Here is a 72089-nt window from a genome sequence, read left to right on the forward strand (position 1 = left end):
TTTGTAAGATTTTACTTTATTACAGTTAAGGGAGAGTGAGAAGTGTTGTAAGAGGCAGAAGAGAAGTGCATGGGGCCCTTCTGACAGATGTTTGTTATTATTTTTTTATAAGATAAACAGATGTAAATGAGAAAGTTATTCATAAATATTCTGATAAATATGCAGTGATTTCGGGAGCATGGAGGTTTTAGATGGCATATTTTGTAACTTTGTCTCTTTAAAGGAGGGTAATTGGCTTGAAAGAAGAGAGAAGAATCTGAAAACCTGATCATTTAGAAGACCTGAGACATATAGGCTTACTTGCAATATAAAATCGAGCAACATGGGTAAGAAATGAAATTTATAATACGATAGCATTAATATCCTGTACATGCATATTTTCACTGTAAACCCTAATGTTGTCTTTACTTAAACAATCAAGTGTACTTGACTAAACATTACTTTAAATTTAGCATTTTGGCCCTGTCACTCAAAAATATAAGTTCAAATAACTTATTTACCTTCAAAATACATAAACTTAAGATTTCAAGTGCTGTGAGCTCAAAATCATGATTAATCCTTACAATAGGTCATTTTCACAAATGTTGTTTTCTTGACTGTGAAATGAATACATTCATACATGCTTTCTTCAAGTGCAAGGTGTCATTCTTTTACCAGAAAACAAATGGCTTTCATTATATTACAATTATTGATCGTAATGGAAATAAGCTGATTTTTATTTTTAAATCTGATACTTTGAACTTGATAAATAAACTTTAATACCCATATACAAGTGTTTTTGTAATACAGTACATCCCCAGTGTTAAATTTACACTGCTCAGTGTTTGTATGAGTCCACACTCAAGAGTGTTATAAGTAACACTAAACCAGTGTTAAAGTTAATGAAATAATTAAGTGATTAATTGAGTGATGATTGAGCATCATTTGTACAAGTTCTGAAAGTTAACACTGAAAACACTAATAAGTTGATTGAACTCAATTGATTTGAGTAAACTCGTTCCCTTAATTTAATTGAGTAATGGGGTCTCCCAAAACGTGCATATTTAAGTGTACTTAACTTGGTGCTTATGTAGACTTGACTTAAATTGTTTAGTTCACCAAACTTGACGATTATTTAATGTACTTAAACAATAAAGTTCACTTAACTTAGTGTTGATTTCAAGTGTACTTGTATATTTAAGTAGACAGCAAAATACCCAGTGTTAAATTAACACTGCTCAGCGTTTATATCAGTCCACACTCAAGAGTGTTATAAGTAACACTGAAGCAGTGTTAAAGTTAATGAGATAATTAAGTGAATAATTGAGTGATGATTGAGCATTATTGAAGGTACCTGATGTTAACAAGCAGAATCACTGAAGGAGAAAACCATAATGTGTAAGTCACTGTTATGGTGATCAGTGTTTGTTTTAGTTGGGCTCTTGACCCTTTGATCATTAACTTTATATTTTGTTTGACTGCTGTAACTCAGTTATAACAGCCAGATGAACAAATAGAAAAGGTGATCTGATGGTGGTGATTGTGTTTTAACATAATCATTATTTCACAATCTTTTGACCTGAATCCTAAATTCATTTAAAGCCCAATTTCTGAATTAGATTTATGTTATTAATTATAGCAACACTGTTCTTGTACAGCATTACATTTTCAACGATTACATCATAATGCAAACAATTTCTTTAAAGTTGTTCCTATACATATTACTGTATATTATTTTTAGACACACAGACATCAAGATTTAGCGTATGAATCTCAGCAATGGTGATAAACAGATCACCTCTGAACATAAGCTCATTATTTATTCATGCAGCAATGCATGATGGGAGCCATGAAGGAGTTTTGATTGGTGGCACCCAGAATGCACTGCAACATGCTTTATGTCACCATTGTTGAGATTCACAGGCTGATTATTGATCTCTATGTGTCTAAAATAATATGATCTACATATTTTTTTATGATAGCAACCTTAAAAGAGAATATTTGGATTAAAATTTAAATGTTACAAATATTATATAAAATATAAACAGTGCTGCTATAATCAATAAGATGAACATGATTTAGCTTTAAAGGCCTTAAAAGATTAAATTCTAATAATTATGAAATAATGATTATGTTAAAACACAATCACCATCATCAGATGACCTTTTCTATTTGTTCATCTGGTTACAACTGAGTTACAGCCGCCAAACAAAATATAAAGTTAATGAGTTAACGGTCAAGAGCCAAATTAAACAAACACTGATCACCACAACGGTGACTTAAAAATAATGGTTTTCTCCTTCAGTGATTCTGCTTGTTAACATCAGGTGTCTTCAATAATGCTCAATCATCACTCAATTAATCACTTAATTATCTCATTAACTTTAACACTGCTTCAGTGTTACAGTCTACATAAGCACCAAGTTAAGTACACTTAAATATGCACGTTTTGGGAGACCCCATTACTCAATTAAATTGAGGGAATGAGTTTACTCAAATCAATTGAGTTCAATCAACTTATTAGGGTTTTCAGTGTATATAATGTGATGACATTTGATGATGATTTAAAAATTTTCTCTTTTTTTGTATTGGCAGGAAAAGCATCAGTAGGAGAAGAACTGAGGGCAACTCTTCAATCACCACTAACATTGGCAGTTGCAATAGTTGTAGTAGTAGTAGGTTATATATTAATGCCAACAGTAGGTGACACAGTAGGAGCAGCAGCAGGAGCAGCAGCTGGAGTATGCATTTTAAAATCACTGTGGGAAGAAGAAGAGAGAAAAGGACCAGTAGCAGTAGCAGTGGCAGCAATAGCAGGAGGCGTAGCAGGAGCAGCAGCAGCACAGTTGCGATCAATGGTAGGAGCACAGTCACTAATAGGATCAGCAATAGTTGGAGCGATAGCAGGAGCTGCAATAGTAGCAATAGCAAGAAAATGGTTACAAATGCTTATAAATACAATACAGTGCTTAAAAGATCACTTGAAATCATGTGTAGTAATAGCTCTAGTGGGAATGGGAGGAATGCTATTAACATGGGTAAAAAATACAATAAAGTGGGTAACAGATCAAATAAAGTGGGCAGTGGCCAAAGTAAAATCAGCAGTACAATGGATTAAAGAAGCCGCAAACAAATTATTCAACACATCAGCATCAATGGTATCAGGATTAACAGTAGTTGCAGCAGCAGCAGCAGCATTAGGATTAGCAACATTAGCATCAGCATCAGGATTAGCATCAATAGGAACAACAGTATCAGGATTAGCATCTGGATTATTTGGAGGGTTACTGGTACTCGCGTTAGTAGTTGCATTAGGAGCAGCAATTTTTGGATCGCAAGTGAGTGGACAATCACAAGCAAAAGATGTGGTGTTACCAATTGCTGTTCTTTTGCTTTTTGTTTTATTTTGTTTTCTTGTTACCTCTGTGGGTGTGTTGCGATTTTGCTGTTTGTTGTTGTTTCTCACGTTTTTTCTATGGTTTCTGCTGCGCTACAGCTCTGACAGGAACTGATCATGTTCACCAAGAAAGGCTAGCATAAAAGCCAGCTGATTGCATCAGAAAAAAAGATGAGAGACTTATCTCCCCAGATGGATGCTTTTCTCCATGCAATAAAGCACAACATGTTCTATACAGTTTCTTCCTGCATTTCCCTGTGTTATGTTTACCTATTTTGAACAGCGATCCATTTAATCCAGTGTGTCCAAACCCAAGTCTCAATATTATTATCCCGTCCCTCCTATTCCCTCTTGCATAACTAATTTCTCACACTTTCCTTTGGATCCTGTAAAACCATTGCCCTTTTCCCAGCGGGGGGGGGGGGGGGGGGGGGGGGGGGGGGGGGGGGAGCGTGCACCTGAGACTCGCATCTCTCTGTAGGCAAGGGCGTGGCGAGCTGGTACCTGCTTACGTCACAGGGCACCACAACTTCCAATAGGAGAATTGAACTGCAGTAGCCACCGTTCAACCTGAAGAGGGCAGCACTCAGACGTTTTTACACCATATATTGTAGAATTAAAACACTTTAGACCCAAATGTCAAAAAATGTACTCGAATCAATGAACAGCATTAAGAAAGCCCCAGTTTTACAGATCATTAACTAAAAAAAGTTGTTTTAGGGTTTAGTTACCCTTTAAGAGAATAGGGACAATCCTTTTAGACCATGCGCGCCGACCCTTTTTCCCGTCGTTAAACTGGCAAAAGTGGATTCGGACACTGGCCTAAGTGCACTTGCGCCGTGCGCTTTAGACTATGCGCTAAGATTGTTAAAATAGGGCCTTATAAGAGCCGACTTGGAGTGGCCTTGGACAGAAACAAGCTCAATGCATTATAGGTGTTGAAGTTTTCCTACTTTCTTTGTCAAAAGGAAATGAAACGGGCCATTTTATCTGTTTTCTCTAGTCAGGTAGCACTGATTTCAACACATTTTTGGCTTAGTAGCGCCACCTTTTGACAAAAGTGGGGGGTCAGTTTTACCTACAGTCACAAAACTCGGTACGTATATTGTTCTCATCGAGCCAGACAACATCTTTCTAATTTACAGTCATTAGCTCCGACCAACAGGAAGTCAGATATTTTGGTCTGAATGTGGATTTTTTTGCTAAATCAGCCTCTGAATTTTAACCCACTCCTTTTAAGTGTTTTATTTGATTCCCACCAAACTTTTTCAACATGATGAAAATACATTAAATTGCGAATCATGTCAAAAAAGGAAAAACAGTTAAAAACAGTCAGAATAGTGCCATTTGGTTAAATAAAAAGTCATACATAGGGCTATACTGCCCTCTTGTGTTCCAAATGATATCATAATTGTACATCAAACTTTTATCTGGTAGGCCTATTGTATTTGGGGGGGGGGGGGGGGGGTTAAATCGCTAATTTAAAAGCGAAAGTAAAATATGTTCGTCCACACGGACATTGATAATGGTGTAGAGCAGAGCGAGCGTTTTCAATTAATTTCTATGGAAGGAGGAATGAACTAAAAAACATTCACTCTGTTCTGCTCGCTCCTCCCCGTGGTTGCGCGCGCCCACACACACACACACACACACACACAATGATTGTTTGCATTTTTTAAGAAGTCTAAAACAGAGCACAAACATATGCATGCTTAAAGGTAATTTTATAGATACAATATATAATTCTTTTATTTAAGATCTGAATTTGAAAGACAAAAATACATAGTGTGATTGAAACATATCTTGTACTACATCATAATGTTTTGCTCAACGGGCATCACATGTGCAGTAAATGAAAGTTCAATTTAAATATTAAATAACTGATGACAAAAAAAGTAAATATGTAAACACTAAGCTAGTAAGATATTTGTTTTTCTATTGCAACACTTCCGATTAAAGTGGTTTGGTAACAGTACAAAGAAAGAAGTCATTGAACAAAACACATTTTCTTCCAGTTGTGGTGGAAAAACACAGTGCTCTTCAAACATCCTTGCAGTTATTCAGTTACTTGACTTTTTTTTTTTTTTTTTAATGGTCCATGGATTTAGTTTTTCTGCATCATGTCTCCTCACGCCATTCCGAACGTCTGTAAATTAGCCTAAATTAACTCCCAACCATCTGTTGTTTTAAACCAAAGCACTGACGATTCATTGGTGTGTATTTTTAGGTAAGGGGCATTAATGTGAACAGTCCTGTGCATGTTGGTGTAAATTAGTGGGCTTCTCTATTATTAATTCCCATACAAGCAGATGACAGATTTAGATTTAGTAAGGCCCCTATGCTGGATTAAGATCAGAATAGACTAGACTAGATTAAATTAGCATCTGGGAGAGAAAGGGGGGTCGGCAGGTGACTCTGTGAATGACTTGAGCTCATAGGCAGCACCACTGTCCACTTCCATGGATTTACGGGAGAAAAGGAGCCGGATGTCCCGATGGAGGTAGATCTTTCCAGATTTGGAGCTCTGGAACCTGAGAGACAGATAGAGAGAAATAAAGGTCAAACAGTTAATAACTAGTAACTAGTGTTGGTAACATGTATAAACCACTAGGTGGCAAATATAGCAAGCTAACAACAGTTTCTTTGTCTTCCTTAAGAGGGCGTTTGATGGCTCAGAATGTTGAATCCTTGGTTGAGTCTTATTTCAAAAGGGGCACTATTTTTTCTTTTTTTTTTCGGGGTGGGGGGGGGGGGGGGGGGGGCATTATAGACAATATGCTAAATTATTATACTAAAAAAGTATTGTGGGTTGGTGCCTGACATACAATTAAAAATCTTTAAATAACAGCAGAGGCTATTTGCACTAAGTGCAACAAGTAAAAGCTGCTATTTTTACACTAAGTGAAAATTGCAGTATTTTCTATTTGCACCAAGTTTAATGATTTCCATTACACGAGAGTAGATGTTAAAACTTCATGCTCTGATTTGCACTCGGCTTTCGCCAAGATAAGCACAAACTAAGACAGCTTTACAGTAACCTATGCGTCTCCATCCATTCACGCTTCCTTCCATATGGTGATGTGAATCTCCTTCTGTCTGGTGTTAATGGCTGAAGTATATTCCTGGCGCGTCAGCACACACAGAGGCTGCGATGCTGGCTCCAGGGATCAACCACAGTGCGGTCTTCCCAGCGGATCAGCATGACAACAGTCTGGATTGAGCCGAGTAGGGTACATCTCTGGGGTGTTCAAGTGGGCACCTTCCGACGACTAGCCCACGACACCTCAAGAGGGCTCGACAGTGACTCTGGCGTCCCAGAGTCACCCCCCTCCGTCCCCCTAACAACAATCTCTAACGCCACAATTTTACTGCAACCCGACCATACGCGCCAACCCGTAACTAAGGCTGTCAAAGCCTCACTGTCGTCGTTAAAGCAGGTTCAGTGGCAACGGTTCCGTATGGCATACTACATGTAAATAGTAGATAGATACTATTTGCACCTAATATAGTACATTATAAAACAGTATGCAATAATAACAACATAGAGCGAAAATGACTATATTTATTAAAATCATTAAATGGTTGAGGCCTTATTGGGACAATAAAGCCCTCCCCCACACCTACCCGATAAACACTTTATTCCTACTATTAAATACCCGTTAGGCACTTTATTTCCAATTTTTAAAATATTTTCTCCATTTTTATTTAAAATAAACACCATTCTGATCTGATATGCGATGGGGAAAGGGAGAAACAGGTCGATTGCGTAAAAGTTACCAACACCAGCCTTACTTTTTGGCTTGTTTCTTTTGTAATTTTGTTTGGCACTTAGTGTAAATAGACTCTCCATCTTGGTCAGCACTGTAAAAAAAAATTTCATGCTATTTATGTAGCATAAATATAATTATAAAATATAATATAATTATAAATAATTATAATTATTTTTAATTATACAGTTAATTAAAAATTAAAGAACGTCCAGGCTGCCTGTTTCAGGGACATTTTAATTTCATGCTAATTCTACTAACTTACAGTATTCTATTTATATGGGTTGAACATGAGAAATATCTACATGAGTGATCCATGGCCCACTAGGCCTAAATATGAAACCCCAAATGCTAATTTTAATATGAAATAACTATGAATTACATTAATATATAGTAACTTTAGTATAATTACAACATAAATAATAAATATAATTTTTTTTTTCAAAAGTGATTACAATAATAAAAAAATTAAATGGTCTGTATACAGGCTCCAATAACTTTTTAAAAAAAAAAATATTTTTTAAATTAAATGTATCTGTATCCATGTTTGACTAGTATTACTAGGAAAACTGGGATCACCTTCCAAAAACTAAAACTCAAAACCGCTTCTCATTTCACATGTACTATAAATTCAAGCTATTTCTGGTAAAATATCACCATCAGTCAACATTTAGATTAAATATAATTATACCCATTTCATTTGTATGCTGTTTTTCTACATGTAAAAGGCTTTTGGTTTTGTACGTTATGGTTTGTGTTCAGATTTCTGGATAATTTTCTCTTTATCACTTTCCAGTGGCTGAAATTTTTTAATTCTCATTGAAGATAAGAGCTGTAGCCTACTTTCATGACTGGAAAATAGCTGCCTGGAGGTGTTTCCAAGATGGCTGCCAGGGGAACAGACTTGCTCTAATAAGGACTTTTCAAAAGTACTGAATTTTCACACACCTTATCATGCGACTTCTGGGGACCAGTTAAAATAAGTATACATATTCATGAACAGGCATGTCGAGGCCACAAGGTACCTGTTAAGAAAGTGTGGTCTAGAACAAAAGCTCTACGGCCATTTGACGGTATACACTGAGCATTTAATCCCTGTATGCCTGAATGAAAATAAATGAGCACTCAATGCCATGGTACTGACCTCAGATGGACGAGGTAGCGGAGAGTTCGTCCTTGCCCCAGTGAGGATGGCTTTTTGTTGTTCTGTCCATTGTACTCGCGTTTGACTGGGACTGAGAAGGTTCTCTGCCGCAGGAATGTCTGATGGCTGGCGGGCATTTCTCTCAGATCATACATCACCACAAACATCTTCACCACTGTCTTATTGGGGTTAAATAAGGTCTGGCATTCAGAGACAAAAGACAAAACATCCGCTGAGCATCAAAGTTACAAAATCCAAAGCAGAAAACATGCATGCAATTCCAGACACTAGGGGTGTGTAACGGTACATGTATTCGTATTGAACCGTTTCGGTTCGAGGCTTCCAGTTCGGTACGCATAAAAACCGAACGATTCCTTGGACCATTTTTCTTGCCGACAAAATTCGCGCTGGCGCGATCACCACAACGTTGCGCAACATCAAATGGCAAACGTAATGAAAGCGGAACGAAACTGCGCTACTCATTATTGTGCTTCACGGATCGTTTGACCAGCAACATCTGCAGCGCGAGCCGATCTCGATCAAGCGACACTGTTACAACACAGCGCTAAGAGATCCAGTAAAGAAAACATTTTAATTCGCCACTGAAGTAATAACAGCACTGCGAGATCTAGTGAGAAGCATTCACATTTCTCCGTTATTAACAGTAGATCTCTAGATCAAACAGCGCTGACGTGGAAACCAGACCCGCGCCATGGGGGGGCATTGGGGGGCCTGGCCCGCCCTGTGAGTCACTAGTGCCCGCCCTGGACGAGCCTGTCTCCCTTCATCAACTCTACGTCACGTCCCACATCTCGATCATCGCGATCTCACAAAGCTCTTTTATTATCAATGAAGCTGACTGCACAATGAATCTTTCATAATGTCAACACTTTGTTTGGTATAATCAGAGGATTTGCCAGCATGCAGAATTCATCACTGAACAAAAACTCCAAAGTTTTGAGCGGTGAGTGGATTTTATCTGAAACGCATCTGATTGGCCATATTGCGTTTTAGAAATCAACACATATGTCTGTGATTGGCTACATGGCACAACGCTGCAAAAACACGTTATAAATAGAAACTCTACCTAATTGCGACTGTAAATCGTTATTTTGTTTAGTTGTTCTTATTGCTTTTGTGCAATAGATGCAGATAACAATTTATTTGTTTTTGCATGTTTTATTTAGATAGGGAGTCCCACGAATCGTTTGATTCTCCCGTAACCCATTACCGCCCGCGCCCGCACTCGGCCATCAAATCTAAATGTTAGTAGTCCCGACTCCCGCGGGAGTCCACCAACCACCAGTCCTTGCTTGTTTGCACTTTTATTTATATTTTTATCAATAGGCTACTGTAAAAGATATTGACGAATGAACAATGAATTCATAAATAAATAAAACGTGTCAGGGCTTGACATTGTGACAAGTGAAATCAGTAGGCCTATTCACATCAGAGTTCAATCAGCTTTGACATATTTAAATCTGCATATTTGTGATATTTTTACTTGTATAAAGGACATTTCCCCTAATTTTATTAAATATATGATTATATATCTTAATGATTCCTCTTTCATTTTAAATTCTTTATTTGGTCAATAAATTAAATTAGAATAAGACACTACAGCCCAGATAGCAACATTGTTTCGGCCCAGATCCGGCCCACATCTGGCACTTGTGGGATGCGGATCTGGCCCACATGCAGCGTGGAATGACGGCCCTTGGGTGGCCCACTCCTGTTTGCCAGATCTGGGCCACAAGCAGGCCATAGCAATGCCACATGTCAGCCAAGAGCAAAGAAATAAACCAGAACTGGACTTTATCTGAGCCACAAAATCTGTGTATATTAAATATGGAGTCATCTCAAGCCTGTTAACAAGCAGAATCACTGAAGGAAAGAAGAGAATAGAAAAAGAGACGAGCAGAAACACAAGAACTACAACTACACAGTCTTAGATGAAATCAACTGAAGATAAAAGAAGACATTACATCTGAAGATCTCAGCAGAGGAGGAATAAACAACTCCACAAACAGCATTACCAGCTTCACTTATTACTAACCAGACTGACTTTATTTCTGTCAGACTTCTACAGAAGTTTTTATTGAGAATTAACAGAGGTTTAACTCTGTTTCATTTGAAGTCACCATAACAGTGATTAGTGTTTCCATTAGTTGGGCTCTTAACTCTTAATATATCTTTTGTATTTTTTTGGTTGTTGTGACAGTGTGTTTAGTCAAACACATTTGCAGCAGCAAAGAAAGCTAAAGTGAAATGAGATCACGTTATAATGGTTACCTGTTGATGGTATAATCAGTGCCGCTGCTAGCCATTTTGGTGCCCTAAGCATAATTCCTTTATGATCCCCCCCCGCCCACCCTAAAAAAAACATTTTCATTTAGGGGGGCTAAGCCCCCAATGAGGGTATGATTTATAAAAAAATTAAAAAGCTAAAAAGTAACACTTTAGATTAGGGTCTAATGCTTACTATTAACTAGTTTCATTACCATGCAATGGCATGGTTTTATAATCACTGGGATCCCGAATTTGAGGCAGGTTAGTTAGGGGTGTTCGGGGGAAATTTTGGATTTTTCTGAACTAGAGATGTGCATTTTAAGATGTTGTGAAGGCAAAAAAAAAAAAAAAAAATCGATAACAACAGCTTTAAAACCATGTCAGTGGGCAGCTGATTATTTTTTTTCTCCTCATCAGCATCACACTCTTTTTCTCTTTGTTTTTATCTTGCCCTGTCTCTTCCCCTCCTAAAGTTGGCTTTTTTAATTTACTAAAGGTTACAATTTGTATTTTATTCTCAATATGTACACATTCATTATAAATCCTGTGCCTAACATGATGAAAACGGCTTTGTTCATGTTTCTTGTCCCCTCACAATGACAGTAGCCTAAACTATTACACTAGGCTACATGTTACATAGGCCTATTTTCAGTTCAAAATGGCGAAATTAGACAAAACTATACTAGTTTGCCTAATTATTTTTTGTCATTCGTTTAACATTTATGACCTAAAAAAAACTGTCAAATAAAGTTAAGTTTAGCTACTTACATCTTATCTCGCACTTGACCGTACACTGAAGCGTCGAGTTGCACTGTTAAAATTCGCGCTCAGCGTCTGTGAACATAAAGCCCGCCTACTTTGATTTGATTGGTCATCTCAAATATTCTGACATTGACGAGCAGTGACAGACCAATGAGGCTCAGATGAACACACACATGAACACACACACACATACACACACACACACACACACACCCTGTCCTGTGTTTCTGACGTGCTCTCTGTCTCTGCTCGGCGCCGCAGCGGAATGAAGAGGAAGAACGCGCTGAATCTGATTACAACAAGAAGTTTGATGATTGGTTTTTCATTAGGCTATTTTTGGTGCCCCCTCAGCACTTGGTGCCCTACGCACAGCGCGTGATGCGCGTGGTGGGAGCGGCGGCGCTGGGTATAATCATCAGGAAATAACTTCATTCACTGATGTCTTTGGAATCTAACAATTGTGTTGATCCATTAATACACAGCATAATCCCCAGTGTTAAATTAACACTGCTCAGTGTTTATATGAGTCCACGCTCAGAGAGTGTTAAATGAACACTGAAGCAGTGCTAAAGTTAATGAGATAATTAAGTGATTAATGGAAGAATAATTGAACATTATCGAAGACACCTGATGTTAACAAGCGGAATCACTGAAGGAGAAAATCGTAATTGGTATGTTACCATTGTGGAGATCAGTGTTTGCTTTAGTTGGGCTGTTGACCCTTTAAGCTATTAACTCTAGATTTTGTTTGGCTGCTGTACCTGAGTTATAACAGCCAGATGAACAAAGAGAAATGGTGAAATGATGGTGTTGGTTGTGTTGAAACATTATCATTATTTCACAATCATTTGACCTGAATCACTGAACACATATAGAGCCCAGTTACTGAGTTACATTTACTTTATTGATTATAGCAGCACTAGCCTTGAAAAGCATAATATTTGTAGCTTTTACAATGTAATCCAAATAATTTCTTAAAACTTAATCTCATACAAAACTTTTTTTTTCTTTTTTTTTTACACAGACATCAAGAATCAGCCTGTGAATCTCAACAATGGTGACAATTATAAAGCATTTTGCAGTGTATTCTAGATTTCACCAATCAAATCTCATTCATGGCTCCCATCATGCATTGCTGCATGAATAAATAATGAGCTTATGTTCAGAGGTGATCTGTTTGTCACCACTGTTGAGATTCATACGCTAATTCTTGATGTCTGTATGTGCCTACCTGAAATATTTTCTAGAAGTTTTTTTTTTTTTTTTTTTTTTTGATTTGATCATTTGGACTTAATTGAAAAGGCTAAAAAAAATGCATACTCTACAAGGACAGTGCTGTTATAATCCATAAGGTAAATTTAACTCTGAAATTATGCTCCCAATGAGTTAAGTGATTCAGGCCAACTATTTATTATGTTAAAACACAACCAGCACCATCATATCATCTTTTCTCTTTGTTCATCTGGCAGGTACAGCAGACAAACAAAATCTAAAGTTAATGAATTAGGGGCCACAGCCCAACTTAAGCAAACACTTATCTCCATAATGGTAACATACCAATTACGATTTTCTCCTTCAGTGATTCTGCGTTAACATCAGGTGTCTTCAATAATGCTCAATTATCACTCAATTAATCACTTAATGATCTCATTAACTTTAGCACCGCTTCAGTGTTCATTTAACACTCTCTGAGTGTGGACTCATATAAACACTGAGCAGAGTTAATTTAAAACTGGGATTATGCTGTGTATTAATAGATCAACACAATTGTTAGATTCCAAAGACATCAGTGAATCAAGTTAATTCTTGATGATTATAAAACCATCAACAGGTAACCATTATAACCGGATCTCATTTCACTTTAGCTTTCTTTGCTGCTGCAAATGTGTTTGACTAAACACACTGTCACAGCAGCCAAAAAAAGACAAAATATATTTTAAGAGTTAAGAGCCCAACTAATGGAAACACTAATCACTGTTATGGTGACTTCAAATGAAACAGAGTTAAACCTCTGTTAATTCTCAATAAAAACTTCTGTAGAAGTCTGAAAGAAATAAAGTCAGTCTGGTTAGTAATAAGTGAAGCTGGTAATGCTGTTTGTGGAGTTGTTTATTCCTCCTCTGCTGAGATCTTCACAGATTTAATGTCTTCTTTTATCTTCAAGTGATTTCATCTAAGACTGTGTCTGAAGTCAGTTGTAGTTCTTGTTTTTCTGCTAGTCTCTTTTTCTGTTCTCTTCTTTCCTTCAGTGATTCTGCTTGTTAACAGGCTTATTAAGGCTGCAATTACTTATTATTTAATATACACAGATTTTGTGGCTCAGATAAGGTCCAGTTCTGGTTTATTTCTTTGCTCTTGGCTGACATGTGGCATTGCTATGGCCTACTTGTGGCCCAGATCTGGCAAACAGGAGTGGGCCACCCAAGGGCCGTCATTCCACGCTGCATGTGGGCCAGATCCGCATCCCACAAGTGCCAGATGTGGGCCGGATCTGGGCCGAAACAATGTTGCTATCTGGGAGGACTGTTACCAATCAAATTAAATCATTTACACTAAATAATATACATTAAATAATGTTATGAGATTGTTTTAAATCTTTTTTTAAATATACAAATAAGAAAAGTTGAAAAGAATTACACTTTTAAACATGAAACTAAACCGCCAGTAGATGGCGGTAAGTGATAAGCGGTGTTATTAAGCGAGTCATAGAGTCATTTGTTCAAACGATTCGTTCAAACAGCTCATTCATCAAAAAAAAGTAGTCGTTCATGAATGGGTCATTGAATCTTTGACTCAACCGATTCGTTTAAAACACTGAATCATTTAGTAACGAAACCACGGTTGACTGTCTGAGATGCGTTCTGTTTCTGCTGGGATCTTTGTTTGGATTGGAATTATTTTCACTGCTAAAATATAACAAAAAGTCAATATTGCATCTAAAATGTAAGTGACTTAATATGAATTACTTATTGAACTGTCGAAATCAGTGTTACATTTTCAATTGTGATGATATTCAGCACTTGGTCGTGTGGTGTTGCTTCATGTTATATAAATAACGTTATAAAAACTAACTTGCACATTAAAAAAAAATTAACCGCATGCAGTGTGCTGCTAACTGAGTTTCTTTGTGTGAGCTGCAGTTAGGCCTATTTGTTTCTTTGAGAGGCTGCGCGAGCCTAAACAGCACAAATTGTTAGCGTCAGTACATTATCTAGGCTACTATCGATCATTATCATTTGTATCATACATATTCAATTCATTAACGATCCTTTAATATTAAGCAATTAGGAAATTAGGTTTATCTCATTTGTGCCCCCCTGAAAAAAATGTATGCCCGTCCGTGAATTTGTGTCTGGCGCCGGGTCTGGTGGAAACCAGGAGAAACATTGTGCCGTGAATGAACTAGTAATACTTTACGTCCACACTCCACAGACCAGCAACATTCACCATGGATTTAATATAGTAGGCTAACACTAACTGTAACCAGTTTGGATGGAATAGTGAACTGCTTTCAAGTACTTCACACATCTTTTTCCAGCTCTTCAAAACTCAAATACTATATAAATAAATATATATATATATATATATATATATTTAAATGTTATTTTTAATGTGATAACCAAAACATTATTTGTTCATCCTTCAAAGATGACCCCCATTTATAAACCTGAAAGTTTCAAGATGTAGGAAAACTCAGTTATTTAAAAATATTTTTTTCTTTTAACAAATAAGAAATTTCTCTGGCATTTCTTTCTTTTTGCTGTATCGAAAACGTACCGAACCGTGACTTTAAAACCGAGGTACTTACCGAACCGTGATTTTTGTGTACCGTTACACCCCTCACAGTAACAGTCGGTGAGCATTTCATCAGAAACACATGCTAATAATCTAAAGTGGGCAGGGAAACCTTCAAAAAACATAAAATAACTGTTTTATTTCACTATCCTCCAAAAACATTTATTGAAAACAGTGAATCAGAGTAATTTGTTCATGACTAATGCAAATCAAAGAATTTAAAGGAATATTCCAAGCACAAGTATCAGTAACATTTGGGTCATAATGTAAGTTACCATGGAAAAGACTGTTGCTTTAATTTTTTTTTTTAAAGATTTACACCAGATATGAAAGGACTACACTGAAAAGTTAAGAAAGGGGTTATTTTTTAATTTCTGTTTTTTTTTTTTTTTTTTACTATTGTTCTGTTTGCATGTAAATGTAATTCCTACACATTCACCAGTAGAGGGCGCATCTGTACACACTTTTAATGGTTGACATTCTCCTTTGTTCTCACAGTATTGTCTGATGGTTATTACACACACTCATGAGTAGTTATGAATCATTTGCAAAAGTGTGTCATTACCATGAAACATAGTGCGCAAGCAGATAATTATGTAGGTCTTTAAAATAATTTGATGAATCTTACCACTTGAATGGTTCCTGAAGGAGGTACTCGATATCCCCTCTTACCGAGGGACTCCAAGTTTATGACACCCTGAAGAGAAGCAAGAGAATTGAATATAAATTATAGTATTTAAATCATTTAAAATGTTGTATTGACACCTTAAAAGATGTTTGTATAACATTTATGCTCTACACAACTATACCAACCTCAAAAAGTATGTGTGTGTGTGCGTGTGTTGGGGGTAAAGTAAAGTAAAGTATGTTACTTTACTGTGAAATATTCAAAATAAGTACACAAAATATGTAAGAAACTCAGCTTGGGCCATTACCATGTAGGGGGAAGGTGCGTTATCATCAGAGACGCTGTAGAATAGCACGTCCACAGGTAAGGTCATGTGACTGGGGCAGAAGGTTCCGCTGGCGCCAACCTCTGCTGTGAAACCCTCAATAGTGCCCAACGGCTCCAAACGATAATTCAATACACACTCCTACACAAAAACACACAGATATACACATCAACACACACAAAGAAACATCTGTCTATCTTTCCATCCATCCATTAGAGGCATATCTTTAATGTGTGATCAGGATAAAGACAATATCATTAGGCCAAATAAAGACAGAGGGTGTTCACTCAAAGGGTTGTTCACTATTTGTGTGTGTGTGTGTTTGGTCCAGATATTCCTTTATACCGAATATCCCCTCAAGGATAGTATATCCTGACATTTTGACTTTTTTTATGAATCATCTTACTAAATGTAGTTGTTAATATAAAGGCTTATAAAAAGGCGTAAAATCGGTTTATATTTAAATCTAGGGTTTTGCACAGGTATCTGTGAGAGTTGTTTAGAGGTAGGGGTCAGGTAGAAAATAGCATTAACCTGATATAAATGTCTATGAGGAAAATATAGTGAAAAAAGCATGTATTTGTGTGTACCTACTTATTTTTTGGGAAAAAAAGTTTACCCAGAAGTGAGCTAAACAAAATCTCCCTAAAGCTCCTTTTGGGTAGTCCTCATTTAAAATAAATAAATAAATAAACGATATAAAAATAAACTAAATAAAGTTATTTAAATTGTAAAAAAAATTCTGTTTAGGGTTATAGTTTGGGTTAGGGAATAGAATATATAGTTTTTACAGTATACAAATAATGATGTCTATGGAAAATCCCCATAAAACATGGAAATCCAACGTGTGTGTGTGTGTAATAATTTGTTCATCTACCTCAAAGTTTCCCAAAAGACTGAGGCTGGCGGGTGGAGCGCTGGCACTGAGGATCTGCTGCTGAGACTCATCACAGTCTTGTGATCTTTTCAAAACCCTGCAAACACACACACACACACACACACACACACACACACCTCAGTCAGCCATTTTGGGTAGTCTGTAGCTTTAGGGATAACTCTAGAGTATGTGTGCACAGCAGATGGCAGTGTATGTAGAAAAGTCTCAGTAAAGGAAATGTCAGTGAAATTTGGAACAATGGCACTACAGCAGGAAATAAAGTGAGGAAAGAAAGTCATACCTCTTATTGGCTGCCCATGGAACACCTCTGCAATGAATCAGAGATGTGTCTAAATCAAAATATCCTGTCTGGCTTTTTCTTTGAGGAACCTGAGGGGAAAAAAGGAGGAAGCAGATGAACACGTTTTGCATCTTTCTTTTGCAAGCTTGTGACCACTTGCAGAATGTAATTTAAATAATTATCTATCTGTTACAAAACAATGTGCCCAATTCACACTTGTACATATGTTTATTTATTCTGTCTGGATTTGTAATTTTTGTAATTTATTTTGAATATTTAATATACACAAGTGCTTAAAGGGATACTCCACCGTTTTTTCATATTAAACTATATGTTATTCCCTATTAACTAAGACGAGTTGATACATACCTCTCTCGTCTCAGTGCGTGCACTAAATCGCTCTGTCTTGTGGCGAAACTTTTTTCCCTATTTAAATACAGTTACACGAGTAGTGTAACTCGACCAAGAATGGCAACACAAAATAAAACGTTGCGCTTTTCTAAGCGTGTAAAGTGGATAACTATAATGTATGGTGGAATACCATAGCAAGTAATATATAAATAAAGCACTTCGACTCGGTGCAGTAATATCACCACTCCTGAAAAATCCTCTCCCCCCTCTCCTTCTCCGGAGTGGTGATATTACTGCGCCGAGTCGAAGTGCTTTATTTATATATTACTTGCTATGGTTTCCCCCATACATTATAGTTATCCATTTTACACGCTTAGAAAAGCGCAACGTTTTATTTTGTGTCACCATTCTTGGTCGAGTTACACTACTCGTGTAACTGTATTTAAATAGGGAAAACGTGGAGGTGTTTGGTCGCTTCTCTGCTTGGATCCTAATGAATGAACTGGGCTAAGCTAAGTGCTAACAAAGTTTCGCCGCAAGACAGAGACGAGAGAGGTATGCATCAACTCGTCTTAGTTAAGGGAATAACAGTTTAATATGAAAAAAAACGGTGGAGTATCCCTTTAAAGCTTTTGTAAATAAAAAAATATTGTGTGTGCTATGATATGGTGTCAGATGATAATACAGTGGTATATCAACAACAACATTTATTTATAAAGCACATTTATACACAATATAAATTGATCCAAAGTGCTGTACAATATGATTTAAGAGTAGATAAAAAAAAAAAGCCTAATAAAGAAGCAGACCTCACATGAAAGAGGGAGACTATTCCAAAGTTTGCGCCTTATTAAAAAACAAGAGAATTTTAAAATGAATCCTGAATTTGACGGGAAGCCAGTTGAGGGACGCTAGTATAGGGGAAATATGGTCCAATCAGTGAGGGTCCGATCATTATATCTCACAATTCAATCTTTACTCCGTTTGGTTATTGCCATGAGTTCAGTTTTGCCTATCCTTATCCCATCAACTACCCATGAAATCCATGGGAAATGATAGGTCAATGAAAATGTTGTCCATGCATCAATCCCAGATCAAATCTAAGCTAATCTTACTGGTTGATAGGAATGTTGTTCCAGGACCAACAAGGATGGCAAAAATCACAGTCAGCGTGGTATGTCAAAAAAAGAACAAAGCATAGTACTTTTTATAGGCAGGATTTCGATCTTTTTTTAGTCTGTTCATGTCTTCGAGAAAATGCAGAACAAAACAATTCAGCTGTTTGTAACATTTAATGAAAACAAATAGAAAGAGTAAGAACTACATCTGAGTGGATCTCATCTGAAAGAACAAGAGCACCACTCATCTGGAGTAACAGCACCAAACTCCCACACACAGTGAAGTGCTTGAGTCATATGGCACAAATCAGAACTCAGTCCACAGAGGAAAAACTGACATCGGTATGATTTGAAAACACTAATGGGCTTAATTTACCAAGAGTATTTATGGAAAGTGTTAATAAAAACTTGGGTTATAGGGAGGAAGTTTTTATTATAGGTCTATTGTGGCCCATGAGACTTCATTAGTGTGTCATCTAGGAAGCATAGAAACTCTGTGGACAGCATTGAGACAAACAAGAAGTGATTCAGATGTGAGGCTAGATGAGTCACAGATACAAAGACTTTGGGGCCCTTTCAATAAGATGCTGTGCTAGTTGCAGGGCAACAGAGGGATCTGTGCTCTTACAGGGCTGGAGAGGAGAGGTAGGCCTGTGCAGGGGTGGAAGGCTTTTGTTGCAGTTCCGTCTATGGAGTGGCGATTCTGTTTCTTCCAGTTATTGCATGACTTCAGAGGGGAAGGGGGGCGTCTCTGTTATTAAAAAGACAAAGAGGATAAATTCAGCAGAGAACATTCAATTAAGTAAAATGGCAAAGTAAGTGCTCTGATAGACTGGGTTCCAAAGGAATAGATTCAAAACTCTCCACATCAACTAAAAGCATATTAACATAGGTTTTACATGGCATGACAAGGTTTTAAAACAAAAGTAATCCGATAAACACACTTGAACTTAAAAAGTCATATGGTAGGAAAGACATATCAACTCACTGTATAACTGCTCTTGGCAGGACTAGAGGAGTTGAAGGTAAGGTTGACTGGTGTGCTAGAGGGGGACGTCCAGGGCTCCTGGTTCTCGTCCTTCTCAGGACGAGTGGACCCATCCCGGACATGCTTTTCTGCTCCTTTCTCATGGATTGCCTCTTGGGTCTTGAAGGGCTGGAGGTATCCAGTCTGGGTCAGCCCATTCTCCTGAGGAGAGCTTGCATGGCTAGAGTTGTTTTTCAAGGAGGCCCAGGGCTCTCTACTGGCATACTGTTGCTGATTACTTGCCGTTAAAGTCTGTGATTTTGTGACGCTGTGGTCTTCAAGTTTTGAGCTGGCCATGTTTAGTGGTCTAGGGGAACAGTCTCGCTTACTGCGACTAGAGTCAGGAGATCTGCAACATTTTGTTGCTTGAGACATACGAGGATCTGGGCTTGCCTCACCATTGGGTGCACTTGAAAACTTCTTATGGCTTGGTGGTGATACAAAGCCATTTGTCTGGGCTCCGTGGTTTGCACCAACCTGTTCATTGTGAGAGGTCTTCAATTTATAGGTGCCATTCAGGAGACTGTAAGAATGTTGCAGTCGCTCCTGAATCAACCTCGAAATGTCCTGAACAGCATCTGCAATCAGCGAGCCCTCAGCGGACTGGTCACTGAGTACCAGCCGCCTACATGTTGAGGGTTTTGGGGAAGTTTTTGATTCACGGTCGACTCCAACCAGCCGTGTTCTGCTTCTAGGGCTCAAGGGGGTGTTGAAGAGAGAAGACCGGCTCCTCTCTGGGAATTCTGGACTTGTTCCATTGTGGTTTTGGGGCTGGGGGACTGAGAAGAGGGGTTCTTTGGATTTCTTCAAGCGCTCCTTATCCTGTGATGAGTTCCAGGTTGTTTTGTGTCCTGGAGGTTCTTGAGAAGTGAAGAGAGCATCAGGGAGATGGGGAGCAGTAGGGTCGCAGAAATTCAATCGCTGAGCAATGCGAGCAATGACTTCCTGTCTTTCCTGAAGCAGGGAGCCAATGAGGGGGTTGGTTTCACCTGAGATGGAGCTGGGGCTCGGACTGGGGGTAAATAAAGGGTCAGTGATGGAGAGTGATTTAAAACCACAAATTGGTGACTCCATGGTTGATGTCTTGGGGCTCTCTGCCCCATTAGTACACGAGTTATACGCCTCCGTAGGGGGGGCGTCCACACCGCCATTCAGCCGAGAATACAGCCACTTGACTGCTTTGCCTGGTGGGAGAGAGGACTCAGGGCGAGGGGGGCATTTACGGGTGTTAAGAGGGCTGTGGGGAGGTGGAGAAGGGCGTAGCGGTCTGGAGAAGAGTGGAGATCCTGGCAGACGGAGGGAACTGCAGTTCTCTCCAGCACGGTTGCCACCCTCGCCACGCTCCAGGCCTCTCTTGCCCAAAAAACCAAGACCTGAGTGGATGCTACATTTGAGTACGGGGTATTTGGGCTGGCGGGGCAAAGACTGAACCCGCACTTTGAGAGCGACACTATGGGACACATTTGGGACTGGGAAGGCATGTTCAGAGGGTGTTTGAGAGAAGTTCCATATCAGTTCTTCATCAGCTGCACTTATTCTGCAAAATATAGCAAATGGGATTGTCAAAAAACAATGTAAGGTCTTTCTTCCTTTCTCTCTTGACTCTCCTGACTTCCTGTCTCTCCTGATCAAAATATTCTCCTGAAAGGCAAATACAAAATCCTCTGGATGGTTTTATGGACTTTTTACAGAGCACTTTTATATAATTTTTCTGCTCATGTTTTATGAACAAGCCCTATGGAATCACCAACATACACACTGGCCGTGCTGCAAAACCTATTAAGAATCCTAAAGGAATGCTGATTTTAAATATATTTTTATTTTATTCAATACCAACAATTATTGATAAATGAGTGCTACATGTCATAAAAAGAATTACTACTTTACATCTTTTTTTTTAAACATTTTTATCATTATTAGACTTTCACAGATTTAACTTTGCAATGTGCTACTAACGACAAACCTTATTGGAATCAACAGCTCACTGCGTTTCAGATTGAGATAGACAGCAAACACAGCTCTTGTCTACATCAGGAAAACATCATCATTCTTTCCCACCCTTGAAAGAAGTTGTTTATGTGTAGAGTATGTTACCTGTAAAGGATGTTTCTAGGTACAAGTCCATGAGAGGCACTGAACCAAGCGCTGAGCTGCGAGAAAAACACGTAGGAACGCACGGCCAACAGCAAGGTTTTCTCCTCGATAAATCGATCTCCACTCCTGCAACAAATACCAAAACCACTTTGTTAAATCTCCCTAGATCTGTGTGAAAGAATGTATATTACAAGTACTGTAAGTGACGAGTATGTCTTACTCTCTGGGTACTGGCTGTAAAGTCCATCTCTCTAGTAAGAGCGCATCTTGCTTTATTGCTGGGTCATTTAGGTCCGTGCAGTCTGTGGTCGAGCCTTCATCGCTGTAGCAACAGTCAGGAAGCAGCATTACCTCGACCATGATGGGGATGTGATTGCGCCATAGTAACATGACCTCTGACCTTATTCTCCTTGCCTGACGACACTGTATTGGGGAAAACATTTTTTTCTTTCTTTACTGCATGATACAAGATGCAAAATAACCTAAACAGTATGCACAACAACTTGAAGGTGATATGTGCAATTTCCTTGTCACTAGTGGGAAAAAATGAAAAATTCTGACTGTTATCAATCAGGTTTCCAGACATGATGGTTTGTCGGTCCCTGTTAATAAAGAATTGAAATGGTAGTATTTTCTTAGAGATGTACAGCTGTTGTACTTGTTAAGATGCATCCAATTAGTATGCCCGTTTCCAATAACTCATATTTTTACTCTTAAAACCGTAAAATGTAACTACTAAATGCCCCAGCTCGGGTGGATAAAAAGGTGTAACCCACCTGTGGTATTTTGTCGCTGCATTCATGTTTGGTGAAGACAGGCATAGCAGACTGGGCGGGTGGGCAGTGAACGCCCTCGGTCCGCCCCTTTACGGAACATTCTGGAGTCCGTCCTTCTGTGATCAGGAGTGTCAGGAACACCAGGAACTCCTCAGGATCATACTCAAAGAATTCCTCCGCTGCTTCTAAAAAGATACATGGATTGAATTACTGACATGTTGCCATTTAATAAAAAATAAAAAAAAATAAAGAAAACAAGAAGAGCAAGATTACTCAGATAACTTGTGGCATATCCTTTCTCAGAGTAACACACTCTCACATCTGGATTATCTGATTGTGCAGTAGGTTTAAATATCTTTTTTTGTTTCTGAGAAGACACGTTTGTCTCCATTTTCTTTCCTTGGGGTAGGAAATACTGTGTGGTTTGTCAGCAGTTCACCTCACAGTGTGGCAAAACCATTTCCTTACTACTTGCTAATTAGTCGGTGTCAGATGATGGAGAGGCCTACTCACTCTAAAGAGCATAGAGATTGGATAAGAATATCCATGCGGACAAGATGATATATCTGCTATACATTTAGATCCTCAAAGCTATATATTAGCCTCAAAGCCAATAGACATGGCCTAAAAATGCTTATTGAAACAGCAGGAGTATTTTTAACTTCTGTTTTCATAAAACCACCAGACACACATAGCTAGTGTCACAGCTCCAGAGAAGATAACACTGTTTATCCATAGCAAACAATCTTTGCTCAGCTGTGAAAACTGGGCTTTAACAAATATGCATACACCATTTCTCCAGCAGCAAAACATACCTGATCAACAGCTTAATAAGAAAGCAGCTGTTAGTATTTACATAGAATCTGGAGTGTCGCATTTTAACACGTGTTTCTACATTCCGAGTCAGAAATTCCAAAACATTTTTCCACAACCTGATGGACCTGTTGAATAACATTGTGTATGTACAGTATGTGTAAAAAAGTAAAGCTGACAATTAAAATTCAATTCAATTCAATAGGACTCATAATAGGTCAAACATTTTCATTAAGCATTCCAATTAAAACCTGAACTGCAGGTGAATCCTCATAATTTGATAATGCGCAAAATGAAACAGGCCCACGATGACAGCTAAAGTTCAACACAGATTAGTTGTGCTAGTTATTCCATCATGTTTGCTGAGAAGCAGATAGAAGTGAGATTCACAAGAGCAGAGTAGGTTTACCCACAGCTTTGAGCTGCAAACAAAGGCGTCTACATGGCAGTTGAGGTCCGTTACAGTCGGCCAATGGGCCTATTGTTCTGACAGCGTCAGACTCCCAGGACAACAGGGCCCTCTCTCTCTCTCTCTCTCTCTCTCTCTCTCTCTCTCTCTCTCTCATATCATCTAAAGGTGTGTGTTTTCAAAGTCAAATAAAGTTTATGAACCAAAACAGTATTCCACAAAAAAGTATATCACATCATTCCACACAAAAATCATAAAAAACAGCCTATCATGTTATATTAAACAAATATAATTCACTCTTGTTTGGCTGAACAAACAAACACTTTTCCACTCTGTTAGGTTCCACCATGTTATAGGGTTGAAAAAGTGTAACAGAGGGTAACATACATTATTCCAACACAGCTCTTTGCAAGCCAACAGTATATACAACCCAAAAGTCTCCATGTAACTTTTTTAATTGGTTACTTCCACTTGGTTATGCTACATTCCATTCTAATGCATCTCATTTCATATGTGCTGATAAATTCCAGAACCCATCTACTACAGCTCAACCAAGGACAATAAACACAAGTTACATAATGTCACAGAATATAGTTAATTTAAACTTTAAACTTTCATTCGGATCATTTTTAAATGTCTAAAAGAGGGAAATATATACTATTGCAATGAAATGTTTGAATTATTACTCATTCATTTTCAAGTCTATAAAATGTACCAATAAAAATAAAATATTTTCTTGAAATGTATTTTCTTGAAATGTTGGTTGGTAATGCACATTCAAATATTATTTCTCTAACTATCTAATGAAATCTAGTGCCGTTTTATATCCCTCTCATGATGCAGTGTTAAGTTCTGAACTTTGAGGTTGAAAAGGCACAGAATCCACAGTATTATCCAATGGGTGGAGTACATGCAACATAGTTGTAAAGAGAAAGAGTCTATTGAAAGGGTTGTGTCAAAACAATCCTGATGCATTCAAGTCTATTTCAGGAATCTTTTCATTACACCAATCTGTCAATTTTACAACAGGGCTCTAGGGTGACTGGCTGAGCATGCATGAATTAACCTTTTTACCAGTTCCATACTGGTGATAATTTTAGTTGGTGTTCACAAAGTGAATACACATACACTTGTGTTGAATTAATATACTCCTTTTCTTACATCTGCAATAAGAAAAAAAATTCAGAGTGTACTTAATGGTTTTTTACAACCGTTTATTCATGATTTTGCAATTAAAAGCACAGTTTTCCAAAAGGTACACAAAAAGTCCACACCAACTTGGGCACTATATTCTAGGTCTTCTGAAACCAAAAAAAGTTTTGTTCGAAAAAACAGGCCTATATTCAAGTCTGTGTTGAAGGAAAATCTTCTTTAATTTAATTTCAAATGCATTTTGACAACACATTTGAATTTACTCACATTTGACAGTTACAGGAGATGCTAGGGCTGGGCAATAAAAACTCGGATCGCAATTAAATCTATGTTGATGATGATAATCTCTGGACATTTTTTACTCGATATGGATAAATCTGTCAGACTATCAGAAAACAGAAATATGTTATTTTTGGAATATCATATACAACCAATATATAGTCATCCATGTTTTAATTTATACAGAATAAAAGTTCTGTTGTGCAGTACTTTAATTTGGCAAAAATGAATAAATAAATGAAAATGCAATGTTTTGTTGTAAATTAACTGTTATATTTTAATTTGACTACATTTTAAAATGTTGATTAAACTACGATAAAGATTTTTTTGATAAAAATGTGTGGAGTGCATTTCCTCCATTTATCATACAAAATGAATATTGTCCGATAAATACATAAATACCGATAATAAATGACATGGAAAAAATATATATTTTGACCATTTTTTTGGCCATTTTACCCAGGCCTATAGCGGACGGGAAGATTTTTTAGAGAATAACTACCTGTGGCCTGTACAAAAAAGTAAACAGTGACCTGCAAACCTATGCCTAAAAGTAAAATACTTTTTGGAATATTTATGGTACTGTTTGCCATTTTTGGACTTCTATATGAAAAAGAAAAAAAAAACTGTTGATATTCTGCAATTTATCAGTATTCTTAAAATATAGAACTTATTCCAAATCTGTTATGGACAATCAATGACAATTTGTTTAGAGCGCTGTGTAAAGCACGATCTGTTGGAACATGATGTAGACCTGCTAAACTAATGAGGCTTTTAGAGATAAGTGGCATCACTGCACAACAACTCTGCCCTAATCTACGCCCCTGTTGTGCGGGTACAGTCACGCTTGGTGAGTGACTGACTGTAGAGCCAGCAGTGCCTGTGCTGTCTTGGAGATGGGACGAGTGCTCCGTGGCACAAACATACAACCCAAAGGAAAACCATAGACAGCTTCTGCTTGCAACTGGTGGCACACACAACAAGCACTCTTTGGCTGAAGGTAACTAACTAGGTAGTCTCAGCCTCAGACATCACGTTGGCTGAACGTCTGATGCATAAGGCACACCAAATGGGAAACACTCCTGGAGTTTTGAAGTCGTCATTTGATTAGTTGAACTGTATTGGGTTTCCGGGAGAAGTGTGTGTCGTGTTCTTTAAGGGTCAGCCTGGACACAAAGCTGCCATGATGCCAAATCTTCTCATGGAAGAAGAAAGCCATCGTGTTTACAACTGGGACAATGAGCGCTTATCAGGATCAACTAAACATTGGATTTTCAAAACTGTGAAGTTCGTGGCGTCATTGTTGCGGTAAACTTGCACAACATTCCTGAATGAATAATTTATTAGATGCCATCAGTCTGAAGGTCTGGTGATGCCAGGCAGCCAAAGAAACAGGTAGTTGTTAGATAAGGTCGTTCACACCAAGAATGATAACTTTACAGAGCCCCTAAAGGGAAATGGTGGTGGAAAAAAAATGATGCTTTTTGCATTCTCTAGCAAATGTTTTGTGTTCCCCTGAGAAACTTTGCGTTCGCTCGCAAAACCTTTGCATTCCCCCAAGAAACGTTGCGTTCGCTTACAAAACTTTTTGCGTTCCCTCGAGAAACTTTGCGTTCGCTTGCAAAACCTTTAAGCTCGTTGTTCTCGTTTCTCGGGGGAACATTTTTCTTCTTCACCATGTCCCTTTAGGGGCATACTATAACGAACTATAACAATAAATATATTAGCGTTCAATCAATTCATTATAGACAATATAACAAGAAAAAAATAATACAATTATAAAATAATGCCTGTTTTCGCATTCATTTTTTGTAAAACTGTAGGGTCGCTAACGACCAGAGGTGTGTAACAGTATAGTATATATTTTTTCTGCACTAACAATAATTGAATCTGAATACGAGCAATTCACCTTTATGTCAGGTACACAATAATGAAGTGAGGTTTCACTCATTGTTACAGCAGGCAGAAAACAAAAGAATAGGAAGTATCATCAGCAAAACTTGAAATGGCTCAGCGATTTACTTCAGAGCAAGTACTGAACGCAATCAAATATTAGAGTCACTGTCACTAGATGGTGGATCTGGTGAAGAAGCTGTCAGCAATCAAAATATAGATTTTGAAGATGTTGAAAATGATCATTTTGAGAACATGTTTGAGATCATGAATTTTAGCCAGATGCTGAATGTACTGGGAAATGAGCTCTGATGAGGACAGTGATGATGGTATAAAACATCTGCTCAAACTGAACCCTTACGAGCTCCTAAAGTTTTATATTATCGCGGCAGGTAGAGATCCATCCATGTTAGATATAGATCAGGGTCGCTAAAGACCCGAATATGTAATAATGATTGGCGATTTGCATTCAAGCATTTAAGGGTGATTCTAAAAATGTTGTTTCTCTGTGCCGCTATCATTAGAATTGTTATAAGGACCCTGCTATTCTTTTAAAATTAGAAAGATTTTTAAAACAATATCGTTATAGTTATCGTCTTTGTTGTGAACAGAATGATTCACATCAGAATGATTTTTGTTTGAATGAGATGAACATCATGTCATAATTAGCACAAATTCTGGATTTCTTTGAGCTCAAATTTCCAAGTTGGAGGCATGTCAGTAAAAAAAAAAAAGCATGCTTGGTGTATTATTTGATACGGACCATAAGAATGTATGTAAGAGCAATATAATTATGATTCGCCCAGAATCGCTCCGACCAGTTGTAATTAGTAAATGTTGACTATACGACTTAGTTTTCTAAATCTGTCTTTGTCAGAAATTAGATGGCATCTTAAAATCACAGTATGATTAAAAGTAGGAACTTCTCTTTTTCTCCATTAAAATACTACGGTAATCACATTTAAAATACTAATTTAAATGTGAATCAAATGAACAACACAACAAGGTTCTAAGATTTGGAACTCTAGCAAGAAAAGGGACATTGTGTTTTCCTTCACTAAGTACCATTATGACATCATCCTTCTCTTGGTGTTCTACATTTCCAGCACAAACACATCTCTCTGAGCCAATAGGCGAGGCCCAGAACACTTTTGGCCAATCAGCACATTCCAAGCTCGTGCCAATCACAGAAGTCAGCACAGAGGGTGGGTAAAAGCCACGTGCAGGCCAGGGCTAGCGTCACCCCAAGCCAACAAGAACAGCTGATAGTCAATCTCGCGCGACTTTGTGAAACAAAGAGCCAGATTTCTGCGCAGATTCTGTGCTGGAAATACCATGACAGCAGATAATGATGTTTGTTCCTGTTTATTCCAGCCATGTTTACATATAACCTCGTTGTTATTCCATAAACACAATCTTATAAGTGCCTGAAGAATCTCAAGGCTTCTTGAGTATTTAGTGGGTGTATTTGTCAGGCCTGTTTTTTTTACTGCACTGGCCGGCTGTTGCAGTATGCATTTCCATATGCGTGTGTGTGTACACACATTCTTACAGGGAACTCCACCCACGTGATAACTGCACGTGGAGAAACCGCAGACAACAGAGTGAAAAAGAATGGAGTTCAAGCTGCCAGCTGGAAAAAAAAGGGGAGAGAAAGACAGAGAAAGAGTATTTGCCTCATGTAGGTTAAAGGTAAAGTTTCAGCAGGGGAGGAGTGACAGAACATTGGTTTCAGACAGGGAGGAGGAGCAAACGAGAGGCAGAAAAACACAACACAAAGGAAGAATAAATGACCAGCAGCACCCCATACCTTTTTTTTTTTGTTTGTTATGGACTTATTCTCTCACATGCAATCATAAAAACACATCTAAAACAAACTATCCAAACAAAACAAAACAAAATACATATGTGTATGAGTAGCATCGCAAAGGTTGTATACACTTAAAGCATTCTTTCGCCCTTCGTGAGTATTTGGGCCCTTCAGAGTAATTTAGCGATCCAATCAATTTTAGACCTTTCCTAACATACACAAACACACATGTTTTTGACCTGGAGGTGTTCTCACATGGGCTTACTGCATTCCAGAATTTGCATTTTTACCCTCCACATGCCACATTTTTTTGAGTGAGCAGTATGTTTACTGTACGAGATTATTAGATCTAGGACAGACCAGACCAGTGTTTCTTATATAATATAGAGCTATTTCAGGCGCTTGTGTGTTAGGCTAGCATTATTAGAGTGTGTACACGTGCAAATATAAGAAAATGCAACAGGACACACACACACACACACACACACACACACGCACAGGTTTGGGTTCCCATGTTTTATGGGGACATTATATAGACATAATGATTTTTATACTGTACAAACTATTATATCCCCTAACCCTAACCCTTAACCAACCCATCAAAGAAACCGTTCTGCTGTTTTACATTTTCAAAATACATGAATCACACATTCTGTAAGATTTATAAGCTGTTTTCCTCACAGGGACCAAAACATGTCCCCACAAGGTCAAAGGTCTCTGGCATTGCTAAATTTGCCATAGGGAATACCTGAGCCACACAGACACAGCAGATGAGAACAAGACAACATGTTCCTACTCTATATTCAAACACAACTAGTAGAGACTAGAGACACAATATTCTTATCCAAGTTTGACGTCAGCAAACACAGGGATGTTGTGTAAGGTACAAGAGAGACTTATTTGACTTTTTTTAAGCTTTAAACAAATCCATTATTTAGTTATGACCACTTTGTTTCCACCCTGAGCCTTACAATTAAATGGCTGTTTTTGCAACTGTACCTTTACGATACCTAAGTAAAAGACATCTGTTAATTATCACTGGATAACTTCTTTCTCTGTTAAAAATGAGCAGAACACTTCCACCAAGATCCCGAATACTGAATAGGCATTAACTGGCTCTTTGGGGAAAAAAGCCTCTCCAAAACTCCACTGCAGTTTCCAGCTGAAACAGACACTAGTGGCAGTAAAACACCAATGACTTTTATTTATTTTCACAAAAATTATGATTACAGAGGCATATTATCGAATCATTTTTATTTTATTGTCATGACCTCCAAACACTTTTACCATGGCACAGGATTTGTAAAAAAAACAAAAAAAAACAACAACATATTTTGCATCAAATATTTGGATATGTGTATGGCTTTTGTGACGTAGTAAACTTACATGAGAGCTTACCTTATATAGATACAAGTCCCGTGAGGAGTCATAAAAACAACTCAAAGACTCAATAAACTCAATCAACCTCAATAAAAGAAAGTTAAAATGGCATGGATGCTTCAGCAAATGCATCTAATGTTTGCTTTTGATAACACTATCGCTTAGGTTTAGGGTATATAGGTGATATACACTATTTTCAAACGTGTTAGAGCATTATCATTTTAGCGCTACTCAGATTTCATTTCTGAACTGCCGAGATGCATAGATGCACAGTGCCAGATTCACCTACATCTATTTTGGATAAAACTGAACGAGCTTTTGGCTTCACTCACTGGACATTTCACTTTAAAAACATGCAAAAACAACATAATTTTGCAGAAATGTCAACACAGGCACATTTCTTTTGAATGAGCCTGGGTTGCACTGATATGTAAACATGGACATATGGGTATATGTTAATGAACTCACGGTGATGTCACAACAGATAACACTGATGGTTACTAAGGAGTCATTTTTGCCGTTTAGTTTCAATAAATTGTATGAATGGACTGGGAATGAATCTTTGAGTTGTGACTGTTACAGTATTTCCATATGGTACATCAAACTCTTTTATTTCAATAGAGCAAGAGCAATATTCTTTTCCATGATACGAGATAAAAAAGCAAACCGACAAAACTACAAACTGCACACCACTAAGTGAGAGCAGAACACAGTAGCCTACCGCATATATATTTAGCTCCTCATATCTTAACAAAAACACCAGTCTTGACCCAAATTTACAGCAAACTCTCCCCGCTGTCTGCATAATGAGACGCATGGTTTCTCCAGCTGTAGATTACCACAACACTGCAGGAGAGAGTTAAGCTGTAAATTTATATAACCAGCGGCAGCGGTGGAGAAAAAGATTTCTGGGAATTTGCTGCTGTACTGAATTTTCTCTCAACGGCAGCTGGGATCAGAGTGATCCGTGTTCTGTAGTTATGAGGACGATTTCATGTTTCATCGCCTCATGACTGACAGAGAGCGAGAGAGGGATTGTAATGAGATAATAATAAAGGTCAATCTTTCTGTCGTAAAGAAATGATCAGCTAACGTGCAATGTGTCCATTACAGGTGACAAGTCTTTGCAATCACCTTTTGAGTTGTATTAACTAGTCCATACAGCAGAAGAAAACACCAGAGCGTGGAGCTTTTCTGTGTAAAATTCCCTCCACAATGAGTAGTGTACAAGTCAAAAGATCCAGGATTATATTATGGTCTCTAAAACTGTCTCTATCTCCAGCTTTAGCATGTTAGCATACTAGCATTAAGTAGGTACAGTAGGTAGCTAAGGTTACTTGCGTCACGTTTCTGACCTAAATGTTAATGAGCTTGCATGGATGTGACACAACCATGATGATTTAATGACTTAATGTATTAACCTTTACTGTAATCAGTAAAATACGTAAAAATGTAGCCTAATTAACTTGAATACACCTCTTCTATGAATAACATGTGTTAATCTCTAAATTCAAATTCATTTTAATCATTTTTCAAGTAAAAAAAATGTCAGGTTGGTACAATTGTCATGATATTATTTCTTGTTTTCATTGTTTTCATTTACCTTATTTTGTCATTTTTTTTAAATAATTATTTAAAAATAATAGTGAACATTTTGTCAAAATATATATGTATACAAATATTGAATGTATAATATAATTTATAATAAAATCTCTAAAATGCCATAAAGCAGGAAATGACATCATAGAGTGGACTCCTGAAGACCACCGAATCTGTGTCAAGCAAATTAGCTAAGGTTGTAAAATGTGGCTCTTAATCATATTTTAATAATTGATACGGTTTATAAAAACACGTTTTTACCTTGGAAAATATATTTTCAAACCTTTTTTTCAAGAAAATAAATACTTTTATTCAGGGTGCAAGAGAAATATGTTCACTTGATGTTAACAGTATGTCATATTTTAAGAGTTAAGTTTTTTTTTAAACCATATAAAACCAACATGAATACAATTATAATAACTTGGCACACGCATGTTAAACTTTTTTTGTTTTTAACTTTCTAAAAAAATATTTTTTTCTTTGACTCACATGATCTTAATGGACTGGGAAGGAAGCTTTGAGTTGTTAATGTTACAGTACTATATAATACCTCAAACTATGAAGAACATCAAGAATCCTGTTCTCATGATATGCGAATAACACACAGCCAGAAGGAAATCATTTCTTCTCCATCACAGCTTTGCACTGCCTGATGAAGGATTTGATTGTGTAGGCTTGTACCTGCACAAGTGTGTATGCAAAAGAGGTCTTATCAGTCCACATGCAGCGCTGGTGCAATAGCAGATTACAGATGACTCCAGCATGGTAAATCAGCTTACGGCCTGCACCAGAGAGATCAGTTTAAACACTACCGTTCTAGAACGACACGTTTCTCGGCATGAGGCGATGTGCACTGATAAGGCCTCTGTGGTCAAAGGTAAAGAGCTGAGATCAACTTCATATAAAAAAGAAGAAAAGAAAAACCGTCCACTGCACAAAAGCATCCGAGATACACCTGTAATAGCAATAGGTGACACATCAGATCTTTATGATATAATAATTTTAAGTCCACCTATAGTCAATAATTGTATCCCTTAAAACTCATCTCTGATCACCAAAATGACATTTATAAAAGTTTTTACCTTGAAAAAAATGTCTTCATGCCTTAAAATAGCTTGAATGTAATTCCACACCCTTGCTTCATTTAGTATTCACAATTCTATGAATATGCAAATTAGCCCCGCCTCCACTCACTCACTCACACTAGCTAAGTCTAAGAGATCCACTCATTGACCTGATTGGTTACAAGCTAGTTTGTGATGTCAGAAACCAGCGATTTTAAACCGCGATTTTGAGACTGTCTTTTGTTCTCTGCAGTTTTAAGGAGAAAATACTCAGCAATGGTGTTGACTTATGAATTTGCACATGGTTTGTCTTAAAGAATATTAAAAACACCACATAGACATATTAACAACATTAAAAGCTTGATGTTCACCACAGGGGGACTTTAAATGTAAAATTAAATTGTAATGTGGTTCTACTTGGCACTCAGATTCCTAAAGAGTGCACCAGTAGATATACAAAATAATAGAGTATTTAAAAAATACTCTAACATTTTATCTGCAAAAAAAGGCCAATAGTCCAGAAATTTCACGTGACCAAATTGAACATAAGTGAAATCTATTTTTTTCGAACTTATTGGAATGACAGGATTTCACCAATGAAATTTTGCAGAGCAGTGGTAAATGTCACTGCGCCTTAACATAATCTCTGATTTAAACCTCAAAAGTAAAAAGGTCAATAGAGTTGGGAATATGATTCATTTGAATGAATCAATTCTTTCCATGTTTCAATACACTAATTCAAAAATTCATTCACGCCATCACTTAAAGGGATACTCCACTTTTTTTGGAAATAGGCTCATTTTACAACTCCCCCAGAGTTAAACTGTTGAGTTTTACCGTTTTTGAATCCATTCAGCCGATCTCCGGTTCTGGTACCACTTTTAGCATAGCTTAGCATACATCATTGAAGTGGACAAGACCATTAGCATTTCTAAAAAATAAATGACCAAAGAGTTTCGATATTTTTCCTTTTTAAAACTTGACTCTTTGTAAATGTTGTAAATGTAAAATGAGCCTATTTCCAAAAAAAGTGGAGTATCCCTTTAAAAATGTCACGTCTCAAACTGAAGAGTTTAATGTCATTATACCTTTTGTTTATTTTGTGAAAAAAGTCTGGAAAACATGTCTCAATTATTTTTAACTTCATTTTTCCTGCATTTATTTTTTGCTTAAACCTAGATCACTGAATTTAGTTCACAAATGTGGCTTTTGTTTGATTGATTTTTTTTAAAGCCCCTCTTTTCAGAGAAAATACTAAATATATTAGCCATAATTGTCCAGCTCTAACACATTTCCTCTCATCCGACACTACATATCGTCCCACTGAGACCGATATAAAAAAACAAAAACAATGTGACTCGAACTAGGATCCACATGTACCAGTGACCTAAAAACACCACTCATGTTGTCTAATTAACATAATTACACCATTTATTGGTTTTATCATTGCTGCCTGCCGCAGATTCCATATCTCTCTTTTACTTCAGTATAATGTGGCACCCACAAACACACCACAACAAGTACACCATGTATTTTCTCTTGCTATAGACAGATTCACAGGCAGAAGGTCATGAAGAATACTGCAGGTCTCCGTGACATCCACTCAGCCAAGGTTTCTCACAACACAAGTAGGCCATTCTAAAATAGGGGTGATTTATTACCCATCAAACGGCTGTCCAACTGGGGACACAAAGATCCTGACCTTTTGCTCTGTTCCTGTCCTGTGTTGGTAGATGGAGTGTCACAAGTAACATGCTTAGGTAATTACATTTTTTTTTTAAATTAATGCATTTATTTATTTTTTGGAAGTAACAAAGTAATTTAATATGTTACTTATACACTATACCGGTCAAAAGTTTGGAATAATTAAGATGTTTTAATGTTTTTGAAATCTCTTATGCTCAACAAAGCTGCATTTATTTGATAAAAAAAAAAATAGTTATAACAGCAATTTTGTGAAACATTACTACAATTTCAAATGGATACATTTTCTATTTTAATATACTTTAAAATGTAATTTATTCCTGTAATGCAAAGCTGAATTTTAAGCATCATTATCTTCAGTCTTCAATGTCACATGATCGTTCTAATATGCGGATTTAGTTCTCGGGAAACATTTCTTATTATTAAAGTAGAAATCCGTTTTACTGCTTAATATCCACGATTAGAAACTCTAACATTCAAAGTTTGGGCTAAGAAAATACTTACACTGTTACACACCTAGGGTCACTAGCGACCCTATTCAACTTTTATAAAAAATTAATGGGAAAGCAGTCAGTCTTTTATAAAAAAAAAAAAAAAATCTTGTTATATTGTTTATAATGAATTGATTGAGGAATACTAAGAAAGTTGATGTAATGAATGAGGAGGAGAGTGAATGACGTCCCGGGTCACTAGACCTAAGGTATGCGCTTAGGGGTTAACTAGAAAGTAAAGTTCATCGGGACAAACTTTTATGTCGACTGGTCCTTTCTAACATTTTTTTAAATGCACAATACATAAATACACAAAGACACACAAATAAGAACAAAAGAAATACATGCACCCAAACAGTGCCACATGAACACAGGGGTGAGATCTGGTGTTGGCTTGTACGGCGGGGTTTCGGAGGGTTAAGAGTCTATATTTGTCTTACAGGACAGAGGACATATTGGTGCGGGTGAAGAGGAGTTCACTGTCTGATTTGCTAACACAAATTGCACACTCTAAAACCTACAGCTCTATATGTAGAGTCAGGAGTCAAATAACGACACACTGATGGAGCAGGGCAGAAATGGATCCCAGGGTAGTCAGATGAGGTACTTATTTAAAATACCAGTGCCTTAAAATAACATAAAACATAATTTGCAATATTTTACTTCCATAAAGTGATGGATTTCAGAGTGAAACATTTCAGGGAAGTTAATAAGATTAAACAAATATTTTATGTAAATAAAATAAATATAAATACCTCATTTACATTTTGGTACATTTACGACCATCAGAATAATAAAGCTTTAATCTAGAACTTTGGTCTCTTCATGGCATCTTCATTCTGGGATGTGGTTCAAGTAAAATAGACTATCATAGAGATTTGTCTTTCTAAATGTCTCGGCGACTTGAGTCAATACTTCATCTGTTGGCCAGAACAGAAGAACAGAGAGGAATCCATCATGTAGAAAGAAAACAGGAGGGAGGGGACAGATAAAGAGGATGATGTCAGTTTAATGTGAGTGGAGAACAGATGAGCAGTACTGCAGTCTCTCTCTCTCTCTCTTTCTCTCTCTCTCTCTGTGTGTGTGTGTGTGTGTGTCACCCATGGTAGACGTTAGAGGACGCTGGCACTGATCTGACTGGCATAAAGTGGCATTGCTTTAGACTTCATTGACCTTTAGACATAAAAGAACATTTTAAATGAAGTAATTTGTCTGAAGTCCATTGCTAATAAATGTTCTAGATGTACTGAGACAAGTAGTCAGATAGCGGGGGCTTTTTAAGAGTTTGAATGTCAGGGTCCGAACTCCGAAGGGCAATCAGGTTACACAGAAATCATCGCTCCAAAACCCACAGCTGTGATGGAAAACTATGGCTATACACGGTCCAGCCTTAAAGGGGTCATATAATGGTACATGCACTTTTACAAGTTGATTGTACTGCAATGTGTGTTGGCAGTGCCTGCACACAACCATCATTTAATGATAAAAATCCATCCAGTGGTTTTGTTTTAATCTCCTTATATGTATTCCCGTCTCAAATCGAGCCGTTTCACCGTGTGACGTCACACGGCGCATGACGCCCCTCCCACGGTTGTTGATTGACAGCAGTTTCAACACAGACCCGCCCTGAGCGAGCTGTCATCATAGTCTGTCATTGTTGATACACTGGAGCAGAATGGCGTCTAAGCGATTGTGTTGTTCTGTTCTTGGGTGCAATAACAAACACAGAAATCATTTTGATGTTCCTAAATTTGAACCGCTGAAGACACAGTGGCTGAGTTTTGTTTACGATGGGAATATTCCCCACGATCAACGTCAATGCTTTCATGTTTGCGCGAATAATTTATAGACTGCTTTATAAACAAGGGTCAGTATAAAGCTGGTTTTGCTAAGAAGCTGCTCCTGAAAAAATAATCTGTACCAACTATTTATGTTCCCTCTGCACCTCCAGAAGAAGGGAGTGTAAAGTTGTATTAACCTTTATATTAAAGGTGCTCTAAGCGATGTCATGTGTTTTTTAGGCCAAAACATTTTTTGTCACATACAGCAAACATCTCCTCACTATCCGCTGGCTGCCTGTCCCCTGAACACACTGTAAAGAAACGCGATCTCTGTAGACAGCCCATGCTTCACAAACAGCACCAAAAACAAACTGCAGCGACCCGCTCCCCAAAACATAACAAACTGTTCCAGCCAATGACCGACAAGAAGGGTTTGGGGGTGTGGTTTGGGGGGTTAGTGTGCGGATGAGGAGGAGGGAGGGTCTAGCTAGCCTCCGTTTTGACAATAGTTCGAACGTCAACAAGAAGTGACGTCACCCAGGATCGCTTAGAGAACCTTTAATCTTTGCAAATCGCGGGAACAAGTTTTTCATGACCATTAGTTGTAACGTCAATCTGTCAATGAACTAACGTATACATCAGTAAACACAGCGTTCGTATCTCATTACTCAACCCTGCCAGTGCATACACAGATAGATCAAAGTGACATTACTTTAACCAACCATTCAGAAACGTCCTGTTCGAGCCTTAATTGTCGAACTTCTTTGCGGCCGTCATCTTGTTCCGGGTGCGACTCCGGTTCAAACTGATAAGATTGCACAGATGTGTCCTCAAGAGACTCCAAGAGACTGGCATTCTTTCTCCAAAATATACCCTCAACTGTTGTCAAGGGAACACTTCACGTGCGCTGTGTCTAAATGCCCGCAGAATAGAGGGGTGGGGTTTATTATTTAAAGGCATATGCACTGAAACGGCGTGCTGAAAACAGAGCTGATTTTGACCAGGTAAAATTAGTGTTTTCTTAAAATACTAATGAGAATTTTTAATACAAGTATATTACAAAGTTTTCATTTAGACCCTAAACATTCATATTAACTTGTACAAAAATGGCATTATATGACCCCTTTAAGCCCTAATATGCTTTAAGCGAAATCGAAGAACGAACTGATGTGACATCATTTCGAACAAAATCAGGCCGAAACGAACTTCCTTTGGAGTTCGTTTTGGGAGGTCAAAACAGCTTGCCAAAGCGAACTTTCCGGAAAAGTTCACTACGGCTGGTAAACACCTTTGTACTACCATTTGTCCATGGCGATTACGGAATAGGTGTGCGCGGAGGCTCCGCCTTCTTTCACACTGAAATCTTTTCCAGTTAATTTCTTCTCACGAGTACGTCGAGGTCAGACGTTCGCAAGTAAAAACATGAACACACAGGAGAGCGAGCCGCTTTATAGTAGAAAATTAGGTTGTACTTCTGATGAAACAAGCCACTGACATTGTTTTTCATGTTTAATACAGTAAAGAGGCTTGATTTTAAGAAATCTATTTGTGAAAAGTGCAATAGCTATAAATAAACGTAACTTGACTTTACTAGAGTGCTAGTAAACTGTACTAGAGTTTTATTTTGTCATTGAGAGGAAAGCACGCAGCACACATCATCTAAAGATCTTCGATAACAGTATGACACTGGTCAGTGGTCACATATTTTGAACTTCGTTTTACCCCGAAGCGAAGAACGAAAGAGAACTTCGGCGTGAGTTTATCAGGGCCTTTACAAAGCCATTTTTACCTTAATAGAACAATGCACAATGATGGTATCAGATGGTAATATCATATATCAATCATATATAAAATGGTAAATTATTTGGTATATGGAATTTACATCGTGGGTGAAAATTGTTTTTGGTGGTGTGTTGGTGGCTGAATTGTCCTACCCAATTTTACGGGAAAACGTTTCATAAGGTGGCGATTTCGTAGGAATTCGTATGCGAATTGTATGAATGTGTAATTTTTTTTTTTTAAAGTACGCAAGAAGGTCCACCCCTACCCCAAATTGTTACGAAATGCTATGAAATTGTGTTCGAACTATCATGGATATCTTAATGATACTTAATAACAAGCTTCTTTTGATTTTGGGTACCATGTTTTTTGTGAGATATTGTGGTACATGTCCAAAAAACGTGGTAGTATCATGGTACATTTTAGCTGATGCAGTAGGCAAATGACCAGACAGAAATGGAAAGAGAAAGAGAGACAAGACGGAATACAGACAGGTCAACCTCACTGGCTGATCTTAATGTATCCCTATAATTACTTCCTATAACAGGCCATGAATAGAAGCCGACCACACCATGATGTACTTCACAGCAGTCTGAGAGACAGCAGCTCTTTTATAAACCCTAGTGAGCTGCCTTGCTGTCTACTGCCTACACACACAGCTATGATAGCTGAGCTATCTTCAAAGACAGTGTGAACCTTATAAAAGTTACTGATTTGTAATAGTCTACATGTGCAACAACTCTGGGTGCCAAACAAACAGCGCTCCTCGTGTGAAGCGTGCGGAACATGAATCCAAGTTTTATGTTAGCATGTTACTAACAGCATGATATTGAGCACACAAATATTACATTGATAGTTCACCCAAAAATTCAAATAATTAATGCACCCTCATGTCATTCCAAACCTGTATGACCTGTTCTTTCTTAGAAAACACATATTTTGAAGAATGTTGCTAACCAAACCATTTTGGTGACCATTGCCTTCACTTGTATGGACAAAAAACTGATACATTTATCAAAATATACACGATTATGTACTTTTTATTGAGAAAGAAAGTAATACAGTTTTGAAAAAAAACATGAGGGTGAGTGAATGATGACCGGGTGTCATTTTTTAGCTCAAGTCAGTTCAGTGTTTATTCAATTCAGTTCAATAACTGTGAAAAGTTAGACAATAATGTTAGCTAAACAACATGCTAACATAAAAATTTCACTTTAAGTTAAACAGTACATTTCCACTTGGATTTAATTAAATCCAGACGTGTATAAAGTATTTCAATCTATTTATACATCAACATTTGTCCATCCACCATGTTGGATGGGTTTTTTCACTGCACTTTCTGAGGCTTTAGAATTTGTTCAAACATTTTGTCAGGGCTGTTTTTCCCATGGGCTGCCATGGCGTCTTTGTTCTCTGTTGTAAATACAAAGAGACTTTATCCATTCAGGTTTCTGCACACTCTTCATGGCTGCTTTTCACCAATTTACCCTGTATGCCGGAACCTACACAAATATCAGAAGACTGGTGTTTCTTTACTTTGCCATATTTCTCATGGGAGGTAAAATGTTGTTGTTACATCTGTTTCTGTCTAATGAACGGTTGCAGTCTGCCACAAAATTCCTGCCTTGTCCCACTTTTCTGTTATGAAATCTGCAGTTAAGTCTTGCTTTTTCTAGCAAACAAACACCTAAAAATTACCTTAACACACGCATGAGGAAACTTTACCTCTCAGATTCACCTCAGCAAACTTTCCTCTCAAGAGTTCAGTGGGGGCAGACTACAAACTCACATAGCAACAAGCTCTGCGCTGTGATTGGATAGTGGCTTCCTGCCAAGCCGTTAATACAGTTTCCTGTCTGTGGGCCAGAGAGTGTCTGTGTGTGAGAGAGCAAACACACATTCTGTTTTGGGAAGATGCAGAGGCTTTGTGTAGATGACTGCAAACCCAATGGCTTGTCAATGTATACTTTGAGCACAAATGTTAAACTTTTGAGTGTGGGCTAAAGCGAACCATGGGAAAAGCTCTAACTCACACAAACAACATCAAAACACATGACTACAAACACACTAAGATTTATTGCATACTTATAGTGAGCTGAAAACAATTTGTTCTCTATCATAGCTATTTAACCTGAGCTTTTAATCATGTTCGCAAACAGTCAATAGGGATGTTACATAAAAGCTTCTGAGGGCCGCACAAATTCATTTACATAATTGAACAATTCTGTGGATCAGGGAACAGCCATTACACAAAACAGAACCCAGAGACTTCCACTTCTGTCATCATTTACCCTTGGGTTATTCTACACTCATATGATTTTCTTTCTTCTACGGAACACAAAAATAGAGATGTTTAACTAAATATTTACGCTGCTCTCTTTCATACACTGAAAAAAATAGTACTTTGAAACAATTCACTCAGAAATGATCAGAAATGAATAAACATGAAATTTTAAAGTAGACTGAAATAGTATTTTCTTGTAAAACGTACTCCAATAAACTTAACCAAAAGTATAGGTTAGAAGTAGTTGGTGCTTGACAATATGGAAGAAAGCACTGTAAATATTTATTTATTTTAAGTTCATTTATACAGGGACATTCCAAAAAAACATGATTCCAGTCAAAAACTGGAAAATATGTATTGCACATCGAGAGTATAAGATAATTTGCGTCTCGGTCCCTAGAAAGGCTTTTCTAAAAAAAATTATAATAATAAAAAAATAAAAATAAAAACTACTAATCATAGAAAAAGGCTAATACAGCATGTAATTTATACACATACAAATACAATCCTAAATGACCTGTACCTATTTAAAGGATATTCCTAACCCTGGCATAAATAACTAATTAAAACAAACATTTGTTAAATTTAAATATGCGTGCCGTTCTGGTTTATTTTAAACCACCGCTTTACCTTCAATGTAAATTACTTTATTACATGTACTGCTTTAAACTCATTTGGCATTAAGTTCCAGAGTTGGGAGCGCTTTATAGAAGAGGCTCTTTGCCCTTGTGTAGTTCTACGGAAATCAATCCTACAATTCCCACCTGCTGTACTCCTAGTGATTCTGCTTGTATCATCCTGTCTCTTTATCAATTTACATAGAACAGATGGTGCCTTATTGTGCAAACATTTAAAAATCAATTTTCTATATGACAAAATGTAAAACTAAGCAGTTTTTTTATATGGCAGTGATGCCATCGATTTGGCTTTTTATCCATTATTTTTAGAGCCCGATTATACAACATTTCAATTTTACAGTACTATACAATAATACAGTACGAACCTTACGAACAGTACGAACATTGCTCAATATTGCATAAATGTAAGGAAATGACGACAATTTCTTTTTTTGGGTGAACTATCCCTTTAAGGACATGTACACACAAAAATGTAAGCACATGTAATGGCCTTTTGCCAGCACTATAACTGTCTCCACAAAGGCAGGAATCTGAAAAACAACCCTGGACCGCAACATGTGACGTGTAACACATGTAAAACACCATCTGACTACATTTGAACTGTATCAAATATATTACACTGCTTTTATCTGTGTTCAGAGAGCAACCTTGAGGCAGTAAGGCCAAATGTAGTAGCATAAAGGCTTTCATGAGAACTTGTTCATTCATTTAGAGTTTGAGTGGATGCGTGACCATGTCTTATTAAAAAGAATGAGCACTATAGTGAAAACGTGAGGTGAGAAAGAGACACTGGAGACAAGCGTCGCAGTCTGAGGGCTTGTGTGAGATACCACAATGAATCACGTCTTTCAGGCGCTGGGTATGTAACAGGATCAACCGACAACACACTTGCTGGCAACAACACAACCCAGACAAAAGAAAACACACATAAGCTGTGGGTACTATGAGGCAAAGAGAAGTGCTTTGGGGGGGGATGACACAGACATCATTGTGTGACTGATAAATGCACAGGGAATGATGAAATGGTTGATTTCAGTTGAGTAACCTAAACCCAAGACAATAGATTTTGAAATTTGTGGTGGTGGCCTGTGCTCTAGGTGTTTGCTAGGGGCTGCGTGAGTCAAAAGGAAAAACTTTCAATCACATTCTGCTCACTAAAATATGGTCTGGATCTCTCTTTCACTGTTAAAGGGATAGATCACCCACAAATGGAAATTCTCTCATCATTTACTCTTATGTCATTCCAAAACTGTAAGGCTTTCGTTCATTTTCAAAACACAAATGAAGATATTTTTAATGAAACCTGAGAGATTCCTGTCCTCCATTGCAAGTCCATTCAAAACTTCATAAATACAGTGTAGAATTAATCGATATGAATCGAGCTCTTCAATCAAGGTCTTTTGAAGAGAAATAATTGCTTTAGTTTATATGATGAACAGCTTTAAATTAGTCTTTATTTCACATGCAAACACTGATCAACACACATCAAATATAGTAAATAGAAGCTTAACCATTCTTGCGTGGCACGCGAAAACAAACCTAATTGGTTTTCACGTGTTAAGCAATTTGAGCTTGTTTACCATATATTTGATGAGCCCTATATATATGTGTGTGTTGATCAATGTTATTGTTCATACGTGAATAAAGCCTAAATGAAATCTCTTTATCATATGAAGTGACTATGTCTCTTCAGAAGACTTTTTAAACCACTTCATTCACATTTGGATTACTTTTACGATTTCTTTATGACCTTTTTGAAGCTTGAAATACATTTTATACTTCTATTCGTTTATTTTTACTATTACTTTACTATGTACTAATTGCTGGATTACTTAACTAAAAACTATCTACTAATTATAGAATCATCATATACATTTCAAGTACATTAGGTTTATTTAACAACTGAAATTAAATAATCAAAAGTAAAAATAAAACACTGCTTAGTCTTCACTATATGAATTACATATTGATTCTTATAAAAGCTACAAAAGTTATTCAGTCAAGAGATTTTATTTTTGTCTTTTGTTGTTTATTTAACATTAAGCACACAGACGAAAGCAGGTTTATTTGGCAGCTGTCAATTTAAGAGCTGCACAGATCCAATATATTGTTACATGTGCTTTTTTTTCCAACTGTTTAGTCCACTTAAGACTTACTAAACAGTTGAGCTTAAGACATAACTGACTGAATACTTACTCACCAAGACAGGCATTTTTATATAATTTTGCGTGTATTTGGCCATATAAGCTGTCCAAGAGGTGGCTTCCTGTGTGTGTAAGTACTTCGCTTATTGCATGTAATAATATTAAGCATGTCACATGTATGTAACCATCATGTGTTCAGTCTACTCTCTGCTGTCTGTGTCGACCTAAAACTTTTTGTAATCTTTTGGAGTATTAAAATCATGTAGTTATCGCAAGCCTTTACAATATTTGTGATATTTCAATATATTGTGCGGTCAAAGTGATTGGACAAGTTCCTAAGACATGCAAGACAGATCATATTTTGTTGATCCTGGAACAACATTCCTGTTCGAAAATGTTGTCCTAACCATGATTCATTACTTATCCCTAAAATCAGAGAAATATTATAGGTGAATTACACTGATGTAGATGCACCTAATTCTGGTTGTAAGCCTAAACTTGACATAAACTGTAAACTTGTCCCTCAAATCTGATTGTTTGATTAGAATGTTGTTCCAGGATCAACAAACTTGTTGATCCAGGAACATGTAGCACTTGGTAAAGTTCACCATATCTTGCAGCCCTACATGAAACCCTGGAGATCTGCAGGTCAAACATGCCCCAAATCAGTCTGAGCTCAAAAAGTACCAACTGCCTGAACTCAACCCTCAAACAGCCTGCAGGACCCATCAGCCACCTGTCTGCTTACATTGAGCTTTACAGCAGATCACGTGCACACACACACACACACACACCTGTCCCCCAGACACATGTTCCTACAGCTATAGTGTCACACAGCGGAAAGGTCTTGGCTTAAAAGTCAACATGAAACAGCATTTGACCTGTTTTATTAAGGTAATTTGATCAAAACAGGATGTTCAATGTGAACAAAAAAACAACATAAAACCATTGTATCCAGTGGGAACTGATTGGGTCATGGAAAGTTTCCACTTTTGAGGAAGCTTTTAATGTTAAAGCATTTCAAAATATTCCAATGGTAGTGGTTTTAAAATCTATTGCTATTTGCTATTATTGTCGTACCCTCTATTGCATTATTTTAATAGCAGTTATAATGTTACTGTTAAGTATTAATTACACTAAATTAAAGAAAAAACAAAAAAAAAAACATTACACACAACATTAACCAATAGCTTGCTTGGCCTAGGTGACATCAGCTAAAAAGTAGGTTTAGAGGCGGAGCATTTTGATGAAATATTATATATTCATTATATTCTTTGGAAAAGCATGCACAAATTATTTATTCACAAGACCAGGAACATTTATTAAGAAATACAATACTGTCAATTCTGATTTCATGTTGACGTTATACGAAGCTGGGTACTGAAGGACTTCAGGTTAACTAGAACAGTACATCAAATAATTAACAACCTATCTAATATTAAAGCCACAAAGCACTAGGTCAGGCAACCATCTTGTACGTGCCAAAAACAGAAAGTACATTCAAAACGATCAACTAAGACACCGGTCCTCAGTTCTGCTTCGTGTTGAAATGTCCTGCCATAGCTTGGCATGCTTAAAGTGGCCCATTGTCACAAGGGAGCATGTGTGTGTGTGTGTATATCTTCCACAGCCCTTGATCAGCTGATTTCAGCTGAGTATTTGAGATGCAGACAAACCAGGCCACCGGTGCAACTGATCCCTGTTGTCAGTAGCAACAGAGGAAAATATAAACACTGTGACTGTGAACAGAGCCGTGCAGATCTGCGGACATATATACACTCAGGCCCACACAGTATGAGAGAAAATCAGAGGAAATACACCAAAGACATCATCAAGTGTGAACCAGATGTGAGCAAAAAGCTTCTGCGAGACAGTGATACTGAAAGGTCACGACTTGTGTCCAGTGATGGGACAGGTTAAGAGGTTTAAGCCTTCACTGAAACTCAGGGCAGAAAAATAAAAGATTGGTCAATTTCGGTTTAAAGCTTTAGTGGAAAAGGCCCCCAAAGGACAACGTAAAAGGAGAGTGGGGTTGAAGGACCTTTCACATCAATGGAACATTTCCCTTGAACAAAAGGTTCTTTAAAATAAAAAAAGAAATTCTTTGGATTATTCAAATGTTCTTCACACTAAGAAAGAATGGTTGTTTTCTTGAGGAAACTTTACGTTTTGCTGTGTGAACAACACACAAACACACGTCACACACACCAAAAAAAAATCATGGACATGATTAAAAAAGGTTAAATGGTCCTGAAAAAAAAATAGTCTTGTATTGTTCGCGGTCAAAAATTACCGCATTGGAAATGAATAGAAGGCGAATTATCTATTGGAAATGTTTGGTGCGCACAAACAAATTCTTACTGAAAGCTATTTTTTTGAGATATCAACTTTAAATTTGGAACACAGCTTGTTTAGATTTATGGCTTTGTTTTTCTCACAGTTTGAGTAAAATTAGTTTTTGGAAAATATATAGTTCATATACAAATTGAAATTTGTATTTGTGTAAATTTTTCATAACAATGTACAATTTCATAACTTTTTTCAAGTTCACCCTTTTAAAACTTTTTTTTCACTTCAGCAATAATATGCCAAGAATCATCTTTAAAAAGATACCAAACTTGGTATCTTGGTAAACTCCAAATCATTCAGGATTTATGACAGTTTACGTTTTAAATTTAATTTTCAGGTGCATGCTCAAAAAGTGAATAAATAGAATTAACTACTGCACAAATCTAATTTAGTACCACAAAATCCCCTAAAAATATTAAATAAAAAACATTATCGAACTAAAATATAGCCCAATAATTTCCTTGAAAATCGCTCATTTATGCAATACATGTTCTTCTTGACATAGAAGCTACTTTGCCAATTACAGTTAGGTACAGGCATCGGAAACGCTCATTTTCATTTGTGTGCATCTTCATTTGTGTGCATTTGTGTATTTTGACTAGCCTATTTTGCACATCGTATAAGCTCTTCACAAGTTCCATCATATGTACGCGCAACAAATGCATTTAGCCCAGCACACAGCCTTGTTTTGGATGTCCGGTTTTGTCGCATAAAATACACAAGCCAGGGCAGATTCTGCAAAGCGTCACGAGAGACGGTGTTAAATTACCTCATGTTGTTAGGGTTTGTGGAGAGATGAACCCAATCGCAGACAGTATGCAATTAACACGGTTTTATTCAGACAAAACAAGGCTGGTGGGCAAAAACAAAAACTAACAACACTAGACTAAGACTTGACAGATAACTAGACAAATAGCTAACAACAGCAACAAGATCAGGATTTTACAAGACAGTTCTTCACAAGGTACTCACGGGAAGGTCTACACACAGGTATTGTATTGTATCACAGGATACACACTAAGAATCACAATGAACCGGCACAAGACAGCAAACACAAGGGGATTAAATAGAGAGACTAATGATAAAACAACAGGTGACACAGGTAAAGCAATAATGACAAAACGAGGATAACAAGGGGGCGGGGCAAGAGAACGAGACAACACAAGCACATGGCCCAAACAAAAGGCCATGTGCTTGCACACAAAACATGGGTCTGTCATGATCCTGCCTCAAGAATTAAAGAACGACAAGGACTAGATGGCAGAATCATGACACATGTCTCAAAGCACAAAAAAATACAATAATGATGATTAAAATAAACAACTTACAGAGCTCTTACTTGTACCAACTGATTGCTGCAAATTAATTTCGGCGTTGATATAGAAAAGCAAAAATGTCTGAGGACGTGAACAGCTCCGGGAAGAACGTTGCTATGGCGTGAACTGTGCACGAGCATGGTGCGCCAGAGAAAATTGATATAGGCCTACTTTTATACCAGTGAAAATACTTTAATATCATTTAGACCATTTTTATTATTGATTGCTATCAAGATGTGAAGAGAGTTTCACCCAGTATAACAAAAAATATTTATAAAAAAAATGCCTTAAAGGTTCTTGGAGAACTCAAAATGTTTTTTCTATGGCACTGCTGTGAAAACCACCTGTAGAATCAAGACAGACTTATTAAAAGGGGTCATAAAACAAACTCTTACAGTTCTTTTTAATATGAAAACAGACTTTAACTTTCAGACATCAAAATACCTAGAAAAATTATGACTTGCCTATTTACATAAGATGCAGATTATTGCCTTCGGCCTATGGTTATAGATTGCTGTCTTGACAAAAATCCATGCTAATATCATGATGATACAATGCCCAAACATTATGGAGATACCATGGTACTTTTTTATTAGTAAATTCTGAAGAGGAATTTAGATTTCTACAGTTAAACAAGAAAAAAATCGAATAATTGAATACTCAATTACATCAAAACGCTCTACTAGCCTACATGATTTCTCCTAAAAGATCCAAGTCTTTCTCTGAGATAAAAGCTTATTGATTTTAAAATCATATATTAATGCTACCACAAAGCAATAGACTGCTGCATAGTAATAGCAAATGAATTGTAACAGCACTTGTTTAATGTATTCTGATATGGTTCACAGTAAATAGAGGGAGAACAAATTATATGTTAGGTAAGGTTATTAGGCAACTTGCCTTCTCATACACTTGTCCTTGCTGTTGAGCAAAGATAACATGTAATTGCACTTTTGCATGTGTCCCAGAATTCCCAGCCCATGAGACAGGCCTGTCCCTTCTACTTTAGTTGTCCAGAGTGGCTTTGTGCTTGGAGATATAATTAATAGTAGTAAGTCATAAGTGTTATCTAATCCAGAAGATCTAAAGCAATGTTTTAAATTCACAGAAGCTCATCACAGATAATTTTCAGGATGCTTAAGAGACAACCTCACACTTTTTTTCTAATATGCTCCCCCTGGCTGCTTCACGCTAGCTTATTTTAAATGAGAGAGCAACAGAGGCGCAGCAGACGGTGGAAAATCTCATCGTAAACCAAAGATGTCTTCCAAAAAGCGCTCACTGAGCTGAAAAATGAATATTAAACTGATCCTAAGCACAGCTTTTCAAAAATACTGCTTTATTTAAATGCAGATGACTTGTTCAGAACATGAGGGGTTTTGCCATGTTTTTCAGATAAAAACGTTAAGTCCATGTCAATTAGGCACATCATCTCCTAAAAGTTAAGACGCATATATGCATACAAACTGTGCAGTCTTTTACTTTTGACAAAATGAACCAACAATATTGATAATCTTGTTTATAGGGGAGTTTAAGGTTTTTTTCCAATCAAATGCCCTCTAGAATAAGAATGTCCTTCAATACATCCTGCCTTTAAATAGAAATCGCAAGTAACAAATCATAGTTCATGACTGAAATGTAAGCTAACACTATAAAAAAGACAAGCCATTAAATATGTCCAAGCTCAACTTCATTTTTAATTCAAAATACAAAACCACCACAGTAAAGAAACCTGTGCTCTTAAAAACATTTCATTGGTTCTTTAAGGAGAAAAAACATTTTTGATAATACAGATAAACTAATAATTAGGCTATATTCATGTCAGATAACCAATAAAGGGCTGATATTAACATTCTATACTATTCGGTCTAAATAAATTAAAATACTAAAAACTAAATCAATCATTTTAGAAGGCTATTTAGTCCATCCACTTAATCTAATCTGGTGAATCAAACAGACAAATCACACACTGGATGCCACTGAAAAATAGGTCATATGCATGTGCTATATGCTTGCCTTGATCACATTAAACTTTAGCATCCGCTTGAAGTCGGCATGAAACAGAAGTTGCGCTAGTCTTTCTTGACTATTGTGAAGTATATACGAGTGAAAAGGCTTCTGGAACAAGAAAAATGTAGCTATATTTTAGTCATACGAATTGATTTTCTCCATCGGAATTGATTGGATCATTGTGGTTTGTATTGCTGTGATCTCATTTGAGTGACAGTGAGTGAACACATCATCAGAGAAGAGATTTTGATTAAAGTTTATGAGGGCACATGCATTTGTGCATGGACAAATTATTTACATAGAGAAACATTACATAAAAAGAACAAGAATTGTTGACTAGCAGCAGCAGTATCATTTAGTCGATTAGTTGACAAGTCTCACACATTCCTAGTTGTCAAATTATTGGTGCTTTTCAAGATTAACTTTAAGTGAACATTAGACGATGGCAAGGGTAATCTAAATGTAGTTATCCATCACTGGCCAATACCCATTTCATGCATATTTAAAAAAGGTAAATGACAAAGATTAGGGTTTGGTTTTTGCCAACTACCTTACAGTACGATAATCATGACACATGTTATGATTCATACAGCGATGCATCATGATATCATAATAGGACTGCACTTGAAACTCCAGCAAATACACAAAAGTGACCCAGCATGTCTGACAGAAAGTCAAGCGTTTGAATCAATCACTCTAGTGCTGTTTATTTCACTCACTTTCCTGTTTGGCAACTCATAAGAGAAATGCAGATGCCAGATTTTGGTTTTCTGCTAGACAGGAATAAAAAACATGTTAATTATTGGATCTAAAAGATTATGCGTCTATGATCGTATCTGCACTGTTCATGTTCACAAAAAGGGCAAAATCGATGTACTTGATGGAACACAAAAATGCAAACAAGATGACACTGTAAATGCAAATGAGATGCCAGTCATTGTTTGCATAGCTCTTCTGTCCATACAGGTCCTACTAGCGGAGTTATTAGCACAGTCGAGGTGCTCAGGTGTGGTCGGGTATGTTTACGTATACAGCTTGTACATATTCCAATAATAGAAACGCCCACAGTGAGTGTTTACACCGACAGAGAGAAGAGCTACAGGTCCAGATGGCCCCCTCTCTTCACGCTGGGTCTTCTGGGTGTGCAGCTATTTGGGTTTCGCCTTTCCTGAACCTGCCCTTCATCATGCTGAACCAAGCCACGGTGGTCGTCACTAAAGATCACAGCCAAACCGGAACTGATGTCATCACACTTGCCTGCCCCCCAGCTGAAAGATCAAATGGTCATGTGAGAGAGAGGTTACGTAAGTCTGCTGACTGTTTCCACACCAGTAGGAATAAGCCTCACTTGGGTGAATCTCATTAAACCTGTTAAGGTCATGTTCGAGCAAAATTTCACCCAAAATATAAAATGAAATAATAAAAGATATAAGCATTTATATTTTCTCAAAAAAGAAAAAGCCTAATTTACTGCAGTGTGAAAAAAAGGTTACATTTTTGAATTGTAAAATATTCATACATCACAGAAGCATTTGTTGTACAGCCTTTAATTTATGATAATTTAGATTTAACTATTGCATTATAGTAATTCATCTAATTGCAGTCCTGCCCCAAGCTCACACCATTGGTTTAGGCAATGTTGCTATGTCCTGCTGCTTAAATAAAAAGATTTGTGATGTTATTTGGCGCAGCTAGGGGTGCAAAAGTAAAATAAAATAAAAATAATAATAATGTCACAATTTATTCAAAATATAATCTTTTTTATTATTATTATTGGTTGGAATAAAAAATTATTGCTGCGATTAGTTATCACAACTTAAAGTTCAACATTAGAATAGAAATAATGTGTTGATTCAAAAAAGTAAGTCTTTGTGCTTGACTTAAATTTGTAAGTTTAGTTAACTTAAGCTTATAGTTAAAATTTGTCGAGAACTTAAATATCTAACTTAAGGTGTTATAACTAGCAGCAACATTCAACTTAAAAAAGTAAGTCTTTGTGCTTGACTTAAATTTGTAAGTTTAGTTAACTTAAGCTTATAGTTAAAATTTGTTGAGAACTTAAATATCTAACTTAAGGTGTTATAACTAATAGCAGTCAACATTTTTTTTTAATTGAGTTGCCTCATTTATAAAGATGTCCTCATTTATAAAAACATCCATATGAATAATTGTATTATTTAATTATTAATTTCAGTGACAATTATCACAAAGCAGTCGCTAATTTGTGCATAATAATATTAATGCACGTGTTTGTCTATTTATCTGTACATTTTTATTTATTTATTTTTTACTGGTATATGAGCCCATGTTTGTATGCATGCTCTTCAGTAGGCATAAGAACATTTTCACGTCAGTTTTTGCCTTTTTAAATCCCAATTTGTTCCTCAATAACGTAGGATGAAATCCATGGAATCTAGGATCAAATCTGTATGTGCGTTTTATAATTGAGGCCCCTGGACATGTTTTCTAGATTTAAATTTGTTGTATATCCTTTCCAGCAAAACCTGGAAAATGCCTATAAGCTTTTCTAACTATGTCTGATTCTCTTACGAAGGATTTAAAACGTGATGGTTTCTTCTATGGTGACAATCTAATCCCTGGTAAAGCAAAACAAAGAAGCAATCAATGAGCAAACTAGCAACCATTAACACACCTAAATTCCCACAGCATGGGGTGTGTATACACATCCAGCTCAAGGGAAACTGTGTCATAACCAACAGCTGTTTGACTTCAAGGCGAGACGCTCTGAACTCTCCCAGCTGACTGCATAGGCCTGCTCCAACTGGTTATTCCAGAACTCTGACAAAAATATGACATCATTTCTCCACTGAACATGTTTCCACATGGCCTTCACAACTCATTCCTTGATCTACTAGTAGCTTTCCACCTCATGACATCATGGACCAAGTGTGTTTTATATCACACAAAGAATTAGAAATCTAAATGGTCAACTGAATCATTTTTAATGGGTGTACTGTGTGCTGCCATTAAAGAGTTAGTTCACTCAAAAATGAGAATTATCCCATAATTTACCCACTCTAGCTGTATGTGACTTTCTTCTTCCATCGAAACGCAATCAGAGTTATATTAAAAATTATCCTGGCTCTTCCAAGCTTTATAATGAGAGTGAATAGTACCTGAGATTTTGAAGCCCCAAAAAGTGCATCCATCCATCATAAAAGTAATCCATATGGCTCCAGGGGGTTAATAAAGGCCCTCTGAAACGAATCGATGCGTTTGTGTAAGAAAAATATCCGTATATATCCGCGCTTTTTTTGGGCTTCAAAATCTCAGGTACTATTCACTCCCATTATAAAGCTTGGAAGAGCCAAGATATTTTTATATATAACTCCAATTGTGTTTGGCTGAAAGAAAGTCATATAGGCTACAGCTAGGATGGCTTGAGGGTGAGTAAAGTATGGGATCATTTGCATTTTGGGTGAACTAACCCTTTAAACTCTCATATGAGATTGAATAGATTTCACCGTCAAGAACCAGTGTTATCTCTTAAAAAAGGAGTTTACAGTTTTAAAATAATAACTCATCTAAGAATAAAAATTATGTCATCTATTACTAAGAGTAAATCCACGTTCATAGTTGAACAATGTTCAAAACCTCTGTTTCTCACAAAAGAAATGGGATGACATGGTTGTGAGTAAGTGATAACAGAATTGTTTGGGTCAGCAGCTATCCCTTAAAAATCCATTCTGATCAACCAGGAACCAGTGCTGGTGGACCAATAATGCTGAGTAAAGATAAGAAAACAAGAAAAGAAAACGTGTTTGTTTACATGCCAAACAAGAGATGTTTATTGGAGTCAGCTCCAGACGAATTGATTTTCAGCCGCGATAGAGTCCAAAGGAAGCCACATGATCCTGTTACATGTCTGAGTTTATTGTGAGCGTCACCCTAGTGCCAGAAACAAGAAAGAACTACAGAATCCCTGCTCAAAAACAATGGGAGCTCTTTAATGAGATATTCCGAAAAAAGTGGAAAGAGTTGGGTGCATTGTTTTAAGATCTAGTGTAAAAAGGAAAGAAAGCAAGAGAGAGTGCTGGTGGAAATGAACAACCTGCTATTTTCATCAGTGGAACAGTATGTTCCAAATAACAATAGCACAGAAGGGGTGTCACATCTACTCCAAAACAGTCTTTCGACGGTAATCAACTCTCACTCGAAGAGCCAAACAGACCAAGAGGTCTCTAATCCACAAAGATAAATCCAATAGAGGGAAATGATTCTGAAGACACCAAAGGCATGCAGCCAGCTCAATCCATTTTAAAGTATATTTTTTGTAACACAATTGTGATCCAACAAAAATATATCTGGCTAGTCAGGCCTGTTTGTTGGCTTTAGTAAATTGGCAGCTTTAATTGGTAAACCACAGTCACAGGGGCCAAATTACACCCAAACATGACTCCAGTCTGTCTAAACATGGAAGCTTAGAACCAAGAGTACAGCAGTTAAATGGTCCATCATCATCTAGAGATATATAGTAGCTATCAAACAATGCGCTGTTACATTTTTACAAAAAAAATGCATTGCTTAGTGAACCCTTTGAGTGCAGTATGCAGTACATTTCTTAAACTTTTTTCCTCTGAAAGAAGAGGGACAAAGCATTGACAAATGCATGGGGGAGGGAGGACAGGTAATGTCATGCAAATCTAGGCTGAATGGCTGGTAAACTAGTGTAATGCTAGTCACTTTTCCAGCTGTTATTAATCTGACTTATTAATTCTTCTGAAAGAAATAACTCACATAGGCTAATGTTTATGTTTTAAACCCATACCCAACAGAAAACAAACCTAAACCCCAACAACAAACCAAAGCAAGTTCATATCCAACTAAAACAAATCGTATAAAGCCAACAAAAACATATGTAGGCCTATATAAATCTGAAAGAAATAAACTACCTGACCAAAACAAACCCATTCCCTACAAAGACATACCCATACTCAACAAAACCAACCTGTACCCAACCAAACAAACCCGTATCCAACCAAAACAAATCTTTGCCCCCAAAAATAAAACATGGTCAATTGCGTTACAATAACTGTAGTGAATATAGACCACGCTCTTATATAACAGAGTGGACAATTCTGAAGAGTGTGAAGAGAAGTGTGTATGTATGTCAGCGGAGGGGGAAAAAAACACACAAACACAACATACATCACACACAGCTGATATAGGACGCTTTGTTTCCTTCAGATAGCGACAGATATAGCACGAACAGCGACAAAAAGACATAACGTTACAATGTAACCATCTGAACACTATCAAAGCTCATGCATGAAACAATGAAACAAACACACTGCAGCGCCGTGACGTCACGACCCAAAGACAGATGACATGCAAACACTCATGTAATCACGCATTTTCTTTTTTTTAATTTTACCTCTGTCAGGTTTCATGTTGGTCACAGACACCGTGATCCCCTCCAGAATGCCTGCGGTCCGTCTTCCGTCTTCAGATCTTTCTTTAGACTTTAAAACTCGTCCTTTAGACATCGGTTAGCTATCGATCTGGCACACAGCCATTCGGATATCAATGATCTGAGCTGTATGATCAAACGTAGATCTATACGCCACTGTATGTTAGAGTCCAGTGGTCTGATGAACTAGTTCACCAAAACACCAGCGTTCTACTTAAATAAGCATGCAAATATCATCTCTCGTCTCTATTTATCTAGCTAAATATCCCAAATATCCTCTACCAGTCGCCTCATTGCCGATGCCAAACGAGCTCCACTACCAAAACTCTCCTGTGCCACTGATCTGCTCAAATTAATGCCATTTGAGACGCATCGGGATCCCCTGGATCTTCATCACCAACCCTACGGACAGCTTGATCAGATCCAGGACAGGTAGATGAGACAAAACTAAGGAACCACCAACATCATCTCCTCCTCCAGGCTGGAGAAGCGTTACGTTGCGGTGATGACTTCAGCCAACAAGAAGTGGCTCATAGCTCTAAACCCCCTTCTCGACCACTTGATCATAAACCCTCCCCATAAACACAGAACAATACTGGAAGGACTTGATTAAGTGAGGCAACTAGTTCAACCAACTATCTATTTAAAGCGCCTGCTAAAACCCAGCGATGACGAACCTCCAACTAGAAGTTTTCGAGCTGTCTAAACGATATCTCGGAGATTAAATGATCAGCAGGGACAAAGCTCATGTTCTCTCTCCCCCTCTCTCTCGCTCTCTCTGCTTGTCAAAACAAATGCAGGAGGACAGCCTCTAAGTCATGTGTCCCAACAACAGCTCGTCCCGCCCCCAGGCTGTACGTCACTTCCGCCCCGCGGTACTGGCTTGAACTCGTTGCCGCGGCAACGTAAGCCATTTAATTTAAAGGGACTGGATAGTTCACCCCAAAAATGATAATTCTTTCATTAATTACTCACTCTTATATCATTCCAAAACCGTAAGTCTTTCGTTCATATTTGGAACACAAATGAAGATCTTTTTGATGAACTCTGAGAGCTTTCTGTCACTCCAGACAGCTAATGTTACACAAATGAAACTGAAGCTTCAAAAAGTTCACAAAGAGATGTAAAACTAATCCATATGAATTGAGTGGTCTAGTTCAAATTTTCTGATGAGACTCTGTCGCTTTATATGATGAACATATTGAATTTAGGCTTTATTGGACCTTTACTCAAAATATAAAGGAAAATCTAAGAGAAGTTTGCATGTGTTTTGTTTTGTATCACGATAGCCTACATCAGGCTATATGCTAGGCATACAATTCAATGACAATACCCTCACAAAAAAGAATTAGGTCTATACTTAAAATGAAAATTAAATCATAAATTAATCACCCTTTTGTTGTTCTAATGCCGTATGCTCTTTTTTTTATGGACCACAAAGGTAGATTTAAAAAAAAAAATGTCCTGCTCACGCTATTATTTTACTTTAATAAAAATTAAAGTAAAATAAAAAAAATTAAAATAATAAACAATTAAAAAACAGAAGATAAAGAAACAGTTATGAAACAGTAGTTAAGGGGCTTCAATTAATTTTAAGGCATCAATAAAATTAAGAAGTTTTTTTGCTGTTTTCTTTTTCATGAACCACAGGGATTTGTAATACAATGAAATTCTTTCTTTAAGACAGTAGACAGGCTGTGTTTAAACATTTACATTTGTGGATGAAAAATTTACCCAAGATAATTAAAGTGTTTAAAAGCATTTAATAGTTTTTGTCTTTCATTATAATTCCAAATGTGATATCTCTACCAAGGAAACGGGACGTGTGGGCAGGTGGGCAGCTGGTGGGCAGGGCTGAGGAGTCGCCAGTCAATGGCGTCATATCCGCGTTACCCTCGGTTTCCGCTCGTACTGCCATAGTAACCATGGCGACAGACGTGGACAACTGGGTAGACATTCTCTGGTTATGCCCACCTAGCAGGACGCTCACGCTGCTGTTGTTGTTTTGTTCAAACATTATGGCAAGCAGACTTTGAGACAAAAGGAGAACTAAAACGAAGATCAACATCTTTCGAGATGCCGAGAGCCCCACGTCCGCGACTAACTTCGACTTGACAGAGACGCGAGTGTTGCATGTAAGTTACTTTATTAGACAGGTGAGCAAATGTGCATACAACGAGTCAATGTTATTTAGTTCAACATGATGAAATGTTAGAATATGATCTGTATGTTATTCTAATGTTGATCTAGCTTACTGCTAGTCTCATATAGCCAACAACAAACAACCTAACTAACAACATTCAACACACTCAAATGCCATTTAGTGTGATAGTGTAACTGTTAGAGCAAGTGAAACAGCGCTGCGTTACCTCAAGTTTCATTCGTCTAATCAACTGACCTGTGTGAGTATTAATTCAGCACTTGCGTGTAGTTCGGTAGAATGAAATGTCCTTATTCCTTTATATCCGTGGGACTCGCGTGTGACGCTGGTGTACGTCTCTCATTAGCAATCGCGCCCTGCTTCTTACAGTCATGATAAAAACATCAGTGTATTCACTCATCCATAAAAGATCCATCAGCTTGACGACAAGATCCATAATTTCGCTTAATGCTTTGCGTCATCAATATACATCTTTGTTATTGTAAGAGGTTAGCGAGTAGCGACCCCTGGTGGCGAAAAATTCTACATATTGTACCTTTAAGGTTAGCATAACCTTTAGCATAACCCTCTAAAGGTTATGCTAAAATTTTTCTTTTCCCCAAAAATTTTATTAACAATACAATATTCAAATAACATTTATTTGGAACATTCCAAGAACATTAAAATGTCCACTTTCTTTCTCGTTGAAATGTGTTTTTTTTAAGGTTAGAATAATGTTTCTGCAATCTGCACCATTCTTTCAACTTCATTTTTTTATTAACACAACCATGTGAATTGTAAGTGCACACTTTTACAGCAAATCAAAAAGTTGAACATTTCATAAGATTATAATACATAAATGCTACATTATAGCTTAAAAAAAACCAACAACAACAAATATTTTCTATCAACATTTAAATGAAACGAAAACAGTGTTAATATAAGTAGTGTGGGGGTGCCAAACTAGCACTGTGGTCCAGCCTGTAGTGCAGTCTCTTCATGGTCCGTCTGTAAAGTGAACAGATTGACTGATGTTACTAATGGTGATTTATTATTTAATAAACATTTAATAATAACAGTGTGGCTACTCCATAAATGTGAACCCTTAACTTATTTAGGCTGTGCTTTGAGTATAAATATTAAATCACACAAGGTTCAAATGTAGCTTACAAATGTTATACAATGGAAAGGTTCAATAACACATTGTAAAGGATTACACCTGAAAAATGAAAACTTCCATCATTAAGGGGGAAATAAGATAATGTGCATCAAAATTCTGTACCTGCTAAACTTTTTTTAATTTGTACTAATTTGCCATACTGGAAGTAGGAATATAATAATTTCAATGTATGACAATATCAGCATTAAGAAAAGTATTCTGAAGCTATTATAATAAAATTATAAATGTGTATAAACCAGGGCTTGGCATTAACCCTGGTCTTCCTACTTGTCCTTTGGACAAATAAATCGGTCACAAAAAAAAGTTAACGTTACTTGTCCAGGAATAAATCGTTTTTTTTTAATAGGCCTCTGTGTGTAACGTGTGTGTGGCTGTGTGCTTAAATTAAAAGAGCATATTAATATAAAACGGTGATTCAACTGACTTGTGCATTAAATGGTTGCGTGGCATTCATGTTAGGCGTAAATGGCATAACACCCCTTTGAAAAGTAAGCCAATTAGCTCATACTTAGATTTTTGTTGAAAGGAAATAACAAAGCAAAAATATGCAAATTGGTGAAAATGTTGTTATTTATATGGTCAAAAAGTAAGATTTGATAAACTTGTTTATTTTTATAACAGTATTGCAGACTGCCTACAAAAAAATGCATATTCATATCAGTTGTCACAGGTGAGATGATAAACAAAGGCTTAGTTTTATGATCAAATATTTTTAGTCTAAATTGTTGGGGGCAAGTAAATGATGCAATGCAATACAATGATGACTGAGTTTAATCAGATTTGATACATACATTTTAACATGAATAAAAAAACAAAAAACACTGATGTATGGATAATCACATTAAAAAAGTTCTTCAGTCCTGTAAATTATCATCTTAAATAAAATATTAATATTACCAACAATATAAAAGTTATTCTAATGTTTTAACCTTTAATAAAATCATTAAAGATGTCACTGCAAAAGACATGCACATGTGCAACCTGAAGGCAGACAATTTTAGAATTATTCTAAAATGAGATTAAATAATTGTATACATTTAATGTTATATAAATGATATTAACATACTACAGCATATAAGTGGGGTCCAAAAGTCAGAGATCACTTTGAGAATCTGGGATTCAAAATCTAATTTATACAAAAAAGATACAAGAAGCAAATGTGTTTTCAGATTTTCTTGCTTCTAACGCAAGACTCTCTTTGCAATCAAATCACGGTGAACAACATTATCACCAGATTATGTCCATGAATACAGCAAATTCTTGGATGCTAATTTTTCAACAATTTGGTCACCTAATTCTTTCCACACTACTAGTATTAAGGAAGATAGTACACATGCATTTTGATACAAGTGAATGTCAGCTGAATGTTACCATGTGTAATCTATTAAATTTAATCTGTCCCAAGGGTTCAGGCCTCATTAAAATCTCTCGACTTTCTTTTCCTGTTATTAGATAATAGCACACAGGTCATGGGTGATTGATGGAACAGAGATTTCATGCATAAAAGAACAAATGAATACTCAGAGGATCAAACTGACCTTCATTTTTTTCACTGACAGATATCAAGACAAGCACAAATCATATAATGATATACTGTAGGCTTTTGATTCACACACTCGCTTTAACACAATCTCCCGAGATGAGATAAAAAATATTACCTTATAAGAGCCCACCAATCAAATGATGATATTTAACATAATGTGACTTTGGATTTATATTCATAAATAACTGCGTAGGACTACAAACATGAGAAAGACCAAGTACAACCGGATCCAACCTGCTTATCCAAATAAAGTCAGATTTGTGATTGAAGTCTCTTTGTTTGACACAAGGGACACTGGTTCAATATTAACAGTTGTGTTGTGCCATCTAGTGGTCTTTATGTAGAATTACAGCTTAGAGAGGCTGAATAAATAGAGCACATGCCACTTTACAGTTTTCTATATAATGCAGAAAGTCCATGTAATTGTTTCAGAGAATATAACCTTGAACAAAACCTTATAAAATGGTGTTAGTTTCTTCTGGATCAAATAACATAAGTTGCTAATGTGATTTATTATGTGAATGTTGCAGTAAATAAACCCACCTTAACCAAAACAAACCAGTGCACTGGTTGCAAATAATAATACAAATTGCAAAATAAAACTTAAATGGAAAATATATCAATTTGATCAATAACTATGGGATGCTGGGGCTAGTTTTAATACTATTTACTTCACTTAATATTTTTCAGATTTTTTTTTCAAAACTATTTTTGCACATAGCCATAATGTCTTGATATAGGCATAACGTCTTGAATACAAAAATCTATTGAACACTTCTTCCTTTATTGCCCACAAAATGTTGATATTTTTGTCACCTTTTACATTTTTGCTGGTATGAAAAAAAAAAAATCCCTTATAATTGAATCCCTTAATTGACTTTTTTTTGTTTGGAGCTCTGTTAAACCTTAATGTTTTTTTTTAGAATTGTAATTACTTTTTTTCTTTTTTTCTTACAGTGGTGTAAAGTATTTGAGTAAATGTAATTAGTTACTGTATGAATCTTTTGGCTAATGAGTATCAAAGATATTAGCGACTTTTACTCTCTACTCGACTTTTTAAAATAAGTATATGTGTTTTTTACTCCAGTACATGTAACTCATTACATTTTGCATGGCACCTAACGGTTTATGCGGCAGTTTATTTCTGCTACAAAAGAAGCGATATTGTAATCTACACTACAGGGCATTAAAGGTACTATATCTTGTGGGTTTTTTTGCCCTTTTTAATTTGCACTATTTAATTTTACTTAACATTGTTATTTTTTTTTATTCGTCATATTGAAGCAACCTTTTTGAAGGATATTGGTTTACTTGTTATGCCCATTTTGAGCACTTGAGCTTAACTGAGAGAGTAGACGTTTAAGTGCAATATTGGAATCACATGGAGTATTTTAATTACCGGTATGTCTTTACTACCTTTGGCTTGAAAGTGGTCGTTGCATAGCTCTTGGATTTCATCAAAAATATCTTCATTTGTGTTCCGAAGATGAACGAAGGTCTTACAGGTTTGGACCAACATGAGGGTGAGGAATTAATGACATCATTTTCATTTTGGGGTGAACTAACCCTTTAATAAACAGAACTACATGCGTCTCGCGGAGGAACATTGTAGCCGGAGCTACTTCTCTCTGTTTATGTCTATGACGAGTCTGAATATAAACACTTATTATGGGTGTAACATTATGATTCAGGATAAGACAAACACACGGTTTGGAAAATGGATTCATGATGTACTCGCTTATTATATATATTTTTTTCATTTTGAACACAAAAAAAGGTATGGACTGCAGCTTTGTACTGTTCAAATCAGATACTATAGGGTCCGGTTTCAATGACAGGGCTTAGGTTAAGCCAGGATTAGGCCTTAGCTAATAACTAGCTTAAGCCTTGTCTGTGAAACCGGGGTAAGACTTTTACTCAAGTCATATTAGAATTAGTGACTTGTAACTTGTAATGGAGTCATTTTCGCTGTAAGGTATCTGTACTTTTACTCAGATGGTTTTTAAGTATGGTTTTCAGGTAGGCTACTATCTACACCTTTTCATTTTTTAAATCCTTGATTGGGGGCTGTATCAGTGCTATTAGGGTTGTCACGATACTGGAATTTCTAACTTTGATACGATACCTTGAAAAATATTGATATTCGATACCATGGGGAAAACTGCCCCCATAATTCCCAGAATCTCATAATTCTTTGATTTTTTTGGGGGTGATTTTATTGCAATAACTTACACACCGCACAGGGAGGCTTTATTTGAAACTTTGAAAGTCAACCGTCAGTAAATAAAAAAGAACAACTAAACAAATGGCAAACGATAGCACAAGTAAATACAACAGAAGAGACAAATGAAATAAACACGATTTTAAGTATTTCAGGCAGGTCTATATCACGTTAGAAATACTACAACAATTAAATAAAGTAATCAAATGTAAACACTGGATAGTCTTCATTGTAAAAAAAATTCCATTACACGAGAGTAGATGTTAAAACTTCATGCTGATTTGTACTCGGCTTTCGCCAAGATAAGCAAAACTAAGACGTAGCTTTACAGTAAACTATGCTTCTCCATCCATTTACGCTTCTTTCCATAAGGTGGTGTGACTCCCCTTCTGTCCGGCGTTAACGGCTGCAGTGTACTTGGCGCGTCAGCGCACGCGACGGCTGCAACTACAGGACCAGCACGACAACCGTCTGGATTGAACCGAGTAGGGGACATCTCTAGGGTCTTCAAGTGGGCACCTTCCGTCCTCAGTGTTTCGTCGACTAGCCCACGACACCTCAAGAGGGCTCGACAGTGACTCTGGCGTCCCAGAGTCACCCCCCTCCGTCCCCCACTCAACTCAGCCCAGCTTACTGACCTCTACATCCCTCCTGCTGCTGAGACCTAACCACAATCTCACAATCTCTCCGCAACCCGACCATACGCGCCAACCCGTTTGACTAAGGCTGTCGAGCCCCACTGGTGCGTTAATATGCAGTTTCAGTGGACAACGGTTCCGTATGGCATACCACCTACCGCAAAACACAATATCTGCCCAACCACCCGTCATTCACGCAATATCCACAGGAACGTATACAAACAAACCAACAGACTCTTCAAGTTTTCAAGAATTCTACTAAACCGTAGCGTGGCGGCCTGTACACAGCCAGCTAGAATCTTTCCGTTTCAACCACAGCCAGTTGCTGCTCCTTTCTGCTGCTTCAGATAAGTTCTTTACTGTGCGACGCAACTCTTGGCCGCTGAATCCGATGTCTCTGAGGAACCGGGTTGTAGAGTGTGCCACAAAACCTCGACAACCCACTTCCACTGGATAAACCTGGACTCTCCATCCTCGCTGTTCTGCTTCAGTGGCCAGATGAGCATACCGCAGTTTCTTCCTCTCATATGCCTCATCTACAGCATCCTCCCATGGCACTGTTAACTCTATCAGTTGAACAATGCGTGCTGATCCAGACCACAAAACAATATCTGGTCGTAGGTTAGTGGTGGCAATCTCAGGTGGAAAAATAAGCCGTTGGTCAAGATCAGCCAGCATCTTCCAGTCCCTAGCAGCTTCCAGTTGTCCTGGGCGAGAATTGGTGTTAACACCTTTTCTTGGTGGTTGCTCGCCTGGGCGGAGGAATATTGTCTTCTGCGTGTAATGTTTTGCTAGAACAGGTGGCAACTTATTGGTCATGTTACGCTTGCCTTCTAATGCTAAAGCCAAACATCGCAGTACTTGGTCATGGCGCCAAGTAAACCGACCTTGGCTAAGAGCCACCTTACATCCTGTCAAAATGTGCCTTAATGTGGCAGGTGATGAACACAAAGGACAAGAGGGATCCTCTCCTACCCAGAGGTTTAGGTTCTGCGGTGATGGGAAAACATCATATGTTGACCTAATAAGGAAACTGATCCTACTCTCTTCCATTGACCAAAGGTCTTGCCAGCCCATCTTACGTTGTTCCACACTCTCCCATCTCATCCACTCTCCCTGCTTGGCCTGGGAAATGGCCTTTATACACCTCATCCTCTCCTCCTGCTGTCGCACCTCGTTGACTACCAGCTTCCTCCTTTGAGCTGGGCCTGCCTTGTGCCATTTAGGAGGAGCTAAACTGAGCCCAAAACCCCCTCTTCCATGCTGTACCTGTCCCACGATATCCCTAATTTGAAGGGCAGCCTTTGCCTCTACTACAGATTTCTTTGCTGACCACTTTCTACCAGTTTTTAACACAGGGGCTGCCTCCCTTACACATTTGTCGCGTGACTCTACTAAGGTCATTTCCAGTCTGACCTTGGCACACTTGAACTCCTCGGTTAAAGCAGAGACTGGCAGCTGCAATATTCCTTTACTATAAAGTCCTACTCTGCTGAGGCAGCGTGGAACTCCCAACCATTTCCTGATGTATGAACTTATCAACGCTTCCAGCTTATCCACTGTTGTCAGAGAAACGTCGTACACGGTCAGTGGCCACAGCAACCTCGGCAGTAGACCAAACTGAAAGCACCAGAGTTTTAGTTTACCAGGTAGAGCACAGCTGTTTATGCTCTTCAACCCTTCCACTGCTTGTCGTCTAACTTCTCCCACCCGAACTGTGTCCTTTAGATCCCCATCGTACCATCTCCCAAGACTCTTCACTGGCTTCTCAGAAACTGTTGGTATTTCCTCACCATTAATGAAGAATGTTTTATCTACTACCTTTCCTTTAACTATCGAGATGCTCCTTGATTTAGAGGGCTTAAATTTCATTCGTGCCCATTCAATTTTATTTGTTAACTTCCCCAATAACCGATTAGTGCAGGCTACTGTTGTAGTCATGGTTGTCATGTCATCCATGTATGCTCTGATTGGTGGTAGTCGCATCCCAGAAGCCAAGCGCTCTCCTCCTACTACCCATCTTGATGCCTTCATGATTACTTCCATCGCCATGGTAAAAGCCAGTGGAGAAATGGTGCATCCTGCCATTATTCCAACCTCTAGGCATTGCCATGCAGTGCTGAATTTTGGAGTTGAGAAACTGAATTGCAAATCTCCAAAATAGGCTTTCACTAAATTTGTTATTGACATTGGTACTCTGAAAATCAAATGCTGCCCAAAGAAGCTCATGTGGCACTGAACCATATGCATTAGCCAAATCCAGGAATGTCACATGGAGCTCCTTCCTCTCCTTTTTAGCTGACTGAATTCGTTGCCAGATAACATTGATGTGTTCTAAGCATCCTGAGAACCCTGGAATGCCCGCTTTTTGAACTGAGGTGTCAATGAAGCCATTCTTTAACAGGTAAGTGGACAATCTCTGGGCAATAATGCTGAAGAAAATCTTACCCTCAATGTTTAATAGTGAAATGGGACGAAAGTGACCGATGCTTGTAGCATCTTTTTCTTTAGGTATAAAGACTCCACCTGCTCTGCGCCATGCTCTAGGTACAACCTGTTTTTCCCATGCCACTTTTATCAATTTCCACAGAATTCGCAGAACTCCTGAAGCACTCTTGTACACTCTGTACGGAACTCCATTAGACCCTGGAGATGATGAAGCCCTTGCCTTTCTCACAGCCTGCTCTACCTCTTTCCACTTAGGTGCACAGACCTCCATTTGGTATTCTGGTGGGTTGATAGGTGGTATGTCTGATGGAATTGACATAGGCTCATGCCTTTTTGCATCTGTATGCGTGTCCTCCAAATATCTCTCTAGCTCAATCCTAGATGTTTTTAAAGTGCCATTCTTCTCACTGGTGAATAACTTCTTTACGAATTTGAATGGGTCCCAGCCCTCGCACGTTCCTTCTTTTTGTAGCGTTTCCGTAGGCGCTCAGCTCTGCGTAATGTTGCCAGCTTATCTTTTATGGCCCTTTGTAAGAGATTGAGTCCCTCCTTCTGACTTTGTTCTGCTCTTTTCCATTGCTTCCTCAGCTGTCTCCTTTCTCTAACTAACCCTTCAATTTTCTGCTGCCGTCTAGACATTCCAGGAGTAGTTTGTACTTTTTCCTTCCTTTTTTCCACACCAAACCTCTCACTTCCATATGCGTAAATGATGTCCCCAAATTTATCCAGCTTCTTTTCAACTGTACCAGTTAATCTTTCCAATGCAAAGCATAGATCTGTGTTTACCGTGTCCCATGCAGTTTTCTCACAAGCTCTTTGCCATCTAACTCCAGGCCTATGCCCGTTGAGGTTCTTTTCTCTCTTATGCTGGTTAGCCTGACCGGGTTCACAAGTATGAATATGTTCATCACTAACTGTGCAAGCCCTCCTTTCGTCAATGACAGGGGTGCTGATATCCTGCGAGCTGTGGTTTGCTTCCTGTCGCTGGATTTCATTCGACTGACTTGACTGACTTCGTAAGAAGTACTGATCAATGCGAGGCCCTTGTCCCTTCTCCCTCAAGCATTTCATTTTCCCTTGATGAACCTTCAAACCCCTGACCGTTGTCGCCTTGCTCCAGCCACAGACACAAACTTGGAGTTCAATGACTTTACTTACTGCAGATCTTGAACTAGTCTTACTCTCCATACTCATATCCGTTTCCATTCCTAAGTCGTTAACCATGTTGTCCAACATTGAGTCATCTTCCGCCCCCGCTCTCGCAGACTCTAGGGGTATTTTTCTCTTTAATTTCTCAGAAGCCTTGGGCGGGTAAAAAATAAATACAGATTAATGCTTGCAATTAAAGTTAAAATTATTCAGTTATTCAGTCAAGTGTTTTTCTCTTTGTCTTTTGTTCTTCGATTAAAGGCCCACTGAAGTGCCTTGAAACATGCAGCATTCAATGTGTTGACGTAATTTCCACTGGAACAGTTAGACAGGGTTGGACATATCGAACAGCTCCTCCCCTTTTATTAAATAACCAATAGTGTTTTGTTTATATCACAGCTCGGCCAGAGCTGTTGAGCTTGGCAAAGCCGCAGTTTCCTCCCACTCTCTAACCGTTTGTCCTCATAATCTCCTCCATATCGCTTGAAAATATAGCATTCTGTGCAAAATTCATATGAGTCCGATACATTTTCTGGTCTGCGCCGACTCATGCATATGATCCGCTCTGTGCTATCGTGTCGTTTTTGGTGTGAGCATGAAACCTGCACACCCGCAACCCCGTGCTGAAATTCTAGACCTAACACTATTCAACTGGAAAGGCGGGTGTGTGTCAATTTGACGTCAAAGTACATTTCAGTATGGAGATAAAGCTTTCTGCATCTGATCATTTGGACCCGGAAAGCGGTGACACGTGATGTCAGATTTTATAAGCGGACACCTGGGAAAAGCTGTCCTTTAGAATTCCTGTTCATCTGAAGGGCAGTTGCTCGGCTGGGGCAGGATCAGCTGGAATCCATCTTTCTTCATGGCATAGGCAACAAATAAACTGAAGAAATAGAATGTTGAATCAAACAACGTAGCATACACTGTAGCTGTCACACAACAGAAGGGAACAGACAGGTAAGTGGATTACTAGATGTTTATTTCAGCAGAGGGAACGATAGCGGGAACCAGGCAACGGTGAATCTATGACAGCAGGAAATATAAGATGGTGATTTAGCTGAATGTTAATGGAGGTTTGTCTCTTTGCAGATAGTGGAAGATAGCCGAAGGTTGACAAGCTGGGTCTGGACGGAGGATGACGGAAGACGGGAGACGGGAAGTGGCGATCTCAGGTGAGTATGATAGGCTTTGCAGGAAGGTAGTCGGTGTGTCTTAGGGTTAATGACGAGACCAGACAATAATGTGAGGTGCTGCATCTCAATTCTCCTACTTTTACTACGCCCTAAAAGTATGTACTATTTACGTGAAGAAAAAGTGCATACTTTTGAGTGTGTAGCTGAAAGTAGACTTTGGGACATACTATAACGTCATACAATTGCGTCTTTAACGGTTGCTCTCTGTCGCTTAGTTACACGCATCCTGCCACGCAAACTGACCTGTCAATCATCTTGTCAAAGATAAAATCCTCCACATTTCATTTAATGGCCAAACGGATCTTTATAAAACTCAACATTGTTATTGCAGATGAAATATAACACGGATAACATTAAATAAATATTTTTCTATCAGGTTAAACTTTGATTAGTTACTCAAACCTTTATCTAAACCTCTCATCGTCAGTCGCGGATATCCGCCATGTTTTGTAGTCTTTTAACACTTTTTTTTTTACTCGTGTTTGTAGTTCCTCCTCCAAAGCGCAATCGGTTGTGGGCATTATTAGCCTTTAGAGTGTGCACGGATCCACACTTCGAAAATCCACTGGAAATAGTAGACCATCCGGGGACTTCTGGCATACTCTTTTGAACATACTATGCTTTGGGACACGCTTGTTTTAATCTCACATACTGTTTAGGATGGATAGTATGGACATTGAGACGCAGGGAGGGTGATGACGGTAGATATAGGGTGTGTTGATGAGAGAATGCAGGTGCAGTAAATCAGTATTCGGGTGATTGGGAACCAGTGAGTGGATCGTGGAGATCTGGTTGTGATGGTGTGGCTGACTCTGTGACAACTGTAGCACAGTGTAGCATATTATAGCTTAGTTTCACATTTTTATTTTGTATATACTATATAAAAATAGTAGGTCTAATAAAAAAAGTGTGCAAACCATGACCTTTGTTGTAACAAAACCTTTTGGGGAACCTGAGCTTTGTGCTTCTCTTGATACCATTGAACATCCTGTTTAAAACTAGCAAATAACAACATAATACAGGCCATTCAGCAGAGAAATATTCAATATTCTGTCTGAGGTTGTTTTGACGGCATGTTACAAAATAGAAAGATATTGAACTAGAAAAAACGTAGGGCAGAACTTATCCTTCAGATATAGGTTGGATAGTGAAACATTATGTAGGAAGTTATGTACACCAAATTGGAGCCAAAATGAATGCAAATTTTTTTACAGTGCACTAATGGATAATTACCAAGAACATGCATACAGTTTGGATTTCCTGTTGACTTTAAGGATATAACGTAGCCACATATGTAACCACATTGTGTTGAATATCATAGATATGTTGAATGAAAGACAAGGTAGTCAAGAAGTCTGGTTGTGATGTGCTGGAAAACCCAACCTTTTTATTTTTCTACATTTTTGTGACTACAGAAATGCTGAAACATTTTAACACTGAAAAAAGCATGGTGACATCATTACTTGCATCTTTTTTTTCGATTTTTTTTTTCTTGCTTAGCAAACACAGAAGATGATATTGCACGGCATATAGAGAACAGTAGCTAACAGGAAAGAAGAAAAACAAACAAACAATTTGTCAGATCGGAATTTAAAATTAAAAGCATGACGCATTACTACCTGAGAGTAATACCTACTGCATTCCTCCACTGAAACAGACACGACATACAGAGAAAACAGGCAGAGAAAGAGAAGAAAAAGAAAAGTGTAAAAAACAGAACCAGCTTGATACAAGATGCACTGTTCGAAATGGAAACAAGCGCTACTTTTTGTGAAAGAAAATGTCAGCAAGTTTATTTTTCAGTTTATCAAAACCTTCCTCCTTCTTTATAATAATCATCGCTGGAAGTAGTCCCTCTTGGACCTACAAAAAAATAAATAAATATAAAAAAAATGAAAAACATGATTTTGTTTTCCAGCTGATTGTCTTAGGCGCTCTCAGTATTATACGGCACACAGAGCCAAGCCTTCTATCAAATAGGAACTCCTTTTCCACGACAACCAACTGGGATAGGAATTAATGATTAGAGCAATCCCAACATTCACATACATCGAGCTATCTAAGCTAGACACTACATTAGAGGAGTGGGTCGGGACGGAGCGTGGGGTTTGGGAAGAGAAGGGGTGAGTATTCTGTGACGCTGTGGGCAAACACTTCCGAGTCTTTGACTATGTTGTGGGCAGAGAGGATCTTGACTCACAGTTGGGCTTGATTTATGCCACTCGTTGCTGTTCTTAAAAAAAATCTTAAACGCTGCACCTGGATAATCTATCCGATATCCCTTGTGTGACATTGGAAACCAATGGCCAGCAAACCCAATACAACAAATAAAACAATTCTGATTGTACAGCATAGTGAGACGAAAAGCACTGCTATCACGGGCCTTTTCTTCAGTCCTGCTAATATAAAGGACATCGTTCTGCATCATTCTTTTCATGATGTTTCCAAGTGGTGTCTTCAATCCTAAGCAGACACACGTGTACAAAATCATGTCTGAACCACTAGCAGAATCAAACAGAAATGGAAACCAATGCTGTGATTTTTGAGGTGGGACAATTCTGGAGGTCCCAGCTCGGCTGGTTAGTTTGCCAATATGCAGGCACATTTGTTTATATAAAAGTAGTCATTATCCAACATAATTAATGGCATAATTGCATAATAGCTATATTTTGCCAATAACCAATTTTTGAGGGTATCATAACAATCGGCTAACTGCCGCTAACTTGAATGCGGACCTTTCTCTCCCGGTAATTTAGAATTCCTTAGGCGTTAATCCAAACAATGGAAGACGGGAAGAGTGTTTGAAAACAATTCGGCAGATCTGTTTGGTGCCACTAGTGGAGCAGAAATTACGTCACCTTCAACATACAACATTAGACACACACTTCCGCCCTCCCCATACATGCACACACCAATTCCTGTTTTCTTTGCAGATTTATTAGACTTTGCTCATTGTCGGTACACACGTTCGAACCAAAATTGACATATCAGATGGATCTAGGCAGCAGTGCCACGTCGATTAAAAATCAACCCAGTTGACGTGACCCCGCCCCCGGCAGACCCGCTGCCCCGCCCACGCTCCACCCTCTCTCAGTGTCCGACACAGCAAAGTGAGCAGGACTTGTAGCCCTCCGTCCCAAAAGCCACAGATTGTACTCTTTATCAGTATATGCCCCCATTAAGTTGAACTAAGCTTGTCTACATTGTCCCACTATATGCCCTCTACTGGTTCATACCCGTGCAGACAGCAAATAACCTCACAGACGCCAGTGCTTATGCAAAAATTACACTACTTTCTTTCCCCCCCCGCCCACATCCCCCCTCCCACTTTTTGCTTTGGTTAGAAAATCTTTGGATGTGCAGCAATACCCATAACACAATGATTTGAAGTACAAAGGACAAAATCATTCTGGACATTTAAATAACAAAAATAAAATCAACTGAAAACATCATACACTGCTTTTTTTATGCCACGACGAGGTCAGTCCTCCGTGGCTCTCTGTCTGGCAGTGTATTAGTACAAGGGCCAAAGTGCCATCTAACATACAAACACAGAGGAATGGAAATTCATCAATATATCTACACTTCAGACATAAGGCTGTAAAATAAAATGAATGTCCATTTTTTTGGTTTTTGTTTTGTTGTTTTTTTCCAAAAAAGCCTACTATGTACAAATCTATATTTTCTACAAATACATAAATTAAAACAGAGGTTAAGCGATACAAAAAAAAAAAATGCAATTAAATTAACGGAAATCACAACACCGTAAGTAGAAGAAAGTGAACGAATAGACACAGAATCACAGCAGTTGGTTTTACCCTGTAAAAAAGAATAGTCAAACATCCTTAGAGTATCGGAATAACACAAGGCTTTTAAAAAAAATAAGCTTCTTTTTACTTTCTGCGAGTTTCAGTCTGCTATATCACGGAAACTCGCCTTTGGTGACCAAAACGGAGCACTTTCGCCAAAACTGTCAAAATAAATACTCATAAAGCTTTTTCCCGAAGTAACATCAATGATTTACCAAACTAGTTAGTTCTGCCTTAATCACATAAACTCTCTATACAACAGAACTGTGAAAATTTATTACTATGAGGTATTCAGATATTGGTAAAGACGTGCACGGCCTAATCGGTGGACACACCCACTGGTGAGGGGGCGAGGGCGAGGGCGGGGGCGGGGGGGGGGGGGGGGGGGGGGGGGTCAAGGTTTGGCTGGGCGTTTAAAAGGGGAGGTGGCAGGAGCTTTGGTTTGTCAGCGAGAGTTGGAGAAAGCAAGAGAAATTCCTTTGGTATGTTTTCATTGCATGGTTGCGCTGGCAAAAGCACCACGGTGAGAGAGAAGAAATATTCCATTTTTTCTTCGTCAGTGGCCCTTCCACAGGCTGAGGTATTCCGAGAGTTAAAAGGTGGGTGTCGAGAGGTCAACGGCGGTTTAACACTTTGGTTCAAGCAAGGCACTCGTCCTGTGAGTTTAAAACATGTCTGCCGAGGGCGCTGTTATGAGCACGGATGAGTGATAGAGAGCATTAGAGCGAAGGAGAGGAGGAAACAGGGAGGGGAAACACACCATCTATTCATCCACCTTATCATTCATTTAGGCCGTGCAAAGAGAACAA

The 72089-nt window shown here is 37.8% G+C and overlaps 1 protein-coding gene across 1 annotated transcript; it reads right to left on the reverse strand.

Annotated features, from left to right (window-relative positions):
- Positions 1–5083: 5083 nt before the first annotated feature.
- On the reverse strand, positions 5084–55731 carry atosa (atos homolog A). Its single transcript, XM_056256720.1, has 12 exons — positions 54921–55731; positions 22631–22815; positions 22075–22277; positions 21855–21980; positions 19722–21297; positions 19362–19484; positions 17265–17353; positions 16964–17060; positions 16069–16227; positions 15762–15830; positions 8288–8487; positions 5084–5907 (listed from the first exon to the last, which is right to left on the reverse strand). The coding sequence occupies exons 1-12, from the start codon at positions 55030–55032 to the stop codon at positions 5754–5756; spliced, it is 3093 nt and encodes a 1030-aa protein (XP_056112695.1). The 5' UTR covers positions 55033–55731; the 3' UTR covers positions 5084–5753.
- Between the last annotated feature and the right edge of the window lie 16358 nt (positions 55732–72089).

The sequence above is a fragment of the Rhinichthys klamathensis genome, unplaced genomic scaffold, assembly GCF_029890125.1.
Source record: "Rhinichthys klamathensis goyatoka isolate OS25496 unplaced genomic scaffold, OSU_Roscu_1.1 h1tg000131l_1, whole genome shotgun sequence".
Classification (NCBI taxonomy): Eukaryota; Metazoa; Chordata; class Actinopteri; order Cypriniformes; family Leuciscidae; genus Rhinichthys; species Rhinichthys klamathensis.

Coding starts and splice junctions, on each gene's coding strand:
- atosa (XM_056256720.1), bottom strand. CDS start 55,032: ATGTCTAAAGGACGAGTTTTAAAGTCTAAAGAAAGATCTGAAGACGGA. Junction 17,354..19,361: donor TACCTCTCCTCTCCAGCCCT/GTAAGAGCACAG, acceptor TTTTCCCCTCAG/GTTCCTCAAAGAAAAAGCCA. Junction 15,831..16,068: donor ACGCACCTTCCCCCTACATG/GTAATGGCCCAA, acceptor GCTTCTCTTCAG/GGTGTCATAAACTTGGAGTC.